The following is a 60,284-nucleotide window of genomic DNA, read 5'->3' on the forward strand; positions in this document are numbered from 1 at the left end:
CTATTATATTTTAATGATTAAAAACAACTCTGTAAAATGAGCACACAGTGAATACAGTCACTTTAATCTAGGGTCGCCGACTCTCTGGGCCTGGGGAGGGCATGCAGGTGGTCAGAGCCCAGTCAAAAGGGATTTGCTAGGACTAGGGGAAGGAGGCGGTCAGCTGGGAAAGAAGCTCCAGTCAGCGGGTGGCACGTCCATCTGCAGTCTATAAAAACGCATCTCGGGGCCAGTTTTACTTATGGTGACCGAGTGACGTTTCTGTTCCTGAGCTAGCGAGCTAACTAACCCTGGTACAGGACTTCAGCTTAGACAGCGCTTTGACAGGCTGTGTCTCTCTTAATCCTCTTGTCCCCGGACGAGGCTGGTGGAGATTTGTCAGCGGTAAATTGTTTACTCTGCACACATTCCAAGAGGAAAATGGGCCCCTGCGCGGGAAAGAGACCCACTCCCGGGACAGTTACGCAACGAGGACCTCACGGATCCCCGAGCTGCCAACTCGGCCGCTGCGCCCCTCCACGGGACGCAGGCGCTGTAGCGGAGTTCTTCCGGCGAAATAGCTGTCCAGCCCCCAGGCAGCTGCGTCAATGCTGCGCGCGGCGAGAGGCGGAGCCTCGGCCCTGCGTCACTCGCCTGAGACTGCGCCTGCGCGGGTAGTCATGCTGTCAACCAGGCGCCTGGGTCTGGTCTTGCTACCGCTGAGGCGTCTCCGGAGGTGCCCAGGGTTCGGGACCTGTCCATTCCTGCGCTGCCTTGGGCAAGAGCCCTTCGAGAGAGCCCGGTTACTGTGTTGCAAATTCTCGCCTAGAAACGCGCGAGATGAAGAAGGAGAGCGCGAGGCGGCACAGAGGAGAGCCCCAGACGCAGAGTCGCCTCCATCTCTCCCTCCGCGCGTCCGGGGACTTGGGACCAGATGTCTTTCGTCACTGGAAAGCCTCAGACTACCGACGCCGCGGAAGGAGTCACCCCCTCGAGAGCGCGAGGGCTCGAGTGAAGACCAGGACCAGTCGGGTCCCGCACGCCAGGGATCCGGGGGTCCCTCACTGCCCGCCTTGGCCCAGTCTGCCACCAAGGATGACGAACTTCACGTCTCCTCTTCCTGTTCAACTACCCGAGAGGTGCCTTTTCGGGCTGGGGAGCTGATTTTAGCTGAGACTGGGAAGAGAGAAACGCAATTTAAAAAATTATTTACGTTGAGCAACGCTGGACACTTGACTAGTAGCTGGGGGCCAGTCGCGTTCAGCGAGATCGTGGGGAAGTTCCCCGGCCAGATACTGAGGAGTTCCTCTGGTAAGCACTTCATGCTGAGGAGGCCAGCATTGGAAGACTATGTATTACTGATGCAAAGAGGGCCTGCCATAACATGTCCTAAGGTAATGCGATGGGAGTTAGGTTCATATTGGTTCCACCAAGAGCAAAACGGATGCAGTACTACAGACCTGATTAATGTACTTAAAGCACATCTCAGCACGTTTCAAGTTTTTTAAACTTTGGGTTTATTTATTTATTTATTTATTTATGGCTGTGTTGGGTCCTCTCTTCTGTGCGAGGGCCCTCTCCAGCTGCGGCAAGCGGGAGCCACTCTTCATCGCGGTGCGCGGGCCTCTCACCATCGCGGCCTCTCCTGCTGCGGAGCACAGGCTCCAGACGCACAGGCTCAGCAATTGTGGCTCACGGGCCCAGCCGCTCCGCGGCATGTGGGATCCTCCCAAACCAGGGCTCGAACCCGTGTCCCCTGCACTGGCAGGCAGACTCCCAACCACTGCGCCACCAGGGAAGCCCTCAAGTTTTTATTCTCACTTTTTTTTTAACCAATGGCTATGACTTTTACATATTTTATGATTACTAATTTTAGGAAGAAATAGCCAGATTTTAATTTTAACTTGGGAGCCTCGATTCTCTGATCTGTAAAGTGATTTACTATACAGAGTGATGTGGACTCACTAGGCAATAAGAATGTGTATTTATTCCCCATAATTCTTAAGTTTTCGAGTTCAGCATTCAAGAGAACGTTGAACTCTTGGGGACAATTTTTTAGCACCACTGTGGCGATTTGTAAGCATCATTTAATCAGGCATGTTATTAGAGGTATATTTTGTCAACAATAGATATCTCACTATGCTTTTTAAAATGTATTTTTTAATTTATTTAATTTATTTTATTTTTGGCTGCGTTTGGTCTTTGCTGCGCGCGGGCTTTCTCTAGTTGCAGCGACTGGGGGCTACTCTTCGTTGTGGTGCGCAGGCTTCTCATTGCGGTGGCTTCTCTTGTTGGGGAACACGGGCTCTAGTAGTTGTGTCACGCGGGCTCAGTAGTTGTGGCGCACGGGCTTAGTTGCTCCGCGGCATGTGGAATCTTCCCGGACCAGGGCTCGAACCCGTGTCCCCTGCGTTGGCAGGCAGATTCTTAACCACTGCGCCGCTAGGGAAGCCCTCACTATGCTTTTCCCATTAGAAAAAAAAAAATTTTTATATGAAAACAGCTAAAATTAGACACTAAACATAAAAAGAATATGATTTATTAAGTAAATTACCTACCTAGTTCCTTGTTACAATCTTATGCTAATCATCCATTGCTAGTGGTTTATTTTAATCATTAGTCACAGTCACTGTCCTTGAGCAGAATGTTCCTTTGTAACAACTTCTCCTCCTAGTCCTAGATGAGGAATCATTATTTCTTTAGTAAATACTCGCCTACCTTATATATTCAGGGCAGTATTTTAGGGAGGTGAAGTGGTGAACCACAGTCCTTGCTCTCAACATAGACCTTATGTCCTAGAGGAGGTGACAAGGAACAAACAAGTAAATGAAAGAATTCGATAATTTCAGGTAGTGCTAAGTGCCATGAAGACAAGTAGATTAACAATAACGTTGTGTTGGGTAACCTGGGGGAGGAGAATACTTTATGTCAGGTGGTTAGAGAAGGTCTCTGAGGAGGTACATTTGATAAACTAACTAAGGAAGAGCCAGCCTTGCAAAGATCTAGGAGCAGAGTGCTTGCAAAGGGAAGAGTATTGCAGAGTTCCTGCTGTGGGCTGAGTGGGTTAGGTGAGGGAGAGAATGGTATGAGATGTGCTGTGGTTGGAGATATGAGTATTTTATTCCATGTGCATTGGGTGACTGTTGGAAGGTTCTAAGTAGGAATCCAGTCTATATATATATATATATTTTTTTTTAATAAATTTATTTATTTTATTTATTTATTTTGGGCTGCTTTGCATCTTCACTGCTGCGCGCGGGCTTTCTCTAGTTACAACGAGCGGGGGCTACTCTTCGTTGCACTGCAAGGGCTTCTCATTGCGGTGGCTTCTCTTGTTGTGGAGCACGGGCTCTAGGCATGCCAGCTTCAGTAGTTGTGGCTCACGGGCTCTAGAGTGCAGGCTCAGTAGTTGTGGCACACGGGCTTAGTTGCTCCACAGCATGTGGGATCTTCCGGGACCAGGGCTCGAACCCACGTCCCCTGAATTGGCAGGAGGATTCTTAACCACTGCGCCACCAGGGAAGTCCCTCCACTGACTTTTGAAAGCTGGTCTCCTCCGTAGAATTACGTAGTTTTATCTTAATATTAAAAGTTGGTCTGAGGGAGCAATTTTGAATAAACTTCCTAACAGTTACGTGTAAAGTGTGAACATTTCACAGGGGTCAATATCAAGCACTTTTAGGTTTGGAGTAGAAGTATAAGTGGCAACACTCCCTAAATTTTTATTTTTATTTTATTTTTATTTATTTATTTATTTATTTATTTAGGCTACGCCCTGTGGCTTGCGGGATTTTAGTTCCCCGACCAGGGTTTGAACCTGGGACCATGGCAGTGGAAGTGCCAAGTCCTAACCACTGGACCGCCAGGGAATTCCCAACACTCCCTAAATTTTTAAATTAATCTTTTCTGCTGATTTGCATGTTTGGAATACTTATATAAGGACCATTGGAGAGTAGAAATTGTTGCCACTTAAGACTAAAGTGCAGCCCAGTTATTAAAACCTTCTGTTGAATTAGTTAGGAAAGAGATTAAAATTCCTGCCAAGGAAAAAACGGAAAAAGTCTGAAAAGATTGTTTGAAAGCCTAAAGTTTTGTTTTTTTGTTTTTTTTTTTTTAAAGGAAGTCCTTTATTTATTTATTTATTTATTTTTGGCTGTGTTGGGTCTTCGTCTCTGTGCGAGGGCTTTCTCTAGTTGCGGCAAGTGGGGGCCACTCTTCATCGCGGTGCGCGGGCCTCTCACTATCGCGGCCTTTCTTGTTGCGGAGCACAGGCTCCAGACCTGCAGGCTCAGTAGTTTGTGGCTCACGGGCCTAGTTGCTCCGTGGCATATGGGATCTTCCCAGGCCAGGGCTCGAACCCGTGTCCCCTACATTGGCAGGCAGACTCTCAACCACTGCGCCACGAGGGAAGCCCAAGCCTAAAGTTTTAAAATGTATAGATAACTCAATAGTAGAGTGATATTTCATAACTTCAGAGGAGTCTCCCAGTAGCTTCAAATCCCTTTTGGAAAGAGGCAAGGAAATGAATAAATGCTATTCCCACCCCAGTTTTGGACTGAAATTGCTAGGATGTGTAAAGTGGGCTCCAACCTCATTCCATGGAGACCAGGTAACCTGAATGGCAGGAAGCAAAAGTTAAAGTGTGCTAAAGTTTTTTTAAAATTTTATAATTCTAGTCTTATATGAAAGAGCCAAGGAAATAGAACTGCCTTCTCCAGGGCATTTCACTGAAATGAAATTCCCACTCCTGTGTGAAGTTATCTGTGCCCCCTCCCACGTCTACTCCCACGTGCCTGGCAGATAGGAGAGGATATGTATGTCTGAAAGACTTTGAATGTGTTAATGAAACTTTTTGACTAATACACCTTAAGAATTATGTGTCTAAGTATCATTTGGTTCAAGCCTTAGTCCATCATTTCAGAAAATACATTTTGGTTTTTAATTGGGTAACTGTACCTGTTAAATAGTTTCTTATGCATCCAAACCTATATTTAATACACAACTTTGTTGTGACTCAACAGAGGATCCTAGAAACCCTCCTATTTCTTTTAGAATTTTCACAGCAGCTTTTGCCAGAGAAGGAAAAGATAGTAAAACCTTACCAGATGTGCTGCTTATTAGCAACTTCGAAAGGTTTGTTATTGGGGGGATGTTGAAATAAATGCTAACATTTAAATTTTTCTCTCTCTATAGCATTTGTAATATATAGTGAAATGATCAACAGCATGGTTAGGAGATGTTTGGGAGTTCAACATCAGTTCTACCCCTGACTTGCCCACTTGATTCCTGGCTGTGTGACTTTGGGCAAATTACTTTTTTGATTTCTCATCCTTATAATGGGGATGGTGATAACTTTTCTCATATTATTATTCTGATTAAACAAGATAATGTTTGAAAGCAGTTTGCATAGTTAACAGAAGCCTGGCACCTGGTGAAGTTTCAATAAACAGCTATTACTACTATCATCCATGATATTTCTGTTAACAAAACAATTCTTTAGTTATGAAGTTTGGCAAATGAGTCCTGTCTATTCCTGGTATCCTAATTCTAAATGAGCATTCATCATTTCATGCAGAGATTATGTAATAACTTCCTAACTGGTCTTTCTACCTCTAATTTTTTTCTATTCTAATACATCCTGTATTTGTCTCACAGATTAATCTTTATAAAATGCCATTAATATTACCTCAGTGACATGCCCCAGTTACTTACCAGGTTAAGTTCAGATGCGTTAGCATGGATTCAGGTCTCTCCTTACCGCTCCTCCTGAGATGGGCAAACCTGTTTCTACTTTGTGACTGTTTCCTTAAATTCTCTATGTCTTTAAGCTAGGGCAGTCTGCTGATGGCTCCTTTCTCTGAGCTCCTATTCTTACTTATTTTCTGTAATTTCAATATTATACTGAAGTGCTTCTGTATTTGCTACGTGATTCTTGAATCTCTCGTTTCATCAAGTAAAATATAAACTTTTGGTAGGCAGGGCCAGAGTTTAATCCTTTTTTATTTTCACTTCTTTTCTCCAAGTCCAACATAGTGTTTGTAAGCCTAGGTGCTTAGTACATATTTATTGGTCGCAGAGTCACTCATGCTGTATTTCAATCATAGGATATGAATATGATACTGTTGATGATGAATATCCACCCAGGTGATACTGTTTTGGAAGCTGGCTCGGGCTCTGGTGGAATGAGCTTGTTTTTATCAAAAGCAGGTAAGAGATTGGGATAAATGAGTTGAATTTAGATGACAAAGAAGACATTCAATCTGTTCATAATAACGGGAAGTTAAATAGATACAGATGTTTCAGAAAATATTCACATAACTTTGTGATAGAGAGCATTCTCCTTGAAATCAAATGTAAGCAACTGTTTTTCTTTCCATTTTGTACATTTATTCAAGTCATTCTCTGTCTAACCCTCTCTCTGTTTGCTTTCTGTTGCTCCCTCCACACTTTTTTTTAACTAAATTTTTTATTAGAACATACCATAGCTACAGAAAAGTACACAGATCATAAGTGTATACCTCAATGAATTTTTATATCGTGACCACACTCACGTAGTTATTACCCAGATCAAGATAGGGAATGTTATTGTACCATTGAAACCTCCTCAAATGCCTTCTCAGTCCTTAGCCTACCCAAAGGTAGAAGGTAGCCACTACTCTGACTTTTATGCCCATTGATTAGTTTTGCCTGTTTTGAATCTTACGTAAAAGGAATCCTGTAGTGTTGTACTCTTTTGAATCTGGTTGCTTTCATTCATCATTCTGTTTGTGAGGTTCAGCCATTGCATGTAGCAATGGTTATTTCATTTTCGTTGCCATTTTTGTAAGTAAAGCACAGTTTATCCATTCTGCTGTTGATGGGCATTTGAGTTGAACATTGTGAATAGTGCTTCTCTGAACATTCTTGTACTTGTCTTTTGTGCACACATGTACATGTTTTTGTTGATAATAGTGCCAAGTGAATACTCAGTATGAGAGAATATAGAAGGAGGAGGGCTGTCAGCTGCTGGAGAAGAGTCATATACTATCAGGGGCAAAGAATTATTTTTGCTGTTCATGAATAAATTAATGCGTAATATAGAACTATTAAGGTAAAGCTAGATCATGAAGAATTTTCCTTTCTTTAAGAAAGTCTCTAAATATTGTCAGTTGGTAAAAGTACTGCTTGAAGGTAACACCTAATCAAAAATCAAGAGGTATATAGTAAACATAAATATCTGTTCATGTTCCCACCACTTGATTTCTGATTACTGTTATTGTAGTTGATTATTGCTCCCTTTGACCACTTAATTCCTCTGATTGTCAGGATTGCTTTGGCTTGTTTGGCTGCCTCTGCAGTGTTCCCTTTCTCACCTAATAATAGACAGCATTCTCTTTTGGTAGATTTTTTTTTTTTAATCATTCATGTTGGTTTTATTAGTGCATTCTTTTTTAGCTAATAAACATTGTTAGAGCAGTTGTAGGTGTATGTGGGTAGATTTTATAAAGATTACATATAGACATATACTGAATTAAACTTAAACCTTTTGTTTTTTGACCTAATGTCATCACATATAAACATAATCCAACTTATACTGGGTCAGGAAGTTCATTTTGGGCTCCTCACATCTTTTGTTGGACTCTTTTCTGTGCATAGTTAAAGGCAGCCATTTCTTCACAATCTGTGACAGATTCCTAAATACATTTGACAAAGTGAATTTATAAAAAATTTGTGAAACAGGAGGAATGTATTTCTAATATCTATAGTGTTGGAGGAGTGTCATGGCATAAATAATCCCAAACTATGAGTGATCAAGAAATTATTGCTATTTACCTTCAGGATGGATTTATTTTCACCATAATTTTCTTTTCTAAGTGTTTAGCTTATGCTACTGTTAACATTAATGTTTATCCCTTGAGAACATGATGACTTACAGCTGGACTGAAATTTTAAAGAGACATGCTGCAATTTAAACTCTTCATTTTAACTATAGGCTGATTGATCTGGGACAGCCTCCAAATGGTATCAAATCACCTCATATAGAGGTGGGTAGAAAATTAATTGCCGTAAGTTAAAATGTAGTAGTTTTCTGTGAAACTGCAGTATTACTATGATAAATAGTTTGAAAGTTTTTCAGACACACACAAAAGTACAAGTATCTTTTAAGTATCTGAAAGGCCTAACTTCATCCATAGCAAAAGACATGCAAATTAAAACTACAATGATAAACTATATGCAATTTTTAGATTGACACAGATAAAAAGTTTGATAACTCTTTGTTGGAGAGAATATGGAGAAATAGGCACTCTAATACATTGTTGGTCGAGTGTAAATTGGTGTCATTGTTTTTTTGGAGGACAATTTGGTAATAATTTTCAAAATAAAAATATTCACATATCCCTTGAGTCAGCAATTCCATTTTTAGGACTTTATCCTATAGATATACTGGCTCATGTGTACAAAGACTTAGGCAAAATAATTTTTATTGCAATATTGTTTGTTATAGCATAAGACTAGAAACAAGCTAAATGTTCATCAGTAGGTGACTGGTTAAATAAACTGTGGCATAGTCATACAATGGAACATAATAGCTGTTTAAAAAAATGCAGTAGATCATTAATCACTGAAATGGCATTGGTAAATAAGAAGGAAGGTACAGGACAGTATATATGATAGGTAACAACGTGTGTTAAAAACAGAGAAAGATACTTGCACACTTGTACTATAGGCAACGACTATCTCGGGAAGGGTAAATAACTACGGTGGAATGATTGTCTCTGATCAGGGAGACTGATTGGGTATTTGGGATAGGGTAGAGACTTTTGTAACCTTGAACTATTTGAATTATTTTTTCACATCCATGTAATATCTTTGCAAAATAAAATTTTGACATTCTTTATGTACTGATTAATACTGTGTAGTGTCATAATTTTTTTTTAATTAAGTTGGATCACTAGGACGAGTCATAAGTTTTGAAATTCGAAAAGACCACCATGAACTGGCTAAGAAGAATTACAAACACTGGCGTGATTCATGGAAAATGAGTCATGTAGAAGAGTGGCCAGACAACGTGGATTTTATTCATAAGGATATTTTAGGAGCAACTGAAGACATAAAATCTTTAACATTTGATGCGGTAAGTTTTCTAAAGTGAGTCCTATGATATTACCTAATACTGAGTACAAAGAAAACAAGGGCCACACTTCTTTTATATGGAAAAGGATCTTCCTTCATTATTTGCCCCATTTCTATCTAAGAGTGGGAGGAATATTTTCCTTTAATATCATGGTGGGATTTAGAGCAGAGAGATATACTGAATTAGCTGCCAAAGTTGTTAATAAATGTGGGGTAATGATGAAATACTAGGAGGAGTAGTTGAGCATCATGAACTTCAACATTTCTAGGATAAAGGAATAATAATTTGGAAGCAGCATTGGGAGCATACTGAGCCCCGCACCTGACCTCATATTGTGAGATTTGGGGGAATAAATAGCCTCCATTTTTGAGGGAAGAGGCAAGAGGCATCTTTTGACAGTTAAAGTCAGGATGTAGAGGAGTGTTAATTAAAGATGTTGAGGATAGAGGCATATTTATTGTGAACAAAGCTCCAGAAAGTGGAGTGGAGGGATTTGTGAGGAGGTGGAGGAGTGGGAGGTTGAGTTAGGGGAGGAGAAGCAGAGTATTATGAAGATAAAAGGATAGATGATGAGAGAATGCCATTTTAAGCTGTGAACAGTGATGGTGGAGATGTGGGCCATAGTGCTATTAGATGACCTCAAAGTTTCAGAATTCTAGTTTAAGTTGCCTTATCCTTGATGATGCCATTATCAGTTCATGGCTTGACGCTATGGACTGAGGTCTGGGTAAGAAGTCTTCTTCACTTTTCTTTCTTTTTTTAAAATAAATTTATTTATTTTATTTAATTTATTTATTTTTGGCTGTGTTGGGTCTTTATTGCTGCATGCAGGCTTTCCCTAGTTGCAGCGAGCAGAGGCTACTCTTCATTGCGGTGCACCTGCTTCTCATTGTGGTGGCTTCTCTTGTTGTGGAGCATGGGCTCTGGGTGCGCAGCCTTCAGTAGTTTTAGCACACGAGCTCAGTAGTTGTGGCTCATGGGCTCTAGAGCACAGGCTCAGTAGTTGTGGAGCACGGGCTTAGTTGCTCCGCGGCATGTGGGATCTTCTGGACTAGCGCTCGAACCCGTGTCCCCTGCATTGGCAGGTGGATTCTTAACCACTGTGCCACCAGGGAAGTTCCTTCTTCGCTTTTCTTAATTGGCTATTAGAAACTTAGATTATTTTAGGAACTTTATAAGGGAAACTAGGTGAGAAATGAAGTAAAGTTCAAAGAGGTGATTTTTATCGGGACTGGTTCCTATCTCTAATATAACAAAAGCCAATAGCTACAGTGGCACAGCTTCCTGGACACAAGGACCACAGTTTTGTTTTGTTTTTTCTCATCCTTGTTTGGCTTGCATATTATATAGCTCAATAAGGGCAGAAAGAGGACTTGTTCTATGTAGGCCATCCATAGGAATTTCACAGATACCTGGGAGTTTAATTGGTCATCAGAATTTTGCTTGATGAGCATGAAACACAACAAAGGATTTTAACAGTATTGTTACAACTTTGTGGAAACCTGCTGAAACATCCATCCCTGTTCCAAAGGAAAGAACACTCCTTACTAGATTTTTTCAATTGAATCTCTCTTGAATAATAGTGTCAGATGAATACTCAGAGCATATAGAAGGAGGAGAACTGTCAGCTTCTGGGGAAGAGTCATATACTATTGGGGCAAAGAATTATAGTTGGTGTTCATAAATAAATTACTCATAATATAGAATTATTAAGTTAAAGCTAGATCATGAAGAATTTTCGTTTCTTTAAGAAAGTCTCTAAAAATTGTCAGTTGGTAAAAGTCCTGCTTGAAGGTAGCACTTGACCAAAACTCAAGAGGTGTATAGTAAATATAAATATCTTTGGGGGAGAAGATGTTTATTTATTTATTTTGTTGAAGTATAGTTGATTTACAATGTTGTGTTATTTTCTGGTGTACAGCAAAGTGATTCAGTTGTACATATATATACATATTCTTTTTCATATTCCTTTCCATTGTGGTTTATTACAGGATATTGAATATAGTTCATACAGTAGGACCTTATTTATCTATTGATATTTTATATATAGTAGTTTGTATCTGTTAATCCCAAATTCTTACTTCATCCCTCCCCCCCCCTTTCCCCTTTGGTAACCATAAGTTTGTTTTCTATGTCTGTGAGTCTTTTTCTGTTTCATAAATAAGTTCATTTGTGCTGTATTTTAGATTCCACATATAAATGATATCATACGGTATTTATCTTTCTCTTTCTGACTTACTTCACTTAGTATGATAATCTCTAGGTCCATCCATGTTGCTGCAAATGGCATTATTTCATTCTTTTTTATGGCTGAGTAGTATTCCATTGTGTATATGTACCACATCTTCTTTATCCATTCATCTATCGGTGGACATTTAGGTTGCTTCCATATCTCGGCTATTGTAAATAGTGCTGCTGTGAAAATTGGGGTGCATGTATCTTTTTGAATGGCAACTCTACTTTTAGTTTTTTAAGGAACCTCCATACTAGTAAACATAAATTTCTATGCATGTTCCCATCACTTGATTTCTGGTTATTGTTATCCTAGTTGATTATTCCTTCCTTGACTACTTAATTCCTCTCCTAGCTGCCATCTCACCTCCTGGGCCTTCACACTTCCAATCCATTCTCCTCATCTTTAGACTAATCTAGTTCTCATACTGTCACTCTCCTGCTGAGAAACCAATTAGGAGCTTTTCATTCAAAGATTTATGGTGTCCTTCAGAATCTGATCTCAACCTTCCTTTCTTTAGCTTTTTTATATAACCTGCCTATACTCCTGCCATCTCAAATGAGGGTAGATGAATAAAAAAGGTGTTGAACCACAAAGACAAAGAGAACAGAACAAGAAAAAAATGGCTAATAAAAGATTTTAAACAAATTTTAATACATTTTGTAAACAACCTAACCATCAAAAGAGGAATGGACATGATGGAATACTAACAATGGTATTATTTAACATAGTGAAATAAATGTACTATATCTACATCAATAAATCTCCCTAAGAAAACCATAATTCAAAAAGACACATGTGTCCCAATGTTCAATGCAGCACTATTTACAATAGCCAGGGCATGGAAACAACCTAAATGTCCATTGACAGATGAATGGATAAAGACTATGTGGTACATATATACAATAGAACATTACTCAGCCATAAAAAGGAACGAAATTGGGTCATTTGTAGAGATGTGGATGGACCCAGAGTTTGTCACACAGAGTGAAGTAAGTCAGAAAGAGAAAAACAAATATCGTATATTAATGCATATATGTGGAATCTAGAAAAATAGTACAGATGAACCTATTTCCAGGGCAGGAATAGAAATGCAGATGTAGAGAACAGACGTGTGGACATGGGGGGAAAGGGGAGGGTGGGATGAATTGGGAGATTAGGTTTAACATAGACACACTACCATGTGTAAGATAGCTAGTGAGAACCTGCGGTATAGCACAGGGAGCTCAGCTCGGTGTTCTGTGATGACCTAGATGGGTGGGATGGGTGGGGGATGGGAGGGAGGTCCAAGAGGGAGGGGATACATGTATACATATAGCTGATTCACTTCATTGTACAGCAGAAACTAACACAACATTGTAAAGCAGTTATACTCCAATTAAAAAAAAAAATCTCAGACATAGAACTTAGTGAAAAACGAATTATTCAAGAATAAGTATGGAATGGCCACATACATATAAAATTTTAAAAACAGTACCATGTATTGTTTGTAGCTATATACATATGTTGTAAAAGCATAAAATTATTTGGCAACATTACCAACTTCAGGACAATGATTATCTCTGAGGAGAGAAAAGGAGGGAGTGAATAGAGGGAAGTAAGTTTTGGAGTTTATTCAGCCTGGTTCACTTAGGCTCCATAATAGCCAATATGACCTTGGGTAAATTACTTAATCTTTCTGTGCCTCAGTCACCTCATGTATTAAACAGGAATAGTAATCAGTAATAATACCTATTTCATAGCGTTGTTGAGGATTAAATGAGGTGTTTCTGTAAAATGCATAGAACAGTACCTGATATATAGTAAGCATTAAATTAATATTAGCTATGATTTTCATCATTATTAGTTTTCTCCTATTCCCTTTTCTCTACCTGTTTATTTTATTTTTTAAAATAAATTTATTTATTTATTTAATGTATTTATTTGGCTGCATTGGATCATTGTTGCACACGGGCTCTCTCTACTTGCGGTGAGCGGGGGCTACTCTTTGTCGCAGTGTGCGGGCTTCTCATTGCAGTGGCTTCGCTTGTTGTGGAGCATGGGCTCTAGGCACGTGGGCTTCAGTAGTTGTGGCACACAGGCTTAGTCGTTGTGGCTCGCGGGCTCTAGAGTGCAGGCTCAGTAGTTGTGGTGCATGGGCGTAGTTGCTCCACGGCATGTGGGATCTTCCCAGACCAGGGCTCGAACCCATGTCCCCTGCATTGGCAGGCGGATTCTTAACCACTGCACCACCAGGGAAGTCCCTCTCTACCTGTTTAACGTCTACTCTTCCTTCAAAGCTTAGATCAAAGATTGTCTCCTCCATGGAATAGACCTTAATCATCTAAGTGGAGGATTATCATCTTTCTCTGAATTACTGAACTTTCTTGATTCAACAAACATCTATTAGAGACCTGCTGTGTGCCGTGTACTATGCTAAGACAAAAATGAATTATACATATTTTTTTTTTTTACCAATTGTACTTGAACATTTGTTACTTTTTTTAAAAATTAATTAATTAATTAATTAATTTTTTTTGGCTGTGTTGGGTCTTTGTTTCTGTGCAAGGGCTTTCTCTAGTTGTGACAAGCATTGGCAGGCGGATTCTCAACCACTGCGCCAGCAGGGAAGCCCCATGAATTATACATTTAAAGGAGCTTTCGATATAGAAGAAAAGGTAGACATACAAACATTTATTAGAAAGACTCAGAAGCAAGAAACATTATGGCTGTAGAATTGGGTCTAATGAGGAGATGAAGCTGCAAATACAGTCATGAGGGACTAGATAATGAAGAACACTTGTGTGTATATCAAGCTAGGACATGTGGACATTATCTTTTAGATAACGGAAAACTATTGATGAGTTCTTAAGTAGGGGAGTAGAATGTCCAGATTCCTGTTTCAGAATAATTCTGGTGAAAGAATGGAATTTACATAGTCTATGTAGAAAGCTATTGTAATGTTTCAACAACATATGATGAGGTCCTGACCTAAAGCATTAGCAGTAGGATGAATTTGAGAAATACTGAGAGGTAGATTTGTAGGACTGGATAATTTTAATCCAAATAGAAGCATCAAAACCCCACAGATTCTCAAAAGAGAATTCAAGGTAAAGAAAATAGTGACTCTAAGTTCCTGGTTTGAGTGGCTAATGAATGGTAATGTTGTTAGCTGAGCATGGAGCTTTGGATTGGCAGGCTTCTTGGTAGTCTTATTTTTGGTCCTTGTTGATAATACGCTAAATGTACAGTCACAGAAACCAATTTATGTCTACACTGTTGGCCCTTTGATTAGTCATTGAGATCTTTACTTGGATATCTAATAGGCATCTTTTTTTTAAAGTATTTATTTATTCATTCATTCATTTATTTATGGCTGCATTGGGCCCCTTTTGCTGCACGCGGACTTTCCCCAGCTGTGGCGACTGGGGGCCACTCCTCGCTGCGGTGCGTGGGCCTCCCATCACGGTGGCTTCTCCCATTGTGGAGCACGGGCTCCAGGTGCATGGGCCTCCGCAGCTGTGGCGAGCGGGCTTAGTTGCTCCCAGCAGCTGTGGTGCATGGGTTTCAGTAGTTGTGGCTCACGGGCTTAGTTGCTCTGTGGCATGTGGGATCCTCCCGGACCAGGGATTAAACCCGTGTCCCCTGCACTGGCAGGCGGATTCTCAACCACTGTGCCACCAGGGAAGCCCTAATAGGCATCTTAAACTTGTGTCCAAATCTTGAATTCTCGAATATTTCTCCCCAAGCTTATTCTTCCCATTGTCTTAAATCATTTTCCTCAATAGTAAATGACATCTCCATTCTTTCAGTAGCTTAGGATAAACACATTGGATTCATTCTCACTTCTTTCTCTCACATCCGACAGACAATTCTAATTCTAATTGGCTCTGTGTTCTCATCACATCCAATGCTATTTGCTACTGCAAGTCACCATCATCTTTCCTTGCCCAAGTCAGAATGTACTTAATGCCACTGAATTGTACACTTGAAATGGCAACTTTATATGTTATGTTTATCACATTCAAAAAAGTTTAAAAAGTCAGATCATGTCTCAAACTCTCCAGTGACTTTTCTCTTCCTGAGTAAAGTCTGTGAGATTCTGCATAATCTGTCCCTCCCCATCCCCACCACATCCCCACCATCTGAGAACTCTTCTCTTACCACTTTCCCACTTTTGTCTCCACTGCAGTGACTGTGGCCTTCTCAGACTCACCAAGTATCCTACAGCCTCAGAGCATTTGTATTTGCTGTTCTCTCCATCTAGAGCATACTTCCCCCCTCAGTTTCCACAGGGTAACCTTAATCATTTTCTTTAGGTATCTTCACTGACCAGCCTATGTATAAAATAGTACTTCCTTCCCCTGCCCTGTCATTCTATCCTTCATATCCTCCTTTATAATCCTGTAGTTCTTCATGTCACTCATTACCCTCTGAATTACATATTTATTAGATTTTTGTTTACTGCCTATTCCTTAATTAGAATATAAGTTCCTATGAAACAAAATAGAATATAGCTCCCATTATATTTTTACCACTTAGCAAGATACTTGGCACATGGTAGATGCTCAGTAAATATTTGGTGAATAAATTAATAATGAATGATGACCCATTATTACTGTTTTTTTTTTAAAACACGTAAACAGAATAATTTCTAATTTAGTAAATATAATGATGTGCCAACTATATTAGATTTCTAGAGTTATCTATCAGTAAGTCACTTTATTTTCTATTTGACTGTATTTTTGTTTTCAGTGAATTTTTTTTGTAATTTCATTTACTCTTTGCATTCATTCGACATCTTTTGAGTACAGCCCTGTATTCTGCAACTGAATGAAGAGTAAAGAAATAAGGGACATGATTCTTGAATTTTAGAATCTCTAAAATTAATATTCAAAACTTTTGAACATAAAAATACATATTTGAGATAATGTGAATTTCTATTGCCAAAAGCTGAACTAAAGCATTGAAACTTTACATATACAGTTGACCTTTGAACAACATGGGGTTTAGGGGCACCACTCCTACGTGCAGTCAAAAATCTGAGTATAACTTATAGTCAGCCCTCCCTATCCATGGTTCCAACATATCCAGGGTTCCACATCTTCAGATTCAACCAACCGCAGATTGTGTAGTACTGTAGTGTTTACTATTGAAAAAAAATCCTTGCGTTAAGTGGACCCGCACAGTTCAAACCCACGTTGTTCAAGGGGCAACTGTGTGTGTGTGTGTGTGTGTGTGTGTATGTATGTATGTGTATAAAATATAGCTAAAGATTCCTGTATTATCAATATTGCCAAGTACAAGACATGCCATTACAATTTTTATGTAGTCAAGTACTAAGACAAATTGTATAATTATAAGTATGCCTTTTTGAGAGGGGTAAAATGACAGTCATTAGTATTACATTCTAAAAAATGAAATACTTTAACTGGGTAATTGCTTTCCCAAAGTGTATCATTTCACCTCAATAAGAAAAGAAAACACATGCTTTATTTAAACAAAACTCAGTCTGATTCTCTTTCCCCCACTACAGGTAGCTTTGGATATGTTGAATCCTCAAGTTGCTTTGCCTGTTTTATACCCAAATCTTAAACAGGGTGGTGTATGTGCTGTATATCTAGCAAAGTGAGTAATGTGACTTTTTGGTAATGTTATTTTAAACACAGTTTTGTTTTAAGTGCTAGGCTAAAGTGTTCATTTTGTAACTGAGTTAAGTGTATATGTTATCTCGTAAAACTGTTATGATGGGCTTCCCTGGTGGCACAGTGGTTAAGAATCCGCCTGCCAATGCAAGGGACATGGGTTCAAGCCCTGGTCTGGGAAGATCCCACATGCTGTGGAGCAGCTAAGCCCATGCGCCACAAGAGAAGCCACCGCAATGAGAAGCCCGCGCACTGCAACAAAGAGTAGCCCCCAATCGCCACAACTAGAGAAAGCCCGCACGCAGCAATGAAGACCCAATGCAGCCCAAAATAAACAAATTAATTTTTTAAAAAAGTCAAAAGAAAAAAAAACTGTTATGAAACAGCATATGTCCCAAATTCAGTTATATTGCTGTTTAAATCATCCTTTACATAAATGGTAATATAAGATGCATATTTCTTCTGACAGTTTAGAAGAAAAGTTTTTAAAAGTGTAATGTGAACAATGATGTTATAGTCTCTTTATTGTTTTTACTTAGTATTCTCCTCTTATGTGCCCTAACTTGCATATTTACTTTTTTTCCCTTTTGATTTAAGCATAGCATTTAAATTGGGGTAAGACGTATAGTGAACTTAAGTATAAAGTTATTGTTGTGGTAGAAATTTAAAGTAGATTTTTCACTTTTTGAAAGCATCACACAGGTTATTGAACTTTTAGATGGAATTCGCATCTGTGAACTTGCCCTCTCATGTGAAAAGATAAGTGAAGTTATTGTCAGAGATTGGTTGGTTTGCCTTGCAAAACAGAAAAATGGAATTTTACCTCAAAAAGTGGAACCTAAAATCAACACAGATTTACAATTACATTCTCAAAAGAAAATTAGAATTGAAGGTGAGATGTTTCAAGAAGATGACCATGGTGAGCTTCAGTTTTATTTTATGCATGTGTTTGCAATAATAAATGGAGAATACATTCCTGAATGTATTGGGCAATACATTATAAAAATATTTCTCAGGGATTTATTATGTTTTTCCTATAGAAATTGAAATGTGGTATTTATTCTGTTAAATTAAAATCTTTTAAGAGACAGAATCATGACTTTTCCTGCCTTTTATGTAAAACTCTGATACCTTTGAAGAACTGAACTTCTTATAATATTCATATTTTACTTGTGACAAGGGGATTGGCTTATGAAATACTTTAAATATACTAAAGAATGTTTTAAATTTAGATCAGTGATTATCACTGAAGGGAAAGAATTTAATAGGACCCAATATGCAAATAGCTAATATTCCAAAAAGCAACTTCTAGGAATTTTTCAAAGAACTAAATTTAGGTCCTTGTTGTATGTACACATTACTTAGGCCATAAACAAGTTTTCAGACATCCATTGATTTATGATATGGGCTTATCCATTTGGTTATAAAACCATATATAGGTTTATCATGTCATCCTTGGCAAGTTGTTTCTGTAAGATAACTGTCAGAATAGCTCCAAGACAATGCTAAAAAGAATAAAGTCTGAGAGAAAAAAACTTACAGGAAAAGGACAGCAATTTGTTTTTAACAATTTTGTGAACAAATTATAAAATATTTTATGTAGCTTACAATACATATTTTGTTCTATAACAGAAGAATCACATTCTGATTTTCCCTATGGATCATTTCCCTATATTGCTAGACCTATACACTGGCAAACTGGTCATACAGGTGAGTAATTTTTTCATGCTATATTACATGGTGTTTTCTTCTCATAATTGCAATGACCTTACCTTTTCCTCCCCTCAAATTAGCTTTTCTTGTCAAGTTGAGGAAGTGCAAACCACAACTTAACTGAGTACCTCAGATGACAACTGATTTGAAGATGTGAAGAAAAATATCAAAATAGAACTTTGTATTGCAAATCACTACTTTCATATATTGGTATTTTTAGCTACTACTATGATTTGTATAACTTTTACATGTAATTTTGAAAAGTAACAAAAGCTAGAGAAAGATGTGTAACATTTCAAAACTGCTTAAATGTCCCATTTTGACACTTGTCTTGCAGTTAGTTTGACATTTTGTAGTTAATGATTCCAAGTTGGTTTAGTTGAGCCATCTCATTCTTCACTTCCTGTAAACCACTCCATAGATTTGTCTTTCTTCATGAAATTAGTTTTCTTTTCTTTGTTTGATTGATGGTCATTGGCTACCAAAATAAAATATGCATTTTGAGATAAATTTTAAGTATCTGTGTATTTTAAGTACATATTTTAATGGCTTGTACGTGTCTTAAAAAATAACAAATCTGGGCTATAGTAAATAATAGGGGGAAACTGATAAGAATAACTATCTTAAAAATTGTAACAAAAGATGTAGCAATTCTTGAATCTCTTATCTTTCTCAGAATCATTTTAACAGTTTGAAAGAACATCAGAATTATTCTGTTATATAAATCAAATGTTTGGGGAGTTCCCTGGTGGTCCAGTTGTTAGGACTCGGTGCTTTCACTGCTGTGGCCCAGGTTCAATCCCTGGTCGGAGAACTAAGATCCTGCAATCTGCATGGCGCAGCCAAAAAATAATGTTTGGAGAGATACACTTTTTATAAATATGAATTAATTAGGACTAGGGCTTATTATTATTCATAGGCACTATGAATAATGTTATTTAGCATTTACCATGTGCCTTACATTGTTTTAAGAACATTATAGGGCTTCCCTGGTGGCGCAGTGGTTGAGAATCTGCCTGCCAATGCAGGGGACACGGGTTCGAGCCCTGGTCTGGGAGGATCCCACATGCCGCGGAGCGACTAGGCCCGTGAGCCACAGTTGCTGAGCCTGCGTGTCTGGAGCCTGTGCTCCACAACAAGAGAGGCCGCGGTAGTGAGAGGCCCGTGCACCGCGATGAAGAGTGGCCCCCACTTGCCGCAACTGGAGAAAGCCCTCGCACAGAAACGAAGACCCAACACAGCCATAAATAAATAAATTAATTAAAAAATAAAAAAACATTGTAATATCTTTTTATTTAATATGTGTAGCTCATCCTTAAGATTATCCATATTTTACAGATAAACATAAGCTTATAGTTATTATTTAAATATAGATGTTTTATAGGTTTTGAAGTAGTAGAGCCTGGGAGGATATATGCTACTTATCCCTTAGGCTAGAACTACTTAAAATAATGTACATATTCTAAATAACATTTTACATATTTTTCATTCTGTGGAAAAATTTAGTCTAAAATCTCTGCCTTTTTAGACTTTACAGCCTATAGTAGAGATAGACATTAAATAATCACACAAATATAAAACTAAAACTGTTATAAATACTTCAGAGAAGTACAGGATTTAGTAGAGGTTTTGCTCTGATCAAGTAATTACCTGTGCAAGTGTCAATTGAGCTGAGACCTGAAGGGCAGGTAAGAGTTAACTACAGCAGGGAAAATGAGAACAAAAAAGGCCAGTGATGAGGTTGACTGAAAGATAGGTAGGGGTCAGGCCATGGAGGATCTTGTAGATCTGTTAAGGAGTTTGTCTATCCTAAGAAAAATGGGGTGCTATTGAAGGATTTCTTGAAGTAAGTGCTAACATGCTTAGATCTGTGTTTTGAAAAACAATCACTCTGGTTGCATTTGGAGAACTGATTGAATCATAAGCGGAGTAGTCTCCTGGTACCATTTCTGAATGGTAAGTATCTGAACACTCATACAATAATAATGGCTTTAAAGTTTTCATAACATTTCCAGATCTATAGACGCTCTGATGTATATTTTTAGATTGCATCATGGAATACTCCCCTTTCTTCTGCCTTTCTATTTAACTATTAGTGAAATTCTGTCCTTCATTTATTGTTTTGAATGCAGGCCCTAATTGTACTTCTTGGAGAAGGGGCTGGCTTAAGAACAAAGAAAAGTTGTGCCTTCTCCTATTTCATGTAGAATAGTTTCTGTTCAGTACACTATGCTCAGTAGATGTTGAACTGAACAAGAGCTAACAGTGTCCATTCTAATAATGAGTTGAAAACCAAACTATATAAGCAAATAAACATTTATTTATATAGTTAATCAAAGTCCAGCTTAAGCCCTTTATCCATCTCTCCATTGAACACTAAGCATGTTTATAATCTGGCTTGTGGGACAGGTGCCTTCTTCTAAAGTTAGCTTTCTATGTTCATGTCTGGCTCTCATTTACCATAATATAAACTCCTAGAGATTTGTGACTGGTTCACAACTGTCTTCCCAGTAACTTCCAGAGGCCCTGACTTTTCCACCCAGTAAATGGTCAGTAAAAGTTTGCTGATGGCTTGAAGCCTACACTGGATCAGGTGTTATTTCATCTGTTGACTTGGTTGTTCTAGGGGGAAATTTAAGTATATAGCTCGCAGATTGTGGAAGACTTTGAGTTTGAACTTTATACTTCAGAGTAAGTAGGGAACTTCTGAAGTTTCCATGGTCATGTAAAAGCAGATATTTTTTAAAAGTCTGTTAGTGGTGTCTGAGTATTTAAAGGAAGGAAAAAACTATTAAATCAGAAATGTCGTAGTAATACATAGTATACAACTATGAGGTGATTTGTATTAACATACAACTATGAGGGGTGGAAAAGGGGCAAGTGTAAAAAAATATTGTGAAGGAAGAACCAGATAAACTGGTGGTTCATTGGATGTAGAGGGAGAGAAGCTATATATATTCAAACTTTCATCTACTGTTCAGGCAAACATCTACTGTTTGCCTTATTTCTCTGGGCAAAGAGGATTCAGCCCAGCTCATAAATAACTTCCTTGGAACAGCCTTCACTATGTCTCTCACCCTACAGAATTAATTCTGAAATCTTTTGTGCTCATAAATGTTGATCATATAATTAGCATTGCCCTTATCACATCCTTAATTTATAAGCCCTGGTTATGCCTTCATTAAGGATTTTAAATTGGGATGACTAGAACAGTGGTAATGACAAAAGTCAATAAGGAAGTTCAGAGAAGGATTTATTTCTGAGGAAAAATTATTTGGTTTTAGATTATATAACGGAATGTCTTGTGCCTGCCTACATGACCCAGGACTAAGGTTTGGTATACTGCTTTTTTCCCTTGGCTTCACTCTAAAATCTGGGGAGTCCTCAGATAATACATAATAATATGTACCCATGTCTCAGATATACTAGCCTAGGTGTCATAAGGCTTAAGACAGCATAAGGTAAAGAGAAACAATGTAGTTTAGTAAGTACAAAAATGTGCTGTCTATTTAGATAGAACTGGGTTCTCATCTTGCTGTTTTCATTGTTGCTGTTTTACTTTGCAGCTGTGACTTTTCTGAGTTTGTTTCTTCATCAGTAAAATGAATGTCATAGTGCCACTTCAGGATTTCTTGGGGGGGTCAGGTGTTAAATGAGACTACCTTTATAAGGTGGCTAGCACGTGATTGGTGATTGTGATGCCTGTAAGTTTGTAAAGAATGCCTCATCTATCTCCCACAACCTTATCAAAATCAACTATTTTATTCTTAGTAAATGTCATTAAAATGTTTATATAAAACTTGTTCATTGAACATGTTGTTTTGAGAAAAAAATTTTAAGGCAGAAAAACATGTTTTTAACCTGGAAAGCAAGAAGTTGCTTGCGTTTGAAAGAAGGATGGAAGCATCGATACCAGCTATTGGTAAGTTTTATCATAAAAGCCTAGAGCAGAGCATCAGCTCTTTGTGTCTCTTCCTGGAGAATGAATTGAGTTGTCTGCAGCCACAAACCTTAGGTGATTCCAACCATCTTATATGGACTGGAGGGAGAAAATTTTGCTAGTAGAGGCCATTACTGGGCATCAAAACAGCTGCTGAGGCAGTAAGAGACCACTGTTCCTGATAATACCATGTTACCCTTAATCCTCTCCACCCGCCGTTAGCCCACTGACTTGTTAAGCCTACTGAGGGAAAATGAATGTAAATGTTTATTGGTCAAGTGTATGTATGACCAATAATTTTTCTTTGTATTGCCTACCCTCTGTCATCCTGAAACAACAGGTTTTACATTTAGTCTTGAATTCCCACTCAGAACAAAACACAAATGAGTAAATACTTATTTCTTCCTATATAGGACATATATATCCTAAACCAGGGTGTCAGGGCTTTCATCCAGGGACAGGAAGAAAGCACAGTTCCATTTACAACTGCCCTATATCAAGTGCCCCACTTTTCATCCAAAATCCCTCAAAGACCTGCTTTCTTTTTTCTTCTCGAAGCAAGCTGACTGGCAGAGCCCCTTACCCCCTGGGTGCACTCTAATTTCCCATTGAAATATCAAAGCCTAAACATAGGGTGTGACTACTCTTGATATCTAAGGGGCTAGTTTGAATAAAATATAAGTGCTTCTGTTCTGCTTTCTTTAAATATTTGTTCAAATTATGGTTGGAATTCTCTCCCACTTCACTCCATACAACCTTCATCAGGGACTTTGTTCTTTTTTTTGTTTAATTTTTTAATTTAATTTAATTTATTTTTTTTATACAGCAGGCTCTTATTAGTCATCAATTTTCTACACATCAGTGGATAGATGTCAATCCCAATCGCCCAATTCATCACACCACCACCACCACCCCCCCCGCAGCTTTCCCTCCTTGGTGTCCATACGTTTGTTCTCTACATCTGTGTCTCAATTTCTGCCCTGCAAACCGGTTCACCTGTACCATTTTTCTAGGTTCCACATATATGCGTTAATATACGATATTTGTTTTTCTCTTTCTGACATACTTCACTCTGTATAACAGTCTCTAGATCCATCCACGTCTCAACAAATGACCCAATTTCGTTCCTTTTTATGGCTGAGTAATGTTCTACTGTATATATGTACCACATGTTCTTTATCCATTCATCTGTTGATGGGCATTTAGGTTGCTTGCGTGACCTGGCTATTGTAAATAGTGCTGCAATGAACATTGGGGTGCATGTGTCTTTTTGAATTATGGTTTTCTCTGGGTATATGCCCAGTAGTGGGGTTGCTGGATCATATGGTAATTCTACTTTTAGTTTTTTAAGGAATCTCCATACTGTTCTCCATAGTGGCTGTATCAGTTTACATTCGCACCAACTGTGCAAGAGGGTTCCCTTTTCTCCACACCCTCTCCAGCATTTGTTGTTTATAGATTTTCTGATGATGGCCATTCTAACTGGTGTGAGGTGATACCTCATTGTAGTGTTGATTTGCATTTCTCTAATAATTAGTGATGTTGAGCAGCTTTTCATGTGCTTCTTGGCCATCTGTATGTCTTCTTTGGAGAAATGTCTATTTAGGTCTTCTGCCCATTTTTGGGTTGGGTTGTTTGTTTTTTTAATATTGAGCTACATGAGCTGTTTATATATTTTGGAGATTAATCCTTTGTATGTTGATTCGTTTGCAAATATTTTCTCCCATTCAGAGGGTTGTCTTTTCGTCTTGTTTATGGTTTCCTTTGCTGTGCAAAAGCTTTTAAGTTTCATTAGGTCCCATTTGTTTATTTTTGTTTTTATTTCCATTACTCTAGGAGGTGGATCAAAAAAGATCTTGCTGTGATTTATGTCAAAGAATGTTCTTCCTATATTTTCCTCTAAGGGTTTTATAGTGTCTGGTCTTACATTTAGGTCTCTAATCCATTTTGAGTTTATTTTTGTGTATGGTGTTAGGGAGTGTTCTAGTTTCATTCTTTTACAGGTAGCTGTCCAGTTTTCCCAGCACGACTTATTGAAGAGACTATCTTTTCTCCATTGTATATCCTTGCCTCCTTTCTCATAGATTAGTTGACCATAGGTGCGTGGGTTTATCTCTGGGCTTTCTATCTTGTTCCACTGATCTATGTTTCTGTTTTTGTGCCAGTACCATATTGTCTTGATTACTGTAGCTTTGTAGTATAGTCTGAAGTCAGGACGTCTGATTCCTCCAGCTCCGTTTTTTTTCCCTCAAGACTGCTTTGGCTATTCGGGGTCTCTTGTGTCTCCATACAAATTTTAAGATTTTTTGTTCTAGTTCTGTAAAAAATGCCATTGGTAATTTGATAGGGATTGCATTGAATCCGTAGATTGCTTTGGGTAGTATAGTCATGTTCACAATACTGATTCTTCCAATCCAAGAACATGGTATATCTCTCCATCTGTTGGTATCATCTTTAATTTCTTTCATCAGTGTCTTATAGTTTTCTGCATACAGGTCTTTTGTCTCCCTATGTAGGTTTATTCCTAGGTATTTTATTCTTTTTGTTGCAATGGTAAATGGGAGTGTTTCCTTAATTTCTCTTTCAGATTTTTCATCATTAGTGTATAGGAATGCAAGAGATTTCTGTGCATTAATTTTGTATCCTGCAACTTTACCAAATTCATTGATTAGCTCTAGTAGTTTTCTGGTGGCATCTTTAGGATTCTCTTTGTATAGTACCATGTCATCCGCAAACAGTGACAGTTTTACTTCTTCTTTTCCAATTTGTATTCCTTTTATTTCTTTTTCTTCTCTGATTGCCGTGGCTAGGACTTCCAAAACTATGTTGAATTATAATGGTGAGAGTGGGCATCCTTGTCTTGTTCCTGATCTTAGAGGAAATGCTTTCAGTTTTTCACCATAGAGAATGATGTTTGCTGTGGGTTTGTCGTATATGGCCTTTATTATGTTGAGGTAGGTTCCCTCTATGCCCACTTTCTGGAGAGTTCTTATCATAAATTGGTGTTGAATTTTGTCAAAAGCTTTTTCTGCATCTATTGAGATGATCATATGGTTTTTATTCTTCAATTTGTTAATATGGTGTATCACGTTGATTGATTTTCATATATTGAAGAATCCTTGAATCCTTGGGATAAATCCAACTTGATCATGGTGTACGATCCTTTTAATGTGTTGTTGGATTCTGTTTGCTAGTATTTTGTTGAGGATTTTTGCATCTATATTCATCAGTGATATTGGTCTGTAATTTTCTTTTTTTGTAGTATCTTTGTCTGGTTTTGGTATCAGGGTGATGGTGGCCTCATAGAATGAGTTTGGGAGTGTTCCTTCCTCTGCAATTTTTTGGAAGAGTTTGAGAAGGATGGGTGTTAGCTCTTCTGTAAATGTTTGATAGAATTCACCTGTGAAGCCATCTGGTCCTGGACTTTTGTTTGTTGGAAGATTTTTAATCACAGTTTCAATTTCATTACTTGTGATAGGTCTGTTCATATTTTCTGTTTCTTCCTGGTTCAGTCTTGGAAGGTTACACCTTTCTAAGAATTTGTCCATTTCTTCCAGGTTTTCCATTTTATTGGCATAGGGTTGCTTGTAGTAGTCTTTTAGGATGCTTTGTATTTCTGTGGTGTCTGTTGTAACTTCTCCTTTTTCATTTCTAATTTTATTGACTTGAGTCCTCTCCCTCTTTTTCTTGATGAGTCTGCCTAATGGTTTATCAATTTTGTTTATCTTCTCAAAGAACCAACTTTTAGTTTTATTGATCTTTGCTGTTGTTTTCTTTGTTTCTATTTATTTCTGCTCTGATCTTTATGATTTCTTTCCTTCTGCTAACTTTGGGTTTTGTTTGTTCTTCTTTCTCTAGTTCCTTTAGGTGTAAGGTTAGATTGTTTTTTGAGATTTTTCTTGTTTCTTGAGGTAGGCTTGTATAGCTATAAACTTCCCTCTTAGAACTGCTTTTGCTGCATCCCATAGGTTTTGGATTGTCGTGTTTTCATTGTCATTTGTCTCTAGGTATTTTTTGATTTCCTCTTTGATTTCTTCAGTGATCTCTTGGTTATTTAGTAATGTATTGTTTAGCCTCCATGTGTTTGTGTTTTTTACGGTTTTTTCCCCTGTAATTCATTTCTAATCTCATAGCGTTGTGGTCAGGAAAGATGCTGGATATGATTTCAATTTTCTTAAATTTACTGAGGCTTGATTTGTGACCCAAGATGTGATCTATCCTGGAGAATGTTCCATGCGCACTTGAGAAGAAAGTGTAATCTGCTGTTTTTGGATGGAATGTCCTATAAATATCAATTAAATCTATCTGGTCCATTGTGTCATTTAAAGCTTCTGTTTCGTTATTTATTTATTTTCACTTTGGATGACCTGTCCATTGGTGTAAGTGAGGTGTTAAAATCCCCCACTATTATTGTGTTACTGTCTGTTTCCTGTTTTATAGCTGTTAGCAGTTGCCTTATGTATTGAGGTGCTCCTATGTTGGGTGCATATATATTTATAATTTTTACACCTTCTTCTTGGATTGATCCCTTGATCATTATGTAGTGTCCTTCCTTGTCTCTTGTAACATTCTTTATTTTAAAGTCTATTTTCTCTGATATGAGTATTGCTACTCCAGCTTTCTTTTGATTTCCATTTGCATGGAATATCTTTTTCCATCCCCTCACTTTCAGTCTGTATGTGTCCCTAGGTCTGAAGTGGGTCTCTTTTAGACAGCATATACATGGGTCTTGTTTTTGTATCCATTCAGTGAGCCTGTGTCTTTTGGTTGGAGCATTTAATCCATTCACATTTAAGGTAATTATCGATATGTATGTTCCTATGACCATTTTCTTAATTGTTTTGGGTTTGTTTTTGTAGGTCCTTTTCTTCTCTTGTGTTTCCCACTTAGAGAAGTTCCTTTAGCATTTGTTGTAGAGCTGGTTTGGTGGTGCTGAATTCTCTTAGCTTTTGCTTGTCTGTAAAGCTTTTGATTTCTCCATCAAATATGAATGAGATCCCTGCCTGGTAGAGTAATCTTGGTTGTAGGTTATTCCCTTTTATCACTTTAAATGTATCATACTGCTCCCTTCTGGCTTGTAGAGTTTCTGCTGAGAAATCAGCTGTTAACCTTATGGGAGTTCCCTTGTATGTTATTTCCCGTTTTTCCCTTGCTGCTTTCAATAATTTTTCTTTGTATTTAATTTTTGTCAATTTGATTACTGTGTGTCTCGGCGTGTTCCTCCTTGGGTTTATCCTGTGTGGGACTCGCTGTGCTTCCTGGACTTGGGTGGCTATTTCCTTTCCCGTGTTAGGGAAGTTTTTGACTATAATCTCTTCAGATATTTTCTCTGGTCCTTTCTCTCTCTCTTCTTCTGGGACCCCTATAATGCGAATGTTGTTCCATTTAATGTTGTTGCAGAGGTCTCTTAGGCTGTCTTCATTTTTTTTTCATTCTTTTTTCTTTTTTTCTGTTCTGCAGCAGTGAATTCCACCATTCTGTCTTCCAGGTCAGTTATCCATTCTTCTGCCTCAGTTATTCTGCTACTGATTCCTTCTAGTGTAGTTTTCATTTCAGTTATTGTATTGTTCATCTCTGTTTGTTTGTTCTTTAATTCTTCTAGGTCTTTGTTAAACATTCCTTGCATCTTCTCGATCTTTGCCTCCATTCTTTTCCCGAGGTCCTGGATCATCTTCACTATCATTATTCTGAATTCTTTTTCTGGAAGGTTGCCTATCTCCACTTCATTTAGTTGTTTTTCTGGGGTTTTATCTTGTTCCTTCATCTGGTACATAGCCCTCTGCCTTTTCATCTTGTCTGTCTTTCTGTGAATGTGGTTTTTGTTCCACAGGCTGCAGGATTGTAGTTCTTCTTGCTTCTGCTGTCTGCCCTCTGGTGGATGAGGCTATCTAAGAGGCTTGTGCAAGTTTCCTGATGGGAGGGACTGGTGGTGGGTAGAGCTGACTGTTGCTCTGGTGGGCAGAGCTCAGTAAAACTTTAATCCAATTGACTGCTGATGGGTGGGGCTGGGTTCCCTCCCTCTTGGTTGTTTGGCCTGAGGCAACCCAACACTGGAGCCTACCTGGGCTCTTTGGTGGGGCTAATGGCAGACTCTGGGAGGGCTTACACCAGGGAGTACTTCCCAGAACTTCTGCTGCCAGTGTCCTTGTCCCCACAGTGAGCCACAGCCACCCCCTGCCTCTGCAGGAGACCCTCCAACACTAGCAGGTAGGTCTGGTTTAGTCTCCCCTGGGGTCACTGCTCCTTCCCCTGGGTCCTGATGCACACACTACTTTGTGTGTGCCCTCCAAGAGTGGAGTCTCTGTTTCCCCCAGTCCTGTCAAAGTCCTGCAATCAAATCCCGCTAGCCTTCAAAGTCTGATTCTCTAGGAATTCCTCCTCCTGTTGCCGGACCCGCAGGTTGGGAAGCTTGACGTGGAGCTCAGAACCTTCACTCCAGTGGGTGGACTTCTGTGGTATAAGTGTTCTCCAGTCTGTGAGTCACCCACCCAGCAGTTACGGGATTTGATTTTACTGTGATTTCGCCCCTCCTACCGTCTCATTGTGGCTTCTCCTTTGTCTTTGGATGTGGGGTATCTTTTTTGGTGAGTTCCAGTGTCTTCCTGTCGATGATTGTCCAGCAGCTAGTTGTGATTCTGGTGTTCTTACAAGAGGGAGTGAGAGCACATCCTTCTACTCCGCCATCTTGGTTCAGGGCCAGGGACTTTGTTCTTTGTTCTTTGTTCACCAATTCTTTAGTCCTTAGCAATCTGCTAGAAGACTTCTGTGGCAGCTTATTTTCACTACTGAAGGCAGGATTTCATCAACGGGGGCAGCAGAACATCATAGGAATTCAGGCTGTAGTAGAGTCAGACCTGGTTCAAGTGTCACTCTCTCAATCATCTTGGGCAAATTCTTTAACCTCTCTAAGCCTCTGTTTCCTTATCTACAAAGTGGAGATACTAGTATTTACCTTGGGGTTGGCTGTGAATATTAAGTGAGGTTATGAATGTAAAATCCTTAACACATTGCATGGAACATTTTACATATCTAGTAAATCTTATCTATTATGAGGATCAAAGACTAGACAAAAGGGGCTAGGAGAGAGGGGAGGGAAGCTAAAAGGCAGCTCTTATAATTTAGCCTATGGTAGACCCTATTTACTTTCAAATATGAGTGAACAAATAAAAATTATGCTTGGAGGTGTTACAAGGGAAGAGACTATGCTGTCAGCCAAATTTGTTCAGTGATTACTATGGCCAGGGAATGGAACAGTGATAGGCATGACCCCTGCCTTCAAGAGTCGTAAGAGTCTAATTTCTCAGTAAAACTTCAGTAGCCACTGCTAATCTCATAAGAATGTGGTAAAAATAAATAGGTGAAATTCTGAAATAATGTGGGTCTCATTATAGAATTAGAGAGAACCATAAGAAATCTGCCAGTCCATCTTCAGATGGGTGAAAATCTGGAGCAAAGGCTTTATAAGAAATAAAAAGGATCACTGCTGGTAGAATGTCATTCTGGTTCTGTTTCAAATCGAGAAATGTCAGAGAAGTACTCAACCTTTATAAATAATAATTTAAATGAAAATTAGGGTGTGGTTGACTAAAAGTATTTCCAGTTCATATGATTATTTTCAAATTAATATAAAATACCATTATTCAAAACCACTTAAATCCCAACAAAAAAAAATATGCAAATAAATTTTGGTACTTATACCATGTCATGACTAAAAATCAGGTTTTCAAAGACTAAATAATGACATCGGGAAGTGCTTTATGATAAGTGAAAAAAAAGCAAGCATAGATACAGTATGGTTCTATTTTTTAAAATAGAAAATAGAAATAGAAAAATGTATAGTATTACAAAGCTATAGTAAGGAAAACAGTATGGTATTGGCATAAAAACAGACACATAGATCAGTGGAACAGAATGGACAGCCCAGAGATAAACCCACACATATGGTTAATTTATGACAAAGGAGCCAAAAATATATTGGGAAAAGATAGTCTCTTCAATAAATGGGGTTGGAAAAACGGGACAGCCACATGTGAAAGAATGAAACTGGACCACTATCTTACACCATGCACAAAAATCAATTCAAAATGGATTAAAGACTTGAATGTAAGACCTGAAACCACAAAACTGCTAGAAGAAACAGAGGGTAAGGTCCTTGACATGGGTCTTGGCAACTGTTTTTTGGATTTCACACCAAAAGCAAAGGCAACAAATGCAAAAATAAACAACAGGACTACATCAAACTAAAAAGCTTCTGTACAGTATAGGAAACCATCAACAAAATGAAAAGGCAACCTACCAAATGGGAGAAAATATTTGCAAATCATATATCTGACAAGGGGGTTAATATCCAAAATATATAAAGAACTCATACAACTCAACAGAATAAAAATCCAATTAAAAAATGGGCAGAGGAAGTGAATAGACATTTTTCCAAAGAAGACATACAAGTGGCCAACAGGTACATGAAAAGGTGTTCAACATCACTAATTAGCAGGGAAATACAAATTAAAACCACAATGAGATATCATCTCCCACCTGTTAGAATGGCTGTTTACAAGAAATAACAAGTGTTGGTGAGGATGTGGAGAAAAGGGAACACTTGTGCACTGTTGGATGCAGCCACTATGTAAAACAGTATGGCGGTTCCTCAAAAAGTTAAACATAGAACTACCATATGTTCTAGCAATTCCACTTCTGGGTATTATCTGAAGGAAACAAAATCACTATCTTGAAAAGATACCTGCACACCCATGTTCAGTGCAGCATTATTTGCAATAGTCAAGACATGAAATGGAAACAACTTAAGTGTCCATCAATGGATGAATGGATAAAGAAAATAAAGAAAATGTGACTATCTATCTATATATATATATCTTAAAAAAGAAGGAAATCCTGCCATTTGTGACAACATGGATGGACCTTGAGGGCATTGTGCTAAGTGAAATAAGTGAGACAGAGAAAGGCAAATACTGTGTGATCTCACTTATATGTGAAATCTAAAAAAAACTGAACTCAGGACTTCCCTGGTGGTCCAGTGGTTACAAATCCACCTTCCAATGCAGGGGACGTGGGTTCGATCCCTGGTCAGGGAACTAAAATCCCACATGCCATGGGATGACTGAGCCTGCGCGCTCTGGAGCCTGTGCACCACAACTAGAGAGAAGCCTGCCCACCGCAACGAAGAGCCTGCACGCTGCAACTAAGACCCGACACAGCCTAAATAAATAAATATTAAACAAAAATTAAAAATAAATTTAAAAACCTGAACTGATAGATACACCACCAAATGGTGGTTGCCAGAGGAAGCGGGGGGGTGGGGGGGTAGTGGTTGAAGGTAGTGGAAAGTACAAATTTCCAGTAATAAGATAAATAAGTTCTGGGGATATACTGGGGATATAATCTACAGCATGGTGACTATAGTTAACAAGATTGTGCATTTGAGAGTTGCTAAGAGAGTGTATCTTAAAAGTTCTCATCACAAGAAAAAAAACCGTAACTGTGTGGTGATGGATGTTAACTAAATTTATTGTGTTAATCATTATGTTATACACCTAAAACTAATACAGTGTTATATGTCAATTTTATCCCAATTTTAAAAAGTGTGTAGAAGAAACCAATAGTTAATTACTGATAAAGCTGCATGGTGAGATTACAAGTAAATTTATTCTCTTCTTAAAACTTCTTTTGAATAAAATAAACATTTCAAAGAAAATGGTTCAGGCTCTTAAAATACTTGAGATCTATGGTGAATTAGGTTTCAGTTTAACAAAAGTCACATTAAAAATCTCTTAGCTTAGGTAAGCTACCACAAAACAATACCAAGACAAAAAGTAGTACTTGAAAAGGGAAAACTTTCAATACTACTTTAACTCATATTGTAGTATATAAATAATTATGTACTCCTGCCTATAAGGGCTGACTACTGGTCAATAGATAACTCGGATTTATTAATAACATTCATAGATCTAATTCTGACATATCTCTAAGTCATACCTTGAGAATAGCTATAAGCTTGAGAAGGATCAACTATTATGTCCATTGAGAATGAGTTGTGTGATTCCTGAGAATGTTTCTCCACCACCTCTACTGTATCACTGGATGAAGATGATGATGAAGACAATCCCAGTCTAACGTATCTTCCTTTTCTACCACAGAGCGAACAATCTACCGGTGTGGCACTAGGTCCCCGGGGCAGTTGAACTTCATCTCTGTGGTAGTTTCTAACAGCTCCACTGTGATGCACAGAGCGTTCTCGTTGCCATATGTAATGGGTTGGAGCAATGGCCATAACCTATGGTGGAAAGCTTTCTTTTAGAATTTTAATAAGATTTTAAAATTCAGTAAAATTAAGAACAAAAATTATAACTCAAGAACAGGCTACCTGTAAAACTAGATCTAAAAATCTCACCAATGTTGGTTTTTTTTTTTTTTTATAAGAAAAGCATTTCCAGATAAGGCAATATTACCTATAAAGTGATTCATTGCTTGGATCCTTAAGATAATAATTGATAAAGTATTTAAATTATTTCAAACAGTAAATAGAACTGAAGCAACCTTCCAGGTTTTTCAATTCTGGATATTACAGGTTTGGGAAAGATAATACAGTTAGCCCAAAACAATACATAATTCTCTGGAATGTACTGGGTTGAAAACAATATTTTTAATTGAGGTTTCCAGCTATGTATGTTAGGCTAATCTTAACATGTTTGCAATCACAGCAAGAAGATAGGTGAATGAAAACACAGGTAGGTGCTTAACCTCTCTGTTCCTGTTCTCTTGTCTGTGGTATGGAGAGAATAATGGTGTCTATTGTAGAGGATTGTTGCAAGGATTAGATGAGGGATTATTCAGAAAGTACTTAAGATTCCACACTACCTGTCAGGCATTGTTCTCTAAGGTCGGTTAGAGAACACACTGCCTTCAGAGTCAGGATAGACTTAGTTTCTTATTCTGGCTCTGCCACTTCCTAGTTGTATGATACTTTGCAAGTTACTTAACCTTTCTGAGCCTCAATATCTTCATATGGAAAACTGGGGATACCATCTGCCTCATAGGATTGTCCTGAAGGTTAAATACGTGTAAAATCCTTATCACATAGTAAACATCTGGCAAATGATAGCCATTTTAAGACAAGCTAGTGAAGTGTACCTACATGCTGACCTCATGGTGTCTAAAACTTCTAAACAGAATGTTAGAATGTTACTTCTAAGCAAAAATGTTTAGTTGCGGTTATCAATGACCCAAGGTAAATGAGAATTGTAGAATTTGAGAGCTAGACAGTGCTTTTTAAAAAAATTTATTCAAGTATCCAGACAAAACTATAATTCAAAAAAGACAGACAGTGCTTTATTAATTGCCTAGACGAGTGATTTTCAAACTGGTTTGAGGAGCCCTAGGTTTCACAGACAACGTTAGGGGTCACAGGAGGGGCTAAGGAAAGACAGAGCAGGTGGAGGACCTCAATTTGGGGGATTGTGTGTAAAATTTTGTTTGGAAAGAAGGCTTTTGCTGTTAAGAATGAAAACCTTAAAACCCCCAGATTAAAGCTGATTCCCTCAGAAAATAGGGTTATTGTGCCTCCCCCAAAACAATGCATAAAGAATACTAGCAACGCTAATTTTTAAAGTGTACTTTAGGATTGGATTTATTTTATAATCTACTTCTTAAATCCTTCAAAACAGTTTTCAACCAAAGACATGTAATAAAGTTATATATCTTTTAAAAGGTAGAAGTAAATAAAGATGTTAACTCTAAATATACACATTTCTATGACAATGTAAAACTAGGTGCAGAGATACCCAAGGTGAAGAAGTAGAATATCAAATTTTCTTATTCCTTCCATATTTATCTACTATTTTTCTCAATATTTCTGTCTTTATTGCTCATGTCTGGAATGTCCTTTCCCTTTATTTGTCTTAGTATTTCTTTTCCTTCAATGCTCAACATAAGTCCCACCTTTCTAGAAACTCCAGCTTTCAGATTTTCTTGTTTTATTGTTAATGCTATATTAGGACTCAGCATGTAAATGTTAGCACTCAGATGTATATTTTTATGCATGTAACCTGTTCTGCCGAAAGCCCCCTCTGGACAGGAATAGTTTCTCATACACCTCTCTTTCAAATGCCTTCTCCACAATATTATGCAGTCATTAAATATTTTTTAATGATAGATGAAAATATTTAAGAATTAGAGGCCACTAACATTATGAGCCCTCAGCAATATAATTTTTGTAGGAATCCTATATAGCAAAGTCTAGTGAAAAAAGCAGAGGGAAATATGAAGTAAAGGGCACAATATAGAAGATCTGGTACTGTTCTTTCTGCAATAAGCTAGGCATCATAGTCTCTCCACATGCTAACACACCTAGAAAAATGCATGCACACACTCTTATCTATTAAGCTATTTCATTCCTGAGATAACATAATAGATATAAGTGCATTTTCTAAACTAACCAACGTAAGAGATGGAGGCTAGATGTCAGAGAAAACAGAACACTGGGAAGCCATTAGATGTGAAGTCAAGTTCTGGCTCTGCCACTTAACTGATACATGATCTTGAGTAAATCTCAACCTCCTTGGTCCTCACAAGTATTTTTGTAAGGATAAGAAGATAATTTATATGAAAATATAAATTTGTAAAGCACAATGCAAGTGTATAGTATAATTACTGTAAGCCAGTTTGTAGCTACTATCGTAACTTGAGTTTATTTTAGGATATGTGACTAAAAAATGGGTTGACAGTATGCCAGTACTGGACTCTTAACAAATGCATAGAAAACTAAATTTCTAACAGCATGTCTTGCTACTATAATGCAGCAAACTTCAGGGCAAGGAGGATGTAATACTTCTTTATAATAAATCTCCACAACACTGAACTTAGTGTCTTACTCATAAATTAGCTGTTAAATGAATACTTAAGAGAACAGGATAAAATCTACTAGGTAATTTCTTTTTCTGTACACCAACATGATTCAAATGTACCTGGTTGGAACAACCAAAAAAAAAAAAAATCTTATCTTTATCTAGCTTATCTATCTGGATAAGGGTCAGTGCTAGGTGAGCTCGGTAAAGAATTGTTTTTTGTTTTTTTAAAATTTATTTATTTTTGGCTGCGGAGGTCAAAGTTAAAAATTAAAGTAGGGTTTAAATTAAAGTAGGGTTTGGTCTTCGTTGCTGCACACGGGCTTTCTCTAGTTGTGGCGAGCGGGGGCTACTCTTCGTTGTGGTGCACAGGCTTCTCATTGCGGTGGCTTCTCTTCGTTGTGGAGCATGGGCTCTAGGCACGTGGGCTTCAGTAGTTGTGGCACGTGGGCTCAGTAGTTGCGGCACACGGGCTTAGCTGCTCCGCGGCATGTGGGATCTTCCCAGACCAGGGCTCGAACCCATGTCCCCCACATTGGCAGGCGGATTCTTAACTGCTGCACCACCAGGGAAGCCCAAGAATTAGCCCAGGGAATCCCTGTGCTATACAGTAGGTCCTTGTTGTTGTTTGTCTTCATAGATAAGAAGGTATGAAAAAGAATCAGAAGCTTTAAGTTCCATTCATTCTGTCAGTCAGCTATATTTACTGAGCACCTACTACAAGTCAGGCACTGTTACTGCATTCCTCTCTCCCTTCATCCCCAGGCAACCACTTTCTGTCACTTTGGATTATATATTCTTCACAGTTGATATAAATGAAACATATAATATGTGGTCCTTTGGGGACTGGCTTCTTTCACTTAGCATAATGTTTTCAGGGTTCATCCACTTTGTAACATGTATCAGTACTTTATTCCTTTTAATTGTCAAGTAATATATCATTGTATAGATACTTTGTCGATCCATTAATTAGCTGCTGGACATTTCGACTGTTTTCACAACTATTGACTATTATGAATAAGGCTGCTTGCTATGAACATTCATGCACAAGTTTTTGTGTGGAGATAGTTTTCATTTCTTTTGAGTATAAAACTAGGAGTGGAATTGCTGGGTCATATGGTAACTCTGTTTAGCATTTTGAGGAAATGCCAGACTGTTTTCCAAAGCAACTACATGATTTTACAATCCCACCAGAAGTGTATAAGGTTTCCAATTTCTGCACATCCTTATCAATACTTGTTATTGTCTTTTTTAAAAAAAAATTATAGTCATCCTAGTGGGTGTAAAGTGATATCTCTTTGTGTTTTTGATTTTGCATTTTTCTGATGGCTAATGATGTTGAGCAACTTTTCATGTGTTTTGCCCATCTGAATATCTTTTTTGAAGAAATACATATTCAGATCCTTTGTCCTTTAAAAAATTGGGTTGTCTCTTTACTGAGTTGTAAGAGCTGTTTATATATTTTAGATATAAGTGCCTTATAAGAGAGATGATTTGCAAAATTTTTCTTCCAGTTTGTGGGTTGTCTCTTCACTTTCTTAATGGTGTCCTTTGAAGAACAAGAGTTTAAAATTTTGATGATGTACATTTTATCTGTATTTCCTATTCTTGCTTGTGCTTCTGGTATTATATCTAAGAAACCTAATCCAAGGTCATGAAGGTGTAACCCCTATGTTATAAGATTTTTACAGTTTTTAGCTCTTAAATTTAGGTCTTTGATCCATTTTGAGTTAGCTTTTTATATATAATATGGAGTAGGGGTCCAAGTGCTTTCTTTTGCACGTGGACATCCAGTTGTTCCAGTACAATTTGTTGAAAAGATGATTCACTCCCCACTTAATTTTCTTGGTACCCTTGCCAAAAGTCAACTGGACTCTTCAATTTTTATTCCATTGAGGGAGTTACTACTCAGTATAGGGTGGTAAGGAACAGTTTTTCTGAGGTGACATTTAAGCAGAGTCCTGAATGAAGTGAGGAAGTGAAGCATATGAATTTCTGGGGAAAAGCATTCCAGGTAATAGGAATGGCAAATGCAAAGACCCTGAGGTGGGAGTGTCCTTGGTGCATTTGAAGAATAGCAAGTAGGCCAGAGTGGTTGCAGTGAAATGAACAAGGATGGGAGATGAAGTGAAAGAGATAAAGGAGGAGAGTTGGCAGACCATGTAGATCCAGGATAAGCACTTTGTGTCTTTTACTCTATGTGAGATGGGAAGCCTCTGGAGGCTTTTGAGTAAAGGAGACATGATTTGATTTTCTAAAAGATTTACTCTTTAAATCTGCTATGAAGAATAGACTATAGGGAAGAAAGATTGTAAGGGAGACTATTTGGAAAGTTATGACAATAGTTGAGGCAAGAGATGACAATTAAAGTAGGGTTTAGTGGTGGAGGTGGTGAGAAATGGTAAGATGCTGGCTTTTCTTTAAAGTATAGATGTGGAAAAAAAAAAAGTCTAGGGTGACAGCTTTTTGGCCTGAACAACTGGAATGATGAAGTTACCATTTATTAACATGTGGAAGATTGCAGGAGGAGCAAGTGTGGAGGTCTATGTGGGGGAATCAAAAACTCAATTTTCAGCATGTTAAGTTTGGGGTATCTACTAGATAATGAAATGTAAATAAAAAATTGGATATGCAGATCTGGAATTAGGAGAGAGATCTGTTAGTTCTCAGTGTTGAAGCCTTGAGAGACTAAACTTTTCTGTAAATCCTATTACACAACTGACTTTCCAGGTGTCTAAAACTTTGTAGTCTTTTACACATACACCATTAAGCCACATAATGCTCTGTCTCTTTGTCTGGTGCCAGCAACTGAGGTAATTCCAGCTCCAACAGAATAAAGTTGTTGCAGTTAAAATGCTAGTCGTTGTATTTTAGGAGTGGGTAAGCAACCTGCCATGAGGAAGCATTGCCTATCCTGGCCTCTTGCCTCCAGTGCCCCCTCCATGTACTTAGCTGAGTGTTCTACAGGGCTTGAAGCATTTACTTTGAAAAAATCAGAGTGTTCAAATAAGGCCCGCTATCACATCAAGGATGGCAACAGGTGCGCAAATTACCCACTCCTCACCTAGGGAGGTAGTGACAAAAAATAACAAGACAGGACTTTTTCAGTGCCCTGTAATTGGAATGAGTCCTTTAAATTCCTTAATGAGGAGCCATTAATTTGGGGAGGTGGGTCATATATACCCAACTTTTCATATTTTTCTATTGAATATAATCTTGTAAAGACTTGGCCTGCTGCACAGTCTTCTAAATTATTTCTGAATCCTTGCATTTCCCCCAACATTCAACAATCCTAATTTAATCCACAAATATGCATAACTGCTATATCTTCATCTCATTAATATAATTAACAAGGTTAATTCTGGGCAGAGTTCTGTGACACACCTCTGAAGTCTTCCCTCAGGTCTGACACTAATCCATTAATTGGCTCCTTTGGCCTGTAGTCATTAAACTAGATATGACTTCTTTTTTTTTTTTTTTTTTTTTTGGCTGCATTGGGTCTTCGTTGCTGCACGCGGGCTTTCTCTAGTTGCAGCGAGCGGGGACTACTCTTTGTTGCGGTGCGTGGGCTTCTCATTGCGGTGGCTTCTCTTGTTGCGGAGCACGGGCTCTAGGCGCACAGGCTTCAATAGTTGCAGCATGCAGGCTCAGTAGTTGTGGCTACACGGGCCCTAGAGCACACAGACTTCAGTAGTTGTAGCGCGTGGGCTCGGTAGTTGTAGCGCGTGGGCTTGGTTGGTAGTTGTGGCTCGTGGGCTCTAGAGCAGAGGTCCCCAACCTTTTTGGCACCAGGCACTGGTTTCATGGAAGACGATTTTTCCACTGGTGGGGGTGGATGGTTCAGGTGGTAATGTGAGCGATGGGGAGCGGCAGACGAAGCTTTGCTCACTCACCCGCTGCTCACTTCCTGCTGTGTAGCTCAGTTCCTAACAGGTCGTGGACCGGTACTGGGGGTTGGCGACCCCTGCTTTAGAGCGCAGGCTCAGTAGTTGTGGTGCATGGGCTTAGTTGCTCCACAGCGTGTGGGATCTTCCCGGACCAGGTATTGAACCTGTGTCCCCTGCATTGGCAGGTGGATTCTTAACCACTGCGCCACCAGGGAAGTCCCATATGACTTCATTTAATTACAGCATTATCTAGCCCACATTCACTAAACTTCTCTGAACTAGTACTGCCTCATAGTGATCATTGCCTTCCATTTAATTTTCTACTCCAAATTTTTTTAGTTTGAAACATTAACTTTCTTTACTGAAAACCAGAACATTAGATAAAATAACTAATCTTTTAATTTTTAGTGTCTTTCTGCTTTATATTAATAGAATCTGGCATCAAGGAAACTTTATGTATGCTATGTGAAAAGAGGTATAGTTTTTAAACTTATTTTATACCATGTAGTTCACATTTCAACCTTGGGGACTTGAAATTTTGATACTTTAACAGAAATTATTTAATGGAAATTATTATTCAGCTCCAATGTTATTACCATGACGTATTTTGGAATGTGCATGCTATTCTTTCCCAATATACTGGTGATCTTTTAGAGAAGAGAAACACTCTACAATAAAAATACTTTCTACAGAAGTAGGCTTCTCTGAAAAACAGAAATGACAATTTTTAATTATTGTGGTATAAAATTAAAACATCAACATTGTAATATAAAAGTTGTACTCATGGTAATCATCAAGGTTAATGGTTTACCCTTCATATACAAAAAAAAAAGTGAAACATTAAAAGCACATTAAAAAACAAGACAAGGAAAACTACATAAAGAGAAGACAGAGATTATATATATAACGCATGTAAAAATCTTACCTCCTCACAGCATCTCCGGCTTACAATAGCCCTATAGTCAATTCTATCCCAGAGTTTGTCCCTTAACTTTAAGAAATCAGGGAATAATTTTCTCCAGTTTTTCCCTAAAGCCCATGGAAAAATTTCGTATTTGGCTTCTTCTTCATCTTCTTCAACTGTATTAGCCAGATACCTAGCAAAGAAGACCAACAACTCAAAAAAGAAATGGGTAAAGGACAGGAACAGACAGTTCTCTCTCACACACACACACACACACGTTTATAAACACATAAAAGATGTTCAACCTTATGCATGATTAAAGAAAGGTAGATCAAAAATAGAGATACAGTGAATTTTACCTTGTTGAGTTCTGGATACATTTATATTCCTATCAATCTTGAGCTTTGCTCTGGGATGCAGTTATATGGAAACAGTCTGATCCTTTCAAGTCTTGCTTTCATGATTTGTTAGGTGGATCTGGAGCAATGTTCAGTCTGGGGCTAATTACTCGCCACTAAGGCAAGACGTTCCTGAGTACTCTACTCAGTACTGAATTACTCAGTGTGAATTATAAGTTTTTTCAGTCTGGCTGGTGGGAACAGGCACTATTTCCAGCCCTGGGTGAATGTTAGTCACTCTGTTCCCTCTATTCTTACGGTCTTTCCCTACACTCAAATACCTGAGGGGGGATCAGGCATGCATAAAAGCAGGAAAACCGGACAGATAAGAAGAATCATCAGTCAATCAAAACTGACTCACATGATAGAAGTAACAGACAAGGATACTAAAACAGTTATAATTATTCCAGATGTTCAAAAAGATTAGACACATTGAAAGTATACCTCTAGAGATGAAAACTATGTGTACAATGAAAAATACATTGAGTAGGGTTAACAGCAGATTAAATTTTGCAGAGGAAAAGATTTGTGCATTGAAGACATAGCAATATAAACTATCTAAAATGAAACACACAGAGAAAAGGAAACAAAAATAATGAACAGAGCATCAATAAGCTGCGAGACAACTTTAAGCAGCCTAATAAAGGTGAAATTGGAATCCCTAAAGGGTGGTGGGTGGACAGAAAAAACATTTGAAGAAGTAATGACTGAAAATTTTTGAAATTTGATGAAAACTATAAACCCACAAAGAAGCTCAGTGAACTCCAAAGCACAAAACATGAAGAAAATTATACTAAGGCATATCATAATTAATTACTTAGGACCAGTAATAAAGAGAAAATCTTAAAAGCAGTCAGAGAAAAAAAATAAGACATGTTAGATAACACAGGAACTTAGATAACACAGGAACAGAGATAAGGATGGAGCAGATTTCTCACTGGAAACAATGCAAGCTCCATAGATGACTTTCTAAGAAAAACAGGCGACTCACAATAAAAAAAATTACAAAACATACAAGGGAACAAGGCACCATGAACAGAAACAGTCCCTGAAGTGTGAAGATACTAGAATTAACAAACACCCAAGAAAAGAGGGTCTTAAAAGCAATCAGGGGGCTTCCCTGGGCTTCCCTGGTGGCACAGTGGTTGGGAGTCTGCCTGCCGGTGCAGGGGACACGGGTTCGAGCCCTGGTCTGGGAAGATCCCACGTGCCGCAGAGCAACTGGGCCCGTGAGCCACGGCTACTGAGTCTGCGCGTCTGGAGCCTGTGCTCCGCAACAGGAGAGGCCGCGATAGTGAGAGGTCCGCGCACCACGATGGGGAGTGGCCCCCGCTCGCCGCAACTGGAGAGGGCCCTCGCACAGAAACGGAGACCCAACACAGCCAGAGATAAACAAATAAATAAATAAATAAAAGCCATTTCTAAAACACTACTCTTAAAAAATAAATAAATAAATAAAATAAAATAAAAGCAATCAGAAAGGAAGACAAATGATCCCAAGTGGAAGGTTTGAGATGCAAGGAATAGTAATCAAAGATATATAGATATATGGGCAAATCTAAACAAATGTTGAATTTATAAAACAACAATAATAATGTCTAACCTTTTGGAGGGCATCAGGTAGAACTAGTAGAATTGCAAAACAAGAGAATAGAAGTTGGGAAGAGTGATTAGAGTTAAAATGCTTAAGGGTCTTGTAATTAAAAATAACTAGGGCAATTGCTAAAAGAATAGATATAGAATGTAAGATTTCCAAACATGTAGAGGAAAAGAAGGTGTCAAAAGTAAAAATATTAAAATCTCAATCTGGGCTTCCCTGGTAGCGCAGTGGTTAAGAATCCGCCTGCCAGTGCAGGGGACACGGGTTCGAGCCCTGGTCCGGGAAGATCCCACATGCCACGGAGCAACTAAGCCCGTGAGCCACAACTACTGAGCCTGCGCTCTAGAGCCCGCGGGCCACAACTACTGAGCCCATGAGCCACAACTACTGAAGCCCGCACGCCTAGAGCCCATGCTCCGCAACAAGAGAAGCCACTGCAATGAGAAGCCCGTGCACCGCAACGAAGAGTAGCCCCCGCTTGCCGCAACTAGAGAAAGCCCGCGCGCAGCAACGAAGACCCAACGCAGCCAAAAAAAAAAAAAAAAAAAAAAATCTCAATCAAAAAGATAAAAATGGAGGGGAAAGAAGAAAAAAATGGGACATACACAAAATACACAACAAGATGGTAGGAAAAAATGCAAATATATAAGAAACAATAGAATATTATTCTGCAGTAAAAATGAAATGAACTACAGCTACATGTATCAATAGAAATGAATCTCAAAATAATATTATAAAGCAAAAGAAGAAAGTTACAGAAGAATGATAATGGTAATTATGGTATATAATTATTTTATTATATAGCCCCCAAATAGGAATAACCAAATAATATATTATTTAGAGTTATATACATAGAATAAAGAAAAGTAAGAAAATGATTACTTGTGGAAGGGAGGGGGCTCTAACTGGGAAACTGTGCTATGAGTTTCTAAGATTCTGGCAGTGTTCTATTCTTGAGTCATGGGTACATGAGTATTTGTTTTGCTTCTATTCTTTTACACACACATACGTATACATTCCATACACTCTTTTGTAAATATTTCACATTAAAAAAATTTTAAAGGCACAGAAGTGTATAGTACATCTCTATTCATGTAATATACACACTGGTTCATATATAGAAAATTATTTCTAGACACATACATATGAAACTGTTAACTGTCCTTGAGGAGGGAGGTCAAGGTCTTGAGATATGAGGAAGACTTACTTTTAATTGTATACCCTCCTATATATATTTTTTAACCATGTGCATATTCATATTTAGTTACATTAATATAAAATGAATACCTACATAGTTTTATCCTCCCTTAAAATAACTAAGTATTTTAATATTACCTTACTATATTACATTATATATATATATTACCTTATTATAAAGCACCTCATTGTTAAACCCATTCAGTTATATGAGTCAAATCATGTCCTTTGTGAAATTACATAAAGTAATTTCTCACTTTAGTATCCCTGAGAGTTCTTAGTAAACTGTAGATAGAGCTGGAGGTTGGCCCCTTTCATGCTTGCGGATTATAAAAAATCTATAATGGACTATGGTACTCTAGTATCAGGACCACATTATGATTCTATTCTACATTAACAATTTTTCAGGCTCAATGTAATGAAATATCTGTCTCTTACACATGTAAGCTGTCTTCTAATTTGAAATAGATTTTTCTTGGAGCAGAGTCCATTTCTTTTGCATAGGGTTAATTATGTTTATTCAAATAAAGAATTAAGAACCTCCTATGTCAGCCACTGAAGTATGCAAAAAAAGTAAGATACACATTCCTTGCCCTTAAGGAGTCTACAGTCAAGTAGAAAAGGCAATCAAGTATGAAATAAATACATAACTGAAAGAGAATATAGGAAAATGATAATAGAAGTTCAGAGTGTTATAAGAATATATAGAAAGGAAAAGGAGTTGAGTTAGAACTGTGGCTGAGAAAATATTTAATGAGAACTATTGAGTGAGGTTGTATCAAAAGAATGATTAGATATAAAAATGGAAATTATAATTCATGTTACTTTTCATATGGAGCTTATAATACAACATGCAATGCAACCTGACATGCTACTACATAGTGTAAGCTAACACAGTGCTTTGCTGGTAATAACTTTACAAAACTTGTCAAATCCAATTTGGGGCATCTGGTAAGATTTAAATAAGGTTTCTTTTGATTTGTTTTCAATTTTCAGGTGAGAAAAAAACTATAAAATAGATATTGCATCAACATACAGATATAATGCTAAGAGACATGTAAACAGCAGCTTAGTGTTAAATGGCTGAATTTGGCCACTGGCAAGTCACACCTGAATTTGCTGATTACTAACTTTTGTGATCTTGGAAAGTACTTAATCTTCCTAAGTTTCAATTTCCCCATCTGTAAAATGGAGATAATTAAAAAATGTATCTTATAGGGAAGATTAGATGAGTTTATAGAAAACATTTTTGTGGTACCTTGCACATGATACTCAATATTAGCTAATACTATTATATTCCCCCAATTTAGCAATCATCAACTCAAATTTTATATTGAGTTCATTTTTTCCTATGCATGGGGAAATGTGTCTGCTGAAAACATGCAGAGATCAATTTCTTCTAGTCCTATTTCTTGAATCACTCTTTGATTCTGAATTAAACAGACTTTAAATAAATACTTCAGTGCTAACGGTTGTTGTGGTATTCAACTTAAATATTTTTATATGTAGTTCCCTAGTTAGGTACTTAAAATTATATTCATATATTCCAAACTGCAGCATTATATCCAGGTACTAGGTAGAAAAGGTTTTGATATTGAGATGTCTAGAGCATTTTCCACAAGCTGTTCAGTGTAAAAGGGCAATAATGATAATAATTTTTACTATACATTAAATTTCAAAGAGAATATTCTGGCTTTTAAAAAATCTCTAAGTCCAAAAGAGGAAAATCTGGGATAATTTATGTGGAACACTATATAAATTATGGAAATGTGAAAGGTACAATACAAACTCAAGTGGAATATTGAATAATAAATGTTAGGCATATGGCAGGATAAGACCAGTGAAAAGAACATAAGAATATCCTATTAAAGTAAAAAACCATACAGCTTTTAAACAGGAAGGCCTATTCAAAGATATACATCAGGTTTTAAACAGCCTCTATTTTAAATAAGGTATTGTATATATTATAAATAACTTGCACAAAAATCACTTAGTAGAAAGCATACTTACAGAGCAATAAAGAAATTTATCCTGGTATGCTCATTTATAGTAAATTTAGCTCTCTTGAAATAAACAAAGGTCATAGCCAAAAGATACTATAGGGAAAAAAGTTAAAAGTTAATATTAATGTTTTGCTTTCATAGTAAAACTGCTTTAAAATAGTTACCTTTATAAACTAAAACAATAAAGCATTATTTATCCTTATTATAGAATTAGCTATTTATTCGAGTCCTTATTTTTTTGGCTTTCTTTAATCCATATGAACAGTGAGAAATAGTTCTGGATCATTTATGATTAAATTATAATTTTATAATTATAATTTTAACCTCTAAATTTTATTATTGCCATCTATTCAAACCTATAGAGAAGCTGAAATAATAATCAAGTGAATAACCATACATCCTTCACCTAGATTCACCAATTGTTTTTCTGTTGCCACACTGGCTTGATGTATGTGTATATGCAAAAATTTTTCCCCTCAACCCTTTGAGTTAGTTGCAGACATCCATACTCACTTTTTAAAATAATTTTTGAAAAATAACTTCTAACCAGAAATTAGAACAACATGGCTCTATTTTCACTGGAATAAAAGTGTTTAAATGTACTATTAGGAAGACATATGTCTAGCCTGCTATTAGGACCCATGCCAGGTTCTGCCTGTTCAAGTTAAAAACAAGTTATGATACTGATATATTGATAATAGACTCCCTCTCATAAAATGCCTAATTCATGCTACCTTCACAGGTTTGGCCACAAAGGTGATTCCAAATTTTCAAGGTAACTTTCAGTAGAGGACTCTTGATATATTGACTGTTAGGATACAGTACTCCTGGTTAGTTACTTTAAAGGCACTGCCCCCTGCTGTCCAACAACTTTAATTACTATAAGGTGCTTAAAATTGTAAAATTTTAAACTTTAGAACTCCACATGAACTGGATATTTGACATTAAGGCATTACTGTCAATTTTTAAAAGCATCAATGACACTGATTATGTTTAAAAAGATCTCACCTTTTAGAAGTACACCTTTAAATATTTATGGATAAAATGTTAGGATGTCTGGGACTTGCTTCAAAATAATCCACGTTTGGGGAGAGAGATTAGAAGAAACAAGAATGGCCGTGAGTTGATCATTGTTTTAGCTGGATGACAGGCACATGGAGGGTCTTTGTTCTATTCTCTCTACTATAAGTTGTATGTTTGAAATTTTCTAAAAATTTTCAAAATTAAAAAAACCCTCTGATTTTATTGTTATCTTAAGCTTAAAGTAAGAGTTCACATCAATATGAAATTAGTGGGTATTTAATCATGAGCTAGTCTTCTGTTCATTCCCTTTTCTGTTGGTTGGCACATTATTTATTTATTTATTTATTTATTTATTTATGGCTGTGTTGGGTCTTCGTTGCTGCATGCCGGCTTTCTCTAGTTGCGGCGTGGGGGGGCTACTCCTCGTTGTGGTGCGCGGGCCTCTCACTGCGGTGGCCCCTCCCGTCGCAGAGCACGGGCTCCAGGCACACAGGCCTCAGCAGTTGCAGCATGCGGGCTCAGTAGTTGTGTCTCGCAGGCTCCAGAGCGCAGGCCCAGCAGTTGTGGCACATGGGCCCAGATGTTCCACAGCATGTGGGATCTTCCCGGACCAGGGATCAAACCCGTGTCTCCTGCACTGGCAGGCGGATTCTTAACCACTGTGCCACCAGGGAAGTCCCATAGCGTGTTATTTTAAATGTGATACGAAGTCATGCTGAATTTTCTGATATGACTTACTGGTCTAAGATGACATTTATAAAGCTGAAATTCTAACTGATCAGCTAAACCTAAATAGTATAGAAACATCACAATCCCTAGTATATAAGTCAGCATCATGATGTTCTTTTATGAAACAGATTCCTAAATAAAGAACATGATAAACTAATTTTACTCTACAAGATTATTGGGATTTGTTTTATCTAAATTATCTACAAAATATTAAAATGTGTAACAGACTGCCTTAGTGGAATGAACCTCAGATATTATTACCTGATAAAAAGTAATAATTCTGATCAAAACATATTAAGCCTAATATAGCCAATATTTTATAATAACTATAAATGGAGTATAACCTTTAAAAATTGTGAATCATTATATTGTACACCTGTAACTGATATAATATTATACATTAACTAAACTTCAATTTAAAAAAAAAGAGCAAAACAAAACAAAAAACCCCCCAACCACCCAAACAAAAAACATATTAAGTCTATATTGATTCTTGTTTTAAATCAAACAGATATGGGTTTAAGGTCATTTAATCAATAATATTTTACAATGCTTCAAGTATAGATAGAATGAATCTATGTTGTATGCTAATGGATTCCACTTTGAAGGAGCAACGTAGGCTAGTTCTTTTCCTAACGTTAATTAATAAGATAGAAAATCCTAATAAGGTTCATTAAAGTCCTGATAGCCTAGTAACATAATAATGCTGGTTAATGATTATACTGTTAACAAATTTACCTTGTCTGCAATTTTACAGCAGCAGTCCATCCACAAGAAATCTTGAATTAAATCGTCATCTACAACAAAAGATAGCTATGACTTGTCTTTTGAAAACAGGTTTCCTTTTGAAGCATTGATTTTTACATAAGGAGATGATAAATGATGCTTAGAAATCAAACAAAAATGGCAGGACCAGGGTTGTCCAAGGTGTAGTTTCAGTTCTTTAGTGTGTTTGCCATTGCAAGCGCTGTACAAAAAGCTACTGCTTTATTCTTTGGCTTCCCATCTGATTTGCCTTAATATATACCCCAGACTGGAGGAGGAATGATAGAAGTGTTTGATTTATTGAATATTTCTATAGCTCTTTTAGAAATATGTCTTGGGTAGCTCTAGATGAGCCTTTGTTGTTTTCCAAAATCAATCTTTAACAGGTGGAAATGGAATCTGATAAAAGGTAAGTCTTTAAGATATAATGACTCAATGAATACTGTTTTCTAAATATGTTTTACTTTTTTTTTTAACTACTTTCTCCTTTTAGGTATGGGGTATTTTTAGTTTTGGGTTTTCTCTCCTACTTATCTCTGTCTAATTATCTATTAGCCAAATACACATGAAAATATCTATATAAAGGAGATTCATAATTCATTAGTTATTTATAACATTTAATTTTGGAAAAAACTGAGTATGACAAAAAGATCAACAAACAAACATACTGTTAAAAAAAGAATAACACCCCAAAAATAGGTCAGAAACACTCATTTCAATTTTAAAAGGCTAAAATATATAATCCCAAAATATATGGGTAGCTGTCAGAATATAATTTGAGAAAGATCTACTTTTTTCCATTTCCCCCTGCATTTTAAGTTAAAGAAGCATAACTTCTTGTTATATCCTAGAAATATCATCAATGTAGTCAAATAAATGGAAAGTTCCAAGTATTGTTTTTTTGAGAATAAATCATTTCTGCCTTGTTAATTCCATTTCTATTTCTTAAATTACCTAAAATGGTAGAGCCATGTATTTTCTCTTATTTCTCACATTCAGTTACGAATAATAATAAAGTTTGTGGGTAATAATTTTGCTCTACTCTTAATAAAGAGAGAGGGAAACTTTTATTAACAGCATTCTAGATCCTGACAAGGAACATCTTTATAGTTCAACATTTTCTACCTGTATTACTTACATTTTGTCTTCTATTATCTTATTTTGCTTTTCTTTAAATCTTAACCAGCTTGCCCTCCTTTTTTTTTTTTTTTAAAGATTTCTGTCCTCTCAGTAAGGCAAACACTCTTGTCCCCAACTCTCTCCTCTTTTATGCATATGCTTTCCTCTATAAGCAAGGAAGGCTGTTACCTGGATCTACCAGACTGTGATAGCTACTTGATTTGATTCAGTCCTGCAGATACTTACCAGAATCCATCTATTCAACCCTTTATTGTCTACCTTACTGCCTTACCTCAAAAAACAAAAACCAATCCTCTTTCTTGGCCAGTAGAAGTACTATAAAGAAGTTTCTTTTTGGCTATGTTTAAGAAGCTTATTAGCAAAGTAGCACTGTTTCATGATCTGAACAAATTCAAACTCAATTTCATTATATGAGCATGATGATAAAGCATAGTTAATTTTTAATAATATTCCCCAGATATAATACTGAAACTTTTCTAGGTTGACTAACCTTGCCAGTTTGCTCAGTTTCAGCACTGAAAGTCCTGGGAAACCCCTCAGGCCCAGTGACACTGGGTTAGTTGGCTCACCTGAGACTTTATGTAGTATTTATACTTTAGGTCAAACAAAACTCATGCTATGACCTTGAACTGCCCAGAATTTACATTTGACACTTGGATTTAAGTGGTCTAAAAGGTAGATGATGAATTTCTACTCTAAAAGTAATCAAAACAAACAAAAATCCAGCATTGAGGGGGAAAAAAAAAGGACTATGGAAAAAAAAAGCAAATTTGGTTGGAGATAGAAAATCTGACATAGAAAATAACAGTATCCTCTTTGATTATTATAAAAATGATAAAATAGATCTTATATTCTCATTTTTAAGTACTCTATAATTACCGCTATTACAATATTTTAAACCTACCAAATAATTTAAAGAAAGCAGTCATTTCCTGACGCCGTATAACTAGACAGGGTCCTTTGGGGCGTTTAGACTTGTTGCTATTATGTGCATTTTTTTCAGATGCTGGCCAACTATCTTTAAAAATAGGACGCTTCAGGTTAATGGGTTTTTTAGGCTGATGTGATCTATTTGACCCTGATTTTACATATACAGTGACAGTAGGTGGTGTCTCACAACATAGCTGATTATGCCTCATTTTGGTTTCCCACAATTCCTGTAAAAATAAAACACAGTTATTTATCACACTCTTGTTCACTTCTATATAAAAACAACAGATTGGATGACACTATCAGATGCAGTCATAGGAAATGTTACTGAACTTGCTACTAAAATGTTAGTTATGACAATGACTCACATGAGAAACTGCTTTTAGAATTTAATGCCAAGAAAAGCTATGCTTCCTTTGGGTAACTGATATACCTTCTCTTCCCAAATAATAAGATTCTGCATACTATTTTGCTTTGACTACTAGGGAACTCAAAACCAAATTTTAAAGTTAATTATAGAAACTATGCTGAGTTTATAATCTATTTGCGGTATTCTTTTTTCCTGATAATTTTTATTCTGCTTGTATTGACAATTTTATCATATGATTATTATGTCAGCTCAAATTTTTTATACAATAAGGCAAACTACTTCCAGAACTAAATTATTATCAACATCAATTATTAAAAAGCAATCTCACACACACAAAAACATATTTTCTAACTGGTTAATTCCTTGATATGTTATAAAACTCACTGATTCAACAAGCATCGATTGTTATTTATTGAAAAGTTAAATACAATTCTAGCAAAGAAATGCATGGTATAAAGTGCATTGAGGGATCCTCATAAATTGGTCACTTTAATATCTGTTTTTTTTACCATCTTTATTGGAGTATAATTGCTTTACAGTGGTGTGTTGGTTTCTGCTTTATAACAAAGTGAATCAGCTATACATATACATATATCCCCGTATCTCCTCTTGCGTCTCCCTCCCACCCTCCCCATCCCACCCCTCTACGTGGTCACAAAGCACCCAGCTGATCTCCCTGTGCTATGTGGCTGGCTGCTTCCCACTAGCTATCTATTTTACATTTGGTAGGGTCACTTTAATTTCTAAAGTTGTGAGTGTATGACTATGCTATCTGAGTGGCCAATTACCAGTGTAAATGAATGTAAACTGTTATAGACTAATAAAAATTGAAACAAAGTTAATCCATCAATATGTAACAATATGCATAATCATTACATTTGGTGGTAATTAGTTCACGTGATTACTAGTTAGCATTACTTTTATGGTCAAAGTACTTATAGGGTAATAGGAAATGTAGTTACGAATAGCCAAAGCAGGAAACTATTCTAAGACCCTAATGAGAACCTCTGAATCCATAACTCACAGTGACCCAGGCAGCCATGCCTCCCTTGATGTTCAAGGAGTCAGGTACAGATTCTCCTTCCTGACCCTCAGAAACTTCCCTGCTGAAGGAAGGAATGGAAAATAAGATTGGATATAGTGGGGCTAGATCAGCACTGTCCAATATAATGTGAGTCACTTTATATTTCTAAAGCCACATTTAAAAAGTACAAATAAGCAAGTGAATTTTTAATTTTAGGAATGTATTTTATGTAACCTAGTATATCCAAAATATCATTTTAACATGTAATCAATATAAAAACTAATGAGATATTTTACATTCTTTTTTCATACTAAGTCTGAAATCTGGTGTTTACACTTACAGTATATCTCAATTTTGGATGCTAAATTTCCAACAGTTAAAGTGAAATGTAGTCTTACCAAAACAATGGTGTGGTACATAAGGGAAAAATATTTTACACTCCTTCAGTATTTAATTTTAAATTAAAGTAAAAATTCTTCAGTTGCACCAGCCACATATGGCTAATGGCTACCATATTAGACAGTACAAGGCTAGATTATGAAGAACTAGGCAGAGTAAATTATATTAAGTTAATTCTATAATTGCTCCTCCTCCCTCTATTTTGCTTCCCTCCTCTCCTCTCATCTTTCTTCCTAGATCCTAAGGTCCAAGCAAATCGAAGGCAATTATGGAGTTGAGGGTGGGGGAGTGCTACAAACTCCATAGAAAAAGGAATGTGTGATAAATTGAGCCTTGAGACTTGTGTTAAGAACGTTTTGCTACTTCCTGCCCAACTCATCTGGGAGACAGCTGGAGGTCTCATCTGCATCTCTTTTTTTTTTTTTTCCCCCAAAGAAAGAGCAACCTTACAAATCTAGATGGAAAAAACGAAATAGGCTTCTCACATTGGGGTGTGGGGGGTAGGCTTGGGGGAGTGGGGGACAGATGTGCCAGCATATAGAATAGCTGTGGCATATCTCCCAGGATGTCAGTTTTACTTAATGTTACTTAATGTTAAGTAACTTAAAAGTGCTGCTTTGTTAAAACAACCTTGGATATATCATGAAATAGAATGCAAATTTTCTATCAATCAAAAAAATAAATATGTTTTACACTATTCTGCTTCATATAAAATTTGAGAAAACAGAAAGAGGAGGACATTCCTCAAATAGAGATTCACTGAGATTAATAAGCAAACACTGGCAGGAGAGTTATGGAGAAGGAGCTTAAGGAGAGAAGCTATCAATGCAACATTTTGGTCAAATTCCAACTTGAGGTAACTTCTATTTTTGCTCTTCATTTAGACATACTAAAAGAATGACAATAGTCAAATGAGATGATGATGATGATGATGATGATTTAAGTTTGGCCGGCCGCCCCGCGCGGCTTGCAGATCCTATTTCCCCGACCAGGGATCCAACACGGGCCCTGGCAGTGAAAGCGCCGAGTCCTAACCACTGAACCGCAGGAGAATTCCCAAGAATTTTTTTTTTTTTTAAGACAGAGGATTTTTCAGCACGACAGAAGGCAGAGGGACAGAGCCACCTGAGAATATACGTTAAACTACTGGAGAATAGACCTGGATTAAGACCTGATTCTCACTAGCGATTGGGTCTTAGGCTATTTAACTTCTGGGAGCCTCCATTTTCTCACTTGTGATATTGAGATAATAAAAGCAGCTATTTTTTTTTAGAACCTGGTACATAGTAAGTACTCAATTAAAGTTACTTACTAGGCATTGTTAATAATACATATTTTGTAGGGTTAGTGAGAAAAGGAACTATATGGATAATGCACAGTGCTGAATGCCTAGCAAAATCTCAATACATGGCAGCACTATTATTGTATCTTTTTTACAGGAAGGGTGTCTTTGAAAGAAAGAAGAGTCCCAATATGACAGATAACCAAGTTTCACCTCAACTAATACATGTAATTTAAATGTTAAAATTTTATTGGTAACAGAGACCATAGGTATTTTTTTTTAATGTGCTCATGATAAAGAATAAAATTTGTAGAGACAGGATCTCAATTTTAACATAGCATGGGTTTATCAGTCTTTAAATGTTAAATTACTTCTAAAGTTTTTTAATTTTTTTTTTTTTTTAATTGAAGCTAGTTGGGCTCCAGTCGTACTGGAAATGTAAGAAACGGACATTTGTAGATTTTGATAAATGGGCCAAGGGCATAGCACCGAGATACAGCAGCTCAGGTCTCCGGATTCTGGTGCAGATGCTCCTGCGAAGAAAAGATGTGTTTAATGGGACGCGAGAAGAGGCAGGACGAACTCAAAATACCACTATCCGGCGCCCAGCGGGATAAACGCAGGCAGGCGGGCGGGCGGGCTGCGGGAAGGCACGAGCTCTTTCCTCAGGGCCTTCCTTCCCGAGGAGGGGAGCGCCCGCTGAGGAGAGGGCACGGCTAGTACTCGGGGACGCATCTCCCCACCTCGCCCTTTGTCCCCTCCCCTCCCCCGCCCACTAGTGAGCACGACCACGTGAGCCAAAAAGCACTGTGCCGGCGAAGCCCGACAAACCCGGCCGAGGGGGGCGCCCCGCCTCCCTCTTTCTACTTCGCCCGGCGCCGTCCGACCGCGACGTCCCTCCTCCCCGCCGGCACCTGAGGGGGGGACTCACGGGCGGCAGTGTGTACGGAAGGGGCCAAAACGCCCCCGCCGCCGCCTCACACACGGAGGGCGGCGGCGTTGGGGGCGAGAGGGGACGGAGGAACCAGGCACAACCAAAACTGGAGAGTTGCCGGCGAGGCCCGAAGCCGGGCCGCGAGCGGAGAGTACCTGCGGAAAACCGAGGCTGGTGAACGGGGTCCGGCCAGCGGCCAGCCTTCCCCAGACGCCCCAGGCCTCAGACGGTTGCTCGCAAGTCACTCCACAGCGGCACTGCGGACTCGGAGACCTCCCGCCAACCCGGAGCGAGGCCGGAGCGGGCCAATCAGCGCGCAGAGCCCGCCTCCGGGTGGGCGGGGCCAGCCCAAGGCGCGCGCCTCCTCTCCCGCCTCGCGCTGTGCTCGCAGCCTCAGCGGTCTGCTCACCTTTACCCGTTACCCGGCCTTGCTTTCCCTCCCGGCAAGGTCCTGGTAAAACGCCTCGACACTCCCAGACCGCTTCTTGCCTTCTAATGTAACGCCTTACCCTTGGACACTTACCAAAGTCAGGCTTGGATTAGAGCCATTTATCTTCCCTGCTGCGAGATGGAGAGGCCCTGCCGGGTGGGGACGTCAGGTCTTAACTTTCCCGTCCCCCACCGCACCAGGCACACACACTGGCAGGAACGCGGTAAACAGAGACGTCAACAGCAGGAGGACGAAGAATCAGAGGTGAACTTTGCAGCAGCAATTGTAAATTACTGCTACGTTAAAATAACTGTAGAAACAGAGAAAGAGACAACCTAAACCAAAAAAGAAAGGTGTGGCTCTTTGTGAGAAGGGGTAATATTATTCTATCCTGTTAAATCTATTGTTCTAAACTAATTTCTTCTACAGGAACCTTTTCTTTTTGACCTGGTGCCTGGGATGTAAGGTGCTTAATAAATGTTTGTTCAATGAATAAGTAAAAGGATTCTTCATAGCTTTTAAATTTTGTACGTGACATCTTTTACTCTTCGCTTCCCTTCTAATGTATAACCTGCTTTTTTTCCCCTGTTAACGTATCATGGCCTTTTTTCATGTTGCTACAGTCTTTCTAAATATTCTTAACGACTGCATAATAGTCCAGAGTGGATGGACCAAATGTAAATCATTTTGATATTTGCATTGCTTCTAGATTTTTCAGTTACCACAACTATCACACTTAAAAAGCAATTTGGCCTTGCATATTTGTGGCACTTCCTAGCAATTAGTTCCTCAGTCAGCAACTCTGAAGAATGAATATTTAGTTCCCTTCTTTCTCGGGCTCTCACACAGCTAGATGATGGCAAAAAATCACCTACATGAAAGAGGACACAATCTGCGAACTCATTTTTCCTTATAAGCGCCTTGGATATTTTCCCCATGGCCCTTAAATGGGGGAATGAACCAAGAAGCATAAACTGGTTGTGAAAACCTTAAATACTGATTCTTCTAGGAAAACACTGCTTTGAGCCTCATTCTCTCTTTCCCTGGTGGTTCTCTTTTCCCCAAGGTATCAGGGTTTACTGTGATTACTAATTTCCAGCCTTGAGTACAGAATGTTTACTGAACAATGAATGTCTACTACAGGCATACTGCTTTGTTTTATTGTGCTTCGCAGATACTACATTTTTTAGATTGAAGGTTTATGGCAACCCTGCATAGAGCAAGCCTATTAGCGCCACTTTTCCAGCAGCATTTTCTCACTTCATGTCTGTCACATTTGGGTAATTCTTGCGATATTACACACATTTTCATTATTATTATATTTGTTATGGTGATCCATGATCAGTGATCTTTGATGTTACTATTGTAATTATTTTGGGGTACCACACACGGAGGCCATAAAAGCAAACTTAATGCATCTATAAATGTGTGTTTTGATTGCTCCACTAACTGGCCATTCTCTTGTCTCACTCCCTTTCCTCAGGCCTATTCCCTGAGACACAACAAAATTGAAATCAGGCCACTTAATAACCTTACAGTGGCTCCGAAGAGTTCAAGTGAAAGGAAGAGTTGCATGTCTTTCACTTTAAATCAAAAGCTAGGCCTCTTTTCCACAAATGGGATTGCATATAAATTTTTAAAAAATGAAATATTTGATATGTACAAAAGAATATTAGTAACATATATGCAAGCTAAGCATAAAACAAAAACTCAAGAAGCCACTGCCCACCCAAAAAGCATGAACCTAAGATCCAAGGAATAGAACATTAAACAATACTGTTGAGATTCTGTATGCTCCTCCCCTTACTTCCCAGCAGAGGTGACTTTTGTTTTTCCCATCCCCACCTCCCCAACTTACAGGATCTTAGTTCCCCTACCAGGGATTCAAAGTGCCAAGTCCTAGTCACTGGACCGCCAGGGACTTAATTCCCCCATTCCATTTTCTTTTTAGATTTACCGTATTCTTTTTTTTTTTATAAAGTATATGTCTGTATTATTTTAAATTTTTATTTATTTATTTATTTATTTTTGGCTGTGTTGGGTCTTCGTTTCTGTGCGAGGGCTTTCTCTAGTTGCGGCAAGCGGGGGCCACTCTTCATCGCGGTGCGCGGGCCTCTCACTATCGCGGCCTCTCTTGTTGCGAAGCACAGGCTCCAGTCGCGCAGGCTCAGTAGTTGTGGCTCACGGGCCTAGTTGCTCCGCGGCATATGGGATCCTCCCAGACCAGGGCTCGAACCCGTGTCCCCTGCATTGGCAGGCAGATTCTCAACCACTGCGCCACCAGGGAAGCCCTACCGTATTCTTAAACAAATCTTGTTTGAAAATTTAATACTCTTTGTATTCTTCATAGTTTCAAGATTTAGACATACTAATGAATGACAGTGAATCATTTTCATTCCTGTATAGGATTGTTCTGTAAATATACCATAATGAATCAATGCTTCTGTCAAGTCACTTGGGTTATTTTTTGCTATGAATGCTCTGAGTATTCCCATGCACAGACCTGGTTATCAGCTGCTATGCCTCTGTAAAGCCAAATTAGTTATTTATAGCTTGCACAGGCTCTGATGAGTTGGTGTCTGGTCAGTGCCCATGTATTAAAGTCAAATATTTTGAATACTACAATACTTCTGTTTATATATGTATGCCCCATGGTGCACTCATGTAGTTTTTCTATAAATGCTTTAAAGTGAAACTGATGGGTTTTAGAGTATGCACAGTTTCAACTATACAAGATTATCAATGCTAAATTCATTTCCCAGGTAGTTTACCAGTTTTAAGTAAGAGTTTCCATTAGTTGACATCTTGCCAATGTCATATTTTCAGACTTTTTCTTATTTTTTAAGGTGTATTGTAGAGGACACCTTTATTTTCAGTACCCCTTTTCTAGGAAATGTTCTACTGAACCTCCCAAACCACTTGGGTGTAGGGATAGCAGCTATATTCATGCAGTATCATCTCTCCCCTTCCTCACTCATTGGAGTCATAAGGGCTGGCCCTTGATGCAAGCTGCGCAAAATTCCCTTCCTGGAATTTTGCACTATGACCAAGAATGCAGCCTGGCTGACTGCTCTTTTATATGGTAGAGATAAAAAGTCTTCAGAAGTATTAGGATAGAACAATAGTTAGATAGAAGGACTGTATAAAATTTCTCTCTAGAATAGTTTTCTCCACTGTACCTCATTTTTTTGCTCATTAATGAAAATATCTTTCTTGATTTCTCCCCATTCTTGCTTCTGCCTATGACATAATCCTTATTTGTTAAAATGAGGCAACAGCCTCTCCACTTTCAAGTTTTGATTCCTGGTTTTAAGTGTTCATATTTACTAGGTGACTTCTGAAACACAAAATGTTATACAAACTATATCACTTTCCTAAAAATATTCGAAGTGGCTCACAACAAAGATGACTTTAAGGTCAATAAAACAGAACCTAAATAAACTATAGCAAAGGGGAGGCAAGAAAGTACCCATAAGGATCTTGGAAAGTTTGATTCTGAACAATAGGCAACTTCCCCAATGTGCCTGTCAGCAGCTAGCTGAGAAACGTTCCTTCAACTAACTGAACACTGACTTCCCATACTTACCAATATTTTACCAAATAAGGATTACAGTTTTGACAACAAACTATTTTTGTCATATAGACCCAGATCAATTTTCTCCTGAGACTATTCCAGCATTCTTGTACGAGACAAAAAGCAGTTAGATGAAGATAAATAAAAACTGCAACTATATTATTTTTGCTAATTTCTCCAAAAGGTCACCAGTGTCAAAATAGTGGTAGTAATAGTGATTTTTGAACTCATTTGCCATTCATTAAACCAACATTTGCATACGTACTATGTGCCAGGCACTACTCTAGAAGCTGGAGACACATCAGCGAACAAAAGACACAAAAAATCTCTGTCCATATGAGCTTACATTCTAGTCACATACAATTAGACTGATCTAGACCCAAAGGCTTCTAAGGACCAAATAGAACAACTTTTTGAAGGAATGCCCAATATATTAACGGATCTGTACAGCAAATAATTGATTTTCTTTCAAAAATGGATAGATCACAATTTGTGTTAATCTGTCAGTGAGGATACCCAAAGAGTTTAGGGTACTCCCTTAATAAAAGATTAGGGTCTCCCACGAAAAACAGGCGGTACAGTACAGTAATAGAAAGCTTTTTTTTTAACAAGTATTTATTGAGCATATATGGTGGTACTGCTATAAAGTGGTGTTTTCTTTTTTTAATTTATTTATTAATTTATTTTTGGCTGCGTTGGGTCTTTGTTGCTACTTGTCGGCTTTCTCTAGTTGCGGCGAGCAGGGGCTGCTCTTTGTTGCGGTGTGTGGGCTTCTCACTGCAATGGCTTCTCTTGTTGCGGAGCACGGGCTCTAGGCGCGTGCGCTTCAGTAGTTGCGGCTCGCAGGCTGTAGATCGTAGGCTCAGTAGTTGTGGCACACGAGCTTAGTTGCTCCACAGCATGTGGGATCTTCCCGGACCAGGGCTCAAACCCGTGTCCCCTGCATTGGCAGGCGGATTCTTAACCACTGTGCCACCAGGGAAGCCCTATTAAATAGAAAGCTTTTAACCTAGATTTTTGATATTATCAAATTAATTTCAGTGGTGTTACCAGGCCCCAGCTAGAGATGGGCTACAAAAACCTGAGGCAATTATCCCAGGAGACAGGGATTTGTTTCTAAAACTTAAGGCATATACTGCATAACAGATGCGTAACAGAGAATGGGACCCTCGGCCTCACATAAGTTCTTCTGAGGTATTGAAGTAGGTTATTAATTTTTAATTTGGTAATGAGTAGTTTCCTGGTTTGACCGGAATACGATTTGTCAAGTGATTCCGCCCCTCACGCCTGCATTCTCAGGAATCCTTATTACACTAAGAGAGCTAGAGACAGAGCTCATGTTTACCCCAAGAATGGTGGGGTAGGTGTCAGTCTGTTAATAATCTGTTGGTAAGTGACAGCATTTTCAGAAACTATGCCAATATCAGTTTGAGAATCACATGTTGGAGGTAGCCGGATATAAAAAGTTTCATCACCCGGTTTTGTTTCCTCGGCTCTTTTTTCCTAAGAAATACACTAGGAGATTTAAGACTTAAAAGTTATTCCAGTTAAACGTATTACATACATTAGGGACTCCTCTGGACTACTTCTTTCCTGTTGTACTGTATTCTGTCTTTGTGACTTTGTCAGTAATCAGTGTTTATACAAGATAGACTATAAATTAGTGTGCTAAAAGGCACACTATTGTAATAATAGTTATAATTGGTGTAAAAGTCTGATCGCTTCACATGTTTAGTTGTGGTGTCATTGCTCTCTTGGGAAGAATTTTGGCCTGTACATCTACTGAATTACTCAGATTTAGGAAGCTGCAAAAATTAAAACACATCTTACTTGGTGAGCCCAGGCCAGGCTTGACTGAAAACCTCCAGGGATAGATCTTAGGTTCCCACCTTTTTGCACGCAGTATCAAAGAAATGCTGATTTTCTTTCTGACTTACTTCACTCTGTATGACAGACTCTAGGTCCATCCACCTCACTACAAATAACTCCATTTCGTTTCTTTTTATGGCTGAGTAATATTCCATTGTATATGTATGCTAACACATATATATGGACTCTAAGGAAAAAAAAAAAGGTCATGAAGAACCTAGGGGCAAGACGGGAATAAAGACACAGACCTACTAGAGAATGGACTTAAGGATATGGGGAGGGGGGAAGGGTAAGCTGTGACAAAGTGAGAGAGTGGCATGGACATATATACACTACCAAACGTAAAATAGATAGCTAGTGGG

General features: G+C 38.0%; 2 protein-coding genes and 1 non-coding gene across 4 annotated transcripts; 1 reads left to right on the forward strand and 2 right to left on the reverse strand.

Annotated features, from left to right (window-relative positions):
* Positions 1 to 647: 647 nt before the first annotated feature.
* On the forward strand, positions 648 to 19,174 carry TRMT61B (tRNA methyltransferase 61B). The gene is made up of 7 exons (XM_036874080.1): positions 648 to 1,373; positions 6,084 to 6,186; positions 8,904 to 9,094; positions 16,843 to 16,934; positions 17,644 to 17,870; positions 18,584 to 18,661; positions 18,745 to 19,174. Exons 1-7 carry the CDS (start codon positions 660 to 662, stop codon positions 18,786 to 18,788), a joined length of 1,449 nt encoding a protein of 482 aa, XP_036729975.1. The 5' UTR covers positions 648 to 659; the 3' UTR covers positions 18,789 to 19,174.
* On the reverse strand, positions 3,776 to 3,848 carry TRNAG-UCC. Its single transcript has one exon. It is a non-coding gene; the product is annotated as a tRNA-Gly (tRNA).
* Positions 18,831 to 54,610, reverse strand: SPDYA (speedy/RINGO cell cycle regulator family member A). Of its 2 annotated transcripts, none has more exons than XM_036874081.1 (7): positions 54,205 to 54,610; positions 50,015 to 50,267; positions 47,944 to 48,002; positions 45,461 to 45,546; positions 40,277 to 40,448; positions 32,598 to 32,895; positions 18,831 to 19,142 (listed from the first exon to the last, which is right to left on the reverse strand). In XM_036874081.1, exons 2-7 carry the CDS (start codon positions 50,247 to 50,249, stop codon positions 19,054 to 19,056), a joined length of 939 nt encoding a protein of 312 aa, XP_036729976.1. In that variant the 5' UTR covers positions 50,250 to 50,267; positions 54,205 to 54,610; the 3' UTR covers positions 18,831 to 19,053. The 2 variants fall into 2 exon arrangements, with proteins under 2 accessions (XP_036729976.1, XP_036729977.1); XM_036874082.1 differs by lacking the exon at positions 54,205 to 54,610 and adding an exon at positions 22,832 to 22,834 and having other exon boundaries at positions 19,054 to 19,142; positions 50,015 to 50,249.
* Positions 54,611 to 60,284: the final 5,674 nt, after the last annotated feature.

Source organism: Balaenoptera musculus, chromosome 13 (assembly GCF_009873245.2).
Source record: "Balaenoptera musculus isolate JJ_BM4_2016_0621 chromosome 13, mBalMus1.pri.v3, whole genome shotgun sequence".
NCBI classification, from domain to species: Eukaryota; Metazoa; Chordata; class Mammalia; order Artiodactyla; family Balaenopteridae; genus Balaenoptera; species Balaenoptera musculus.

What these genes read in the sequence shown, in the direction of transcription:
- SPDYA (XM_036874082.1), bottom strand. Translation starts at nt 50,249, where the DNA reads ATGAGGCATAATCAGCTATGTTGTGAGACACCACCTACTGTCACTGTA. An exon ending in GCTGTAAAATTGCAGACAAG is followed by an intron (nt 45,547 to 47,943) that starts GTAAATTTGTTA and finishes TTTTCCCTATAG; the next exon opens with TATCTTTTGGCTATGACCTT. An exon ending in GCCGGAGATGCTGTGAGGAG is followed by an intron (nt 32,896 to 40,276) that starts GTAAGATTTTTA and finishes TTTCCACCATAG; the next exon opens with GTTATGGCCATTGCTCCAAC.
- TRMT61B (XM_036874080.1), top strand. Translation starts at nt 660, where the DNA reads ATGCTGTCAACCAGGCGCCTGGGTCTGGTCTTGCTACCGCTGAGGCGT. An exon ending in CTGCCATAACATGTCCTAAG is followed by an intron (nt 1,374 to 6,083) that starts GTAATGCGATGG and finishes TTTCAATCATAG; the next exon opens with GATATGAATATGATACTGTT. An exon ending in CTGGCAAACTGGTCATACAG is followed by an intron (nt 18,662 to 18,744) that starts GTGAGTAATTTT and finishes CCCTCAAATTAG; the next exon opens with CTTTTCTTGTCAAGTTGAGG.